General features: G+C 39.7%; 1 protein-coding gene across 1 annotated transcript; it reads right to left on the reverse strand.

Moving 5' to 3' along the window:
• Positions 1-10,684: 10,684 nt before the first annotated feature.
• Positions 10,685-48,234, reverse strand: ANXA5 (annexin A5). Its single transcript, XM_063108227.1, has 13 exons — positions 48,109-48,234; positions 47,843-47,890; positions 28,275-28,359; positions 26,988-27,082; positions 25,423-25,536; positions 24,250-24,340; positions 20,946-21,025; positions 20,370-20,426; positions 15,323-15,416; positions 14,339-14,434; positions 12,563-12,621; positions 12,216-12,338; positions 10,685-11,199 (listed from the first exon to the last, which is right to left on the reverse strand). The coding sequence occupies exons 2-13, from the start codon at positions 47,849-47,851 to the stop codon at positions 11,137-11,139; spliced, it is 966 nt and encodes a 321-aa protein (XP_062964297.1). The 5' UTR covers positions 47,852-47,890; positions 48,109-48,234; the 3' UTR covers positions 10,685-11,136.
• Positions 48,235-72,089: the final 23,855 nt, after the last annotated feature.

Raw genomic sequence — 72,089 nt, forward strand, 5'->3', positions numbered from 1 at the left:
GAAACACTCTTCAAGGACTTACATTATATTGAAGGAAAGTTCTAAATAGGATGACTAAAAGTATACAGTAATAAATTTCCATAAACTGCAGGATATAGGTAAGATCTACTACTGAAATACAGAAAAATAAGAAATCGCTTTTGGCTGAAATGATTGGGAAACTTTTAAATACAGAATTAAAGTTTAGCTGGGTCTTGAAAACTGAATGAATTTTCACAGGGAAAGAGATGAGGGAAAGGCAGCAGGGTAACAAAATGGCAAGAGCAAAGTGGGAGAGCAGAGGCTGTGCGTGGGAGCGATGAACAGCAGTTTAACTGGACTGGATAATCTACACAGGCAGAGAGGTGGGACATGGGACCAGAAAGATGGCTGGGGGCAAAATACGAGAAGCTTTAAACTACAGAACAAGGAACTGGGGCTTTATACAATTGACCAAGAGAGCTTCTGAAGGCTTCTGGGCAAGTGAGGACTTGAAGAAAATGGTACCAGGAAAGCAAACTGGTAAAGGTCATAGCAGTATTTTCAGCCTTTTTTTCATTATTGACCTCACCCCAGAACCTTCATAGACATTTTTCCCTAACTGCCACTCCCAGGGAAGTTTTAATACCACAGATAAACTGTGTCTGTTTATGACCTGTGTGTGTATATCTGTGTTTTACACATAAAAAGAGTAATGTTTTTTTCAGTTCCCAAGAACCAGTTTTCTCCCTCTCAGAGGTGACACTGCCCCAATGCATGGATTATAAGATGTGTAGAATTAGAGGGTGTCTTGTACCATTTGGACTGCTACAACAAAATACCACAAACCAAGTAGCCGATAGACAACAGATATTTATTTCTCACAGTGCTGGATGCTGGGATGCCCAAGATCGAGGTGCCAAGAGATATGGTATCTGGTGAGGACCTGTTTCCTGGTTCACAGATGGCACCTTCTAGCCCTGTCCTCACATGGTGAAAGTGGCATGCAAGCTCCCTGGGGCTATTCTACAGGGGCACCAATGCCGGTCAAGAGTGCTCCACCTCCCACAAGGTCCCACTTCCTAATACCATCACCTTGGAGGTTAGGATTTTAACATACAAATTTGGGGGGACACAAACATTCAGTCCATAGCAAAGCATGATAAATCAACAGATGAGAGTACAAAATATTTCTGTATTCCTTGTAGCAGCTGAAGTAAGCAAGGAGGGGGAAGAAACTGGGGCCCAATAAAAGAAAATGTGCGAGATCAGAGCACAGTTTGGTCACAGACTGAGCTAACAGCAGAAAGGTCAACCAGGAGGACAAGAAAGTGTCCTAAAGAGGTGGCTGCCATAGGGGAGATGCAGGCAGCAGTTTACACCTAGATTTTAAGGAGAAGACAGTGATGTCCCAACAAGGCAGATGGCACACAGTAACAAAGAATGTAAGAAGGTGCTCTGGTCATGCTGGCTGTGATCATCTTGGAGACGTGCTACACTGTGGCCAACCCACAAGACTGCCAACGAGACTGCCACAAGACTGGGCAAGAGAAGAGGCTGACAGAGACAAAGTTAATAGAAACTGGAGCAAAGCAGAAGTTAAGTCCTGGGAGTGTGGGGCATAAGAGGCAAGAGAAGCTATAGTTTGAGGATTAATTTGGGACCTAGAAGCACTAGGGCCCAGCCCACAGCCCAGGAAGACAACTATTGATCACCCTCAGTGAGGGAGGCACTACCTTCCTTATGTCAACCTAATTGGCCTGAAACAGGAATAAGACTGAGTCTTCAGGACAGGAGGTGCACTGGTTGTGCAAAGGGAAGACAAAAGCATGGGAAATTAAGCAGAGCAGCAGCGGAGGCCATACAGCATGGGCACTTAGTCACTTCAGAACATCCAGCTCAGGACGGCAGCCTGAGCAATTATGAACCCTGGACTCCACTGAAATGAGAAGAAAGGCAGTAAGAGATTCACATCAAAGAGAACTGGAGGGAAGCCATAAGCACAAGAGAGATGTCATCAAATTTCTGGGAAACAGAGAGGTGAAGGAGAAATGATAACTGACAAAGCCCTAACCAAAAATACACAGAAAAGAGGCTGTAGATGAAGAGAAAAACAGTCCTTCCTATAGCACCTCAGAAAAGCTTGGGACTCACAGATATCAAGTAGCATGGAGGTGAGAATAACACACAGGGCCTAAAAGAGAAGAATTAATAGAAAATCTGTATATGAAATAATGCACATATATACGCAACACCCTGAAGCCCAGAGCATCCCTCCCTCCCACCAATAGTCTACCCCAACCCCCAACCAGAGAGGGGGGGGAGGGAGGAAGGAAAAGCAGGCTTTTTAAAAAAGATTGAATGACCTGTCTGAGCATAACTAGGTCAGTTACTTTCGGTGGGGCCACCCCCAGAGCCAAGCCACCCTCTGCATGCTGGCATTTAGAGGCCCCCACTGTGATGGCTGTGCTGCAGGCCTAGAAAGAAATCAAAGGATGGAGTTGGATGGAGTTTCAAGGAAAGAAATCTCAGGAAGAACAATATGAGGACGGCACCACAGACACCCCACAATGCTTGGATACTGCAAACACGTCAGAAACAACAAAGGATGTCATGAAGGTGGGAGGTACACAAGAAAGAGAATGAAATCATAGAACAGAGCTGGGTTAGATAACAGCCAATAATCTAAACTCTTTTAATCTATCACTTGTAGAGTCAATATACTGACAAAGCACATAAGACTTCATCAGGATCAGGGAACATAAATAGAATCAACTGTAACAATTTAGAAGCAAAATTACTGTTAACTGACATGAGTTGAAAGAGACGAAGGGAAGAGTCTTTAGTACCCTAACCTTTTAAAGTGTGGAGTCTAGAGATTTTTTTCCATAGTTGTTGGAACAAAGAAAAAAAAAGTAAATATATGCTTTAAAGTTGCATAGGTAATCATGAGAGGAACCAAGAAGAGTTGTTAGAAGAGAAGACTAAAGGTGAATGGGGCGAATGAGCTTAAGCACCATCTATCAGAGCAGGAATCCAATAGAAAGACTTGAATGAATGAATGAGGACATCACAGTGGAAGCATTTTTTTTTAGAAATATGGGTGGAACTATGTGGAAAAACTAAAAAAGGAAAATGATAAAAATGTTAAATGTGTTTGACCCCACCCCCACCCCAGTGGAGGTGGGGACACAAGAGGGTAAGTACTTCTCCTGATGAGATTTCCACACTGTCTGACGTTTTAAACATGTGTGCTTATTGCTCTGACAAAAATAAGGAAATTTTTCCTCAATGAAAAGAAGTCATTTATCTAACCCAAAAGCAGTATTTGGTTCCAGAAATAGGGTAGTATCAGGAATGGAAAGGAGGGGGCAGATGTAACAGACATAATAAAAGGAGAATTGTCTAGACTTGACTATTAATTTAAAATGAAGAACAAAGAAAGAGATGATATAAAGTACTCCCAAAGTTTTCAGTCTGAATGAATAGAAAGATTTGAGAGACACTACCAAAAATGGGAAATTTGAGAAGGCATACTTGTCTGCAGAAAATATGAGAGGAGTTTGTGTATGAGAAGATAATGGGAGAAATAAGTGAATTTAAATTTTCAAAACATTCCTTCATTTCAAATATCAAAGCCTAGCAGGCAAATGGATTCTGCAGAAGGGGATCTTTTTCCTTATGCACGCCAGTAGCTGGATATCTAATCCTTGTCAGGCGACAAAATGGAGAGAAATGCACATCATCTACAGAAAATATCCAAAGGCGATGCAATGAAGGCAGGTGTGCTCCGTGCTGCTGAAGGGCTGAGAACAGGTTGGGAAACGGGAATCAGACTTCGGAGTACCTGGAGGAAAGGACAAAGAAGTGCTTTGGAAAACAAAACTGGATGTCCTAAACCACCAAGTAACAAATGAGTAACCATGTAAAAGATTAAAATTTAGATTCACCTTTTGTCTGAGTGTTGGGGTGACAAAGATTTATTTTATAGTGATGCTGAAAAATAAAAAAATTTTTAAAAACTTTGTGTAAAAAGAAGTGTAGTTTGAAGGTGATGGAAGTAAGATTATGCCAACAGCACCACCCACTGGGCAAAAACCAGACTGCTCAGCCTTGTCAGGAGATTCTTTAGAGCACCCACCATGCAGGCGCATGCAAGACCCTTGGTATATAGAAGATATTTATATATAAAAAAGTATAGATAGATAGATAGATAGATAGATAGATAGATAGATAGATAGATAGATAGATAGATGATATAGATATAGATATAGATATATATAGATATAGATATAGATAGATATATGTTTATACACACACACACACACACACACACACACACACACACACACTGCTATATAAATCAAAGTGGTTCCATCATTTTGGGAAAGAGTTTGGCAGTTTCCTATAAACTTATACAAAAACTTGCCATACAACCCAGCAATCCCGCTCTTATTTACCCAAGAGAAATAAAAACATATGTCCATATAAAAACTGCACATGAATATTTACAGTGACTTTATTCATAATCACCCAAAGCTGGAAACAACCCTAACGTCCATCAACTGATGAACAGATAAACATACTTTGTTATAGCCCTACAATGAAAGAAGAATAAAATATCAAAGCAAGTTATATAATGGTTGTATCTCAAATGCATTATGTTACATGAAAAAATCCAGGCTCAAACAGCTACGTACTGTATAATTTCATTTTTATGACATTCTGGAAAAGAAAAAAATTATGGGAACAGAAACCAGAATAGTAGTTGCCTGGATTTAGGAGTGGGCAGAAAGGATTGACTAAAAAAGGGTTTGAGAAAACTTTTGGGGGGTGGGAGGGGATAAAGGAAATATTCTATATCTCAATTTTGGTGATGGTTGCACAATTGTGTGTATCTGTCAAGATTCAAAGGACCTGAAAAGGATGGGTTTTACTGTATGCAAACTCAACCTCAATATACCTAACTCAAAATAAAATAAAATAATAAAAAGAACGTAACTTGAAATTGGACTTAACTTGAAACTGAACTGGCCGTTTGTTAACTTCAGTATTTCCCTGAATTAACAACACCTGAGCTTTGCAAAACTGAACAGTCCCAAATCCAGAGGTTGAGCTGAACTATAACCATCACGCTCTCACACATTATACTGGATGTGTTTTAGAAACATCCATTATGTTGTTTTCATGTTTTTCCATTATAAATTATCAAAGATTTTATTTACTTAATTTAAGGTACTGTGTGTGTGTATGTTGTGTTTTAAAAGATAATATATAGTATTTACCCGATTCAATAATCAAAAGACTAAAAAGGTATACAGTGAAATATATGCTTCTTTTCCTTATTATTCATCATCCACCCAGTTTTCTTCCCCCACACAAATCATTATTACCAGTTTCTTATGTATCCTTCAGAAGTATTCTACTCTTGCATAGCAAATGAATACATAAATCCTTATTTTTCTTTTCTTTTCACACAAATCATAGCCATTATGACCATTATATAATAATATTCCTCAACATTCCTCAGTTTGTCAATATTTCCCCACATCAATACATATGGAGCCTTCTGATTGTGTTTAGCTGTGTTGTATCCATTGCACAAATGTCCCATTGTTACTCAGCTCCCTACTGATAGACTTTTAGGTGGTTTCAATATTTTGTTATTAGAAGCAATGCTTCTCTGTATAGCCTTATACCTATGTTATTTCACATATATGATAAGTATCTCTAAGACAATTCCTAGATATTAAATCTGTTGAATCAAAGAGTATATGTATGAGAGGTCTCCAAAAAGTTCATGGAAAATGTGTATTATGAAAAAACTATGCATGGATTTCAAAATTTTTTGCACCAAAATAAACTCATACTAACTTGCTATAACATTTCTGAATAGGATCTAGTTTGATGCACTAATAAAGATAAGACATTGCTGTGAAAAGAGCCCATATCAGAGCAACATGAATTCTCCTAAAATTGAAGCAAGAACAAACATCAAATTTATGATGAAACGTGGGTGAAACAATGGCGAAATCATTCTTTATGCATGATGCTTTGTGAAAAGTTTATGGGGCAATGCCCCAGGGAAATCAGCATTAGAGCATGGTGCTGATAATACCAAGGGCCAGGGTTTGATCCCTGTACTGGCCAGTCACCAAAACCAGAAAACAAAAACACAAACACTCAAACAAAAATCAGCAAATGGATGACTCGTTTTAAGAAGGGACAAGCACCAAGGTCAAGGGTTTGGATCCCCTTACTGGCCAGCAGCAAAAAAAAAAAAAAAGAAGGGACAAGACAATGTTCAAGGTGAAACCAACAGTGGCAGACCATCCACATCAATTTGCAATGAAAAAAGTAATCTAAGCAATCTCGTTAATGCCCTAATTGAAGAGGACCAACAATTAACAGCAGAAACAGTAGTCAACAGCACAGACATCTCAATTGATTCACCTTATATAATTCTGATGGAAAAATTAAAGTTCAGCAACTTTCTGCTTGATGGGTACCAAAACTGTTGCACCCAGATCAGCTGCAGACAAGAGCAGAGCTTCCAGTGGAAATTTTAAACAAGTGAGAACAAGACCCTGAAGCAGGACTCCCAGTCAAGATGGCAGAATAGACGGTCCCCAGCATCACTATCTCCCACAAATCAACCAATTTATAACTATTAAAAAGCAACAACAGCCAAGGTGAGGCCGCTAGAGCTCAGGGGAAGAGGAAGAGAGACCTATGGAGTTCATGAAGGAAGGCAGGAGAATCCACAATGAGAGAAAGGATCGCTCCCCCTATTTTGAGTCCCAGCCATTTTAAGGCTGGAGCTGGTGAGCACACAGAGCAAAAGCTGGAAGAAGCCACAGCTGTGCCCTTCATATGAAGCTGCTTGGAGGTGGTAGGGGAGAAGAGGGTCTTGGTGGCCCCCAGGCCAGCAAGACCACTAACAGGGTTCCCACAGACTCACATAGGAGCAAGGAGCCAAACAACTGAAAAAAGTAGCTACTCAGAGGCCGGTGAGTCATTGCAAGGGACCGGCACATGTCCTATTCCATGGGAAGTGTTTGGAGTGCAGGAGGTGGGGGAGACAGGCCACCAGGGGAACACTGGGGCACAGCATGGACAGCTGATCTGCCCTCCAATCAGCGCAGGACCACTCACTGGAGACAGGTCAGGAATACAGATCTGCATGGGGTGCAGTTTGCTGAAAAGTCTCAGGCCCAGACCAGAGTTTCCACACAATCTAAGTGGTACTGGACCTCACAGAAATACAAGGTCAACCATTAAAATACAAGACCCAGAAATACAAGGTCAACCATTAAAACCTGAGCTGCACAAAAAGCCTTCCCCAGAGAATCAGCAGCAAAGCAGCAATTTAGCTCACCTACAGGGCTCAAGTGCTGTTCCCCACAGGAAGTTCCCCCGTTTTAGAAGGACAACAAATTAGTTCCAGTGTAGAGTTTAAGTGGTGGGAACAGCGAATAGTCCAACACAGAACTGAAAGAAAAAAAATACCCACAAACAAAAGTTGGATATTAACTAGTAAAGGTCTAACACCACCAAACACCTATAAAACCTAGAAGGACCAGAAGCCCCCTGGGCTCCCAAGCCAGGGAGCGGGGAGGACCATGGGCCTCAGCCATACCCCCGATGACCACATTGAGCCCAGCAACTACCACCAGGCTGTCACCAGAGCATCCCAGACTCCCAGTCCGGGGTGGTGGGGGGCCTCAGGCTTCAGCCATGCCCTCTGCCCCAACATCTGCATCCAGCCCAGCAACCACTGGAGGCCCCCTGGTCTCCCATGCAGGAGTTAGGGGAATGCCACAGGCCTTGGCTGTGTCCCCCTCCTTTCTCCTTCTCCCACCCTGTTTCCTTCCCTCTCCCTCCCTCCCAGCTCCCCTGCAACGGCATCTTAGAGTGTAAAGGATAATAATATTAACAAATAAATTAATTTTTTTAAAAAGGCCCTGAAGCATTTCTTTGAAGAATTTTAACAGGAGATAAAACATGGCTTTACCAGTATGATCCTAAAGACAAAGCACAATCAAAGCCATGGCTACCAAGAGGTGAAAATGGTCCAGTCAAAGCAAAAGTGAACTGGTCAAGAGCAAAGGTCCTGGCAATAGTTCTTTGGGATGCTTAAGGCATTTTGCTTGTTGACTTTCTGGAGAGCAAAGAACAATAACATCTGCTTATGATGAGAGTGTTTTGAGAAAGATAGCCAAAGCTTTAGCAGAAAAACACCTGGGAAAGCTTCACCAGAGAGTCCTTCTCCACCACCACAATGCTCCTGCTCAGTCCTCTCATCAAACAAGTGCAATAGAGAATCATTAGGCATCCACCTTACAGTCCTGATTCGGCTCCTTCTGACTTCTTTTTGCTTCCTAATCTTAAAAAAAAATCTTTAAAAGGCACCCATTTTTCTTCACTTAATGTAAAAGAGACTACATTCACATGGTTACATGCCCAGGACCCTGTTCTTTAGGTATGGACTAAAGGGCTGGTATCATCACTTACAAGAGTATCTTGAACTTGATGAAGTTTATGTTGAGAAATACAGTTTATATGTATCTTTTAATTCCATTTTTCCATGAACTTTTGAAAATCCCCTCGTATTTGTAAGTGTGGTCTATAATGCCAAACACCCTCTAAAGAGAATGGAACAATTCACACTGGCACCACTGAGGTATAACAGTGACAATTTCCCAAAGCCATTATCAACAGCTTTTTGAGGAAAGTGGGCTGCTGACAGCCTCTAGCTGTTACATTCAGCATCTGCCTCAGCATTTGAGGTGAGCCAAGCTCTGCCCCAGGAGACACCAAGCCAATAACCGAGCAAGGTTGTGGCACAAGGGCCATGGCGCTCCCATCTAACACAGTGCTCCTCTCCTGTGAAATCTCTGCCCCAGAGCTCCCCTTTACACCGGCAGTGACAGATGCGTTCAGGAATACAGTTTGATGACACCCCTGCCAATCCTGTTTCCTGCCTTTCTGTTCAATAAACCTTCTGCCTTCCTAACTCCATCTCAGCATCTGCTTCCCAGAGAACATAGTGGGCACAGCTATAAAAAATCCCATGTTCCTTTCTGTTTATAATTTAATTTTAAAGTCTTTGACCCATTCTGAAATTTAACTGATACATCACGTAAGGTATGGATCTAACTTATCTTTTTCTAGATAGCTGCCTAATTGTCTTTACACCATTTATTTAAAACTTCTTTACACATTAAATTTTGATAATTTAATGATAAATTAAATAAAGATTGTGTATCTTTATCATATAGTAAATTTCCAAATGTATTTGATTCTATATCTAGACTTGCTATTTTGTCCATCTTTTGTCTATCTATTCAGTACTCCAGTTTTAATCTACTCAGTTTTTCTAGTCTATTCTAATGTAACAATTGTGCTCCCTCACTGCTGTCTAGAAGTTTTACTAACAAGACTTTTTTTTGCATGAAATTTAGAATAAGCTTGTTTAGTTCTGAAAAAACTTACCTGATATCACACTGCAGGAAGAGCTGGGCAAAGGGTCTCAAACTGGTTAAATATAGCAAATGATAAAGCTCATTAGTTCATTTCTTTTGAAGCATGACAAATAATCCAATGCTTATATTTAAAGCCAGTGAACTATTAAAAAGAAAAACAAAACAGAACTCTTTGAAATACATCTTCTTTTATGTGATAAGTACAGGTAACCAATTCTCAACTTGGCTCTGCATCAAAATTGCCAGTGGAGCCCTGGAACTTTTGGGAAAAAAAATCTAACATCATATATACACACACACAATTTTTAAGGTGCCCCTGGTTATTGTGATGAGCACTGAAGGTTATGAAGAGAACATTATCACTATTTAAAAATTTCCAAAAGGATAGTAGCCCATTTTATTAAAAATGTCTTTTTATTAATGGCAATCACTTTCCTTTATAAAAATTCATCTGTAAGGGTGTAAGTACAAAAGAAAAAATGACACTAACTGAAGAGTAGTTTGAAAGCAAAAAACCAAAAGGTAAATATTAAAAGATAAAGAAACTGTTCCCTTCTAAAAAATTTTGCCTGCTTTTTAATCTAAAAGAAGGTGGCAGATGCTAAATATGAAAAACAAGTTAATAATAGAAAAGAAAAAGGTAGAACAGTCAGCCCTTTCTATCCACAGGTTCTGTATCTATGGATTCAACTAACTGCTGATCAATAATATTTAGGAGAAAAAACTGTCTGTATTGAACATGTACACACTTCTCGTCATCATTCCTGAAACAATACACCTATTTATATAGTATTTACATTGAATTTGGTATTATAAGTAATCTAGAGATGATTTAAAGTACATGGGAGGATATGCGTAGGTTATATGCAAATACTACACCATTCTTTATCAGGGACTTGATCATCAGCAGATTTTGGTACATGGGAGGTAACCTAAAAATTCAGAGTACAGTTGACCTCCATGAATACCGAGGGATGACTGTATTGTGAATTTTTAGGTTAAGTTTTAAAATTAGTTTTTCTACTAAGAAGCTAGCATCACATGCACTGCCTTAACTGATGCCCAAATAAACATGCTGCAAATATCAGAGACCCCTTCAACCTCTCCCTCATTCCATACTACAAGGAAATTCACAGTTTGTGGTACTGAATTTCTTATTACCCAGTAATAACATCACTGTCAACTGACTGGCTTGAAAAAGGATGTCATTGTTAAATAAATAAACTTTTTAAACACATAAATTCAGGGGGAAGGAAATGTTTATTTCTCATTATTCGTTTGAATACAACCATTGTAATTTTGCAGGTTTAATTCAGGAGAAAACTTAACAACACTTCCAGGAGTTCAAAAATTCAAGGCTAAGGTTCTATTAAGGTAATATGGTTATCCGTTTAATATAAATGAAGTTTTTTAAAAAGGCTACAAGCAATCTGACCTCTTAAAGGAAAATATAAATGACTCAGCCATAGACTTAGTAACATAAGTATACTTCAGTGCTACAACAGTCAGAGAGGAAGATCAGAAAGAAGCACCGCTATTTTCTTCTATGACACATACGTTTGGTCACTAGCATGCTCATATGAATAAGGCAATGTGTCGAGCACTGGCATATAAAAAGTGCTGCTAGATGTGCTGAAGGAAGGTAGTGGCAGCTGTGGCAGGCACGGAGCAGGGGTCTCTCTCCAGACGGCCATTAATCGTCATCTCCTCCACAGAGCAGCAAGAGGGCTTTCTTATAGTCCCCAGATGTATCACTCTGAAACCCAGATGGACTCCATTAACTTCCATGACTCACAGAAGACACAGAAAATTTTTTAAAAACTAAGAAATATCTGGCAACAAATTTTATTCCTATGACTTGTCTCCCAAGTGGGTAATCTTTCTATGTGTGACTTTCACATTAGGAATGTTATACAGGGAGTTTCTTACCAATGTAACTTATGTTTAACTTTCTAATTTTACCCTTAAAGGCACAGTTTTCTCAAAGACAGTGAAGTATGCTCTTCCCTCCAGTAACATAAAGAACAGGGAAAATTTTACAATTACATTAAAATATAATTTCTAGTTTCTGTCACATAGTATATATCCGGCTAGAGGGGGCACTACTGGGGCTGCCTGGATGTCGTGGCATGATAAAGTACTGTCTCGAGCTACAAGAGCATGGGTAGACTCAATAGTGCTCTTCAGCCCAGCCACACCACCCACACACAACATTAAAAGCTTTTGCTCAACTGACATCCTGCCTTGCACATGGCCCACATTAACCTTTATTCTAAAAAGAAAAGGTCAAAAAAACCTAAGCCAAATTTAATTACAGGCTGTAGAGAGCCTTGATTTTAAAAGAATGAAAATGATAGTTATACCTAGGTTGGTTCTTTCCAGAACTATGAACCAAAACCAGAGAAAAGGTGATAACTGACAATAAAGAAAGGAAACACTGATAGGAAGGAAAGGAGGAACAAATAGTGACAGCTGGAAAAGAAAGAACACATTCTTTTCATGGGCAAAGGATTGGATTTGTTGAGTCATCTGTCACCACTACTACATAATGCTTCTAAAGTTTGCCAAGAACCTCAGCCGCACCAATATCCAAACTTTCACTTGGGAGTCATCATCCCTACTTCAGGAAACATTATGCCAAGCTTTAAAACTCATAGCTCTAATCAAACCACTAAAATTTTAAATTTAACACAAGAATTGGGTTTTCCCATCCATGCTATATATTGGTCTGCTTCAGATTTCTAAACATAATTTAAAGAATGATTCTACTACCTTAATCATGGAATAAAGAGAGGTGGCAAAATTCTTCCTGAACTCCTTCCTAATGTTAAACAAATCAATCTCACTCCTGGACACCATGACTCTGATGAGTGTATGATCATCTGTCCCAGCTCCCTTTAAAAAAGAAAGAGAGGCATATTATTTAAAAACTTCAAATACAGCATTAAATACCCCTGAGCTGGGGTCCATCAATAAAGTAAAACAATTTAGTAAAACGGGGCTACATATTTTAAGAAGAGAAAAATTCCCAAGGACTATCATCTAAAACATAATAGGAGATAGAGAAAGATATTAGAAAAATAAATGTATTAGATAGAAGAGTCAAGGTACCCCCTTACCTTCATAGCATAGTAGAGGGTCTCTGCAAGGTAGGCAGGTATACTTCGAATAGATTTCACTAAGGAAATAAGTAATACAACGGTCAGATACTATTCTGATATGAAAAGGATTAAGTAATTAAAACTCAAGTGTTGCCTCTTGCTTACAGCTCTACTTTTACAACATAGGCTAAAGAGCTGCTTATTTGCAAGCTGATCTGATTTCCTCACTCACCAAGTATTTTCTTAGTGACTTGGGCTTTCTTTAGAGTTCTGAGTTCTGAATAGAAAGGCATGCAGAAAAGGGTCCAAGTTTTTCTATGCCCCTTTATTATATGAGCACTTTTTGGAAGCAGTAGTTTTGGCACCCTGGGTTGTTATCATGCCACAACCTTCTTCGCCAATAAACTATACAAACATCATGGAAGTTTTCATTCTGAGACATTCAAGCAAATAATACAAGATTACTACTTTATCTAATCTTTGAAAAATCTTGGACTATCTTCCTGTACACTCTCCATACTATTTAATAACCATGATTCACATAGAGTAGCCTGAGGCTTACCGTTTCATTACAAACACTCAGATAAACTGGTATCAGAAAAGTATGTCTTCTCTGTGCATGTACATGTCTAATATAGGTTAAGGCTGCTCAGACTTCAGTCTGCTTAGCTTCAGAAAACCTATCATATGAAAATTCCTTAATATAGCAAGATAACAATCCTTGAACTGTGAGTTTTTTTGAATTCTCCCATTTCCAATGTTTAAGAAAAACAACACCAGTAAGTAAAAATGTCACAATTTTTATATGTATTCCAATTATGAAGGAGCTGTCTAAAAGTTTTCTAGTAAAAGTTAATTAACTGTGTACTCAAATGAAAGGTTACTTTTAGTGCTGGTTCATGCACATCTTTAGCTTATCCTCCCGAAGATAGAGAGCACAAAAGGTTGAGCTCAACGCCAAATATCTGCAACAAAGAGAAGACACAGGCTCTCTCCAGACACACATGAAAACTAGGACAACCGGGAACTCACAAACTATATTCTCCCTGGATCTCAAGAGTGTATATAATACTACAATCAACTGCATAAACTCAGTTCTCCAATTTTTCCAGATATTCTGAGTATTTAGGTAAAATAAAACTCCAAGATATTTAATCTAAAAACAACCATCATCACAATCTTCCATTACATCAAAGATACTCTTTTTCTAAACCAGATGATAATTTCTCAGTCTGCCTCAAAGCTATGAGGGTGGCATTCAAAAATTTCTAAAATTTTGCAGATATCAGAAATAATGTTTATAAGTCTGTGAGATACTGTACACAACATTTCAGGTTCATAATGAAATAGTAATATTTTTCATGCAGCTTCAGATTTTTATACAATTTTTATTATTTTCATAGGATTAGATGAACTAACCAGATAATCATGTAGTTCCAACTCAAACTTTTGAATTGAAATCTAGAGGAAAAAGGGGGGGGGGGGGTGGCGCTAGCCTGTGGCTCACTCAGGAGGGTGTGGTGCTGATGACACCAAGGCCACGGGTTCGGATCCCATACAGGGATGGCCGGTTAGCTCACTTGGGAGAGCGTGGTGCTGACAACACCAAGTCAAGGGTTAAGATCCCCTTAACGGTCATCTTTTTAAAAAAAAAAAATTAGGATTTTGTTTCACCAAAATATCAGGTCAAGCTCTTTACATAAAAAAAGGGTTATTTTCAGATATAGTCTCAATTGAATAAAATACTTTAGCTTTTATTATCATAAATATTACACACATTGTAAAATTACCTACCAACAGCAAGGAGTAGCTGCTCCAAATTGCCAGAAGTCTCCCGGTCAATGGTTTCCTCAATTTGAAATCCTGATATAGTCATGTACTTGTCAAACACTAGAAAAAATGAAAATGACTTCTTAAACACATATGGATCACTCTTTTCAGAAAGAAGATATTTACTCTGATCAGGTGTTGTCCTACTGAGCTACTCCAGGTTCTTTTTTGCTGATAAAACTTTGTGTTCAGAGCCTTGGTGTGCCAAGCCTGAAGTAATGGATTATAAGCATTCTTTGCTCACTGATTTCCCAGCCCCCCATACTAGTTATAACCAATGAGACCTACAGGTAAAGCTGCTGAAGGGAATTCAGAGAAATCTTTCTTTCCTTATATAAGTGATAGACAGATATAACCAGTTTACCCCCTTCTTTTCTTCCTGCTGTGAAAACAGTTATGTTTGGAGCTATGGCAGCCATCTGTGATGATGAGGTAATGAACATCAGAAAGAAAACCAAAACACTAAGGACAGTGGACCTGGAAAATCAGAAAGATCCCAAGTTCTTCCAAATCAAGCATTGAGTCCTACCTACAGAAATAAAGCCCAATTTTAAAGGCTGCTATTAGGGTTTTCTGTCACTTGCCACTGTGCTCATTCCCAACTGATAACACAAGTACTGATGAATATACCGAGTGAAGGTCTTGGGTACCAATGTCCAAGAGGAAATACTCCACTACTCAGCAATTTGTGACTATGAGAGTAACAATCTAGAGGCCTGACTTTCCTCACCACCCTCTGACATGAAGGACAAACTAAGGATCTCTAGTTTGGTAAAAGCTACAATAGCGGCAAAGAGAATTAGGTTTCTCCAGGTCACAAAAAGGAAAAAATACAAAAACTGATTCATTCAGTAAGTGACTGCTATGCAGCAGGGATGCTGGCATACTGGCTATGTACATTCAAAATTTACCAAAGGATCTATCCCATATAGATTTTTTTTCACTTACCCCTTCTCAAATGAGACACACTTCGTGTTCCAAAGATGGTGATAAACTTTTCTTCGTCTGTCCCCCATTTAAGTTCACCAGCCTGAAACAAAGCCTGCAAAAATTTCAACTTCAATTAGTAAAGGTTCCTCCATCTCATTTCCAAATTGTTAATTACACTTGGTTTTTACTCCCTGAATATTAATTCACCTGATTCAATCATCTTATACTTTTCATTTCTAATGTTTCCTGCTCTGAAACTCAGCTCAGTGAGTTTGGATCTACTTTGGAGCTCGCCACTGACCTGTGCCACAGAAGATTAATGGGTCAAAGCAATCAAGCATATAGTGCAGGGTTAAATGTTCCCAAAATGGCCCTCATAATTTCCAGTCTTTCAAGAACAATAGTGTATGGGTCGGGGGAAAGTACTGATTATCTCACTGTTGTCACATTTATTTCCAGACTAAGAAAGACTTTGACTAGGAGGTAAGCTGTGTTTTCTTCTTTCTTTGTTCTGTAGCTGTTCAATAAATAGTACATGATAAAAAGTAAACTCCATCTTTTCTCTTTATAACTGAGATTTAACCAAGGCTAGAAACATTTTCATATTTCTAAAGATCACAATAAATTATTAAAAGATTGTGGGAAGGGCTGGCTGGTTAGCTCAGCTGGTTAGAGCCTGGTGTCTGATAACATCAAGATCCAGGTTTCAATCCCTGTATCAGCCAGCTGCCAAAAAGAAAGAAAAAGAAAAAGACTGTGGGCATACCACAGAGCCTGGTGTGTATCAGGCACTTAATAAACACTTGTTGAATAGTCTGAGTGCTCATATACTTTTTGAAATGGAAAAGAATATGTGCTTATTAGTGTTTGTATAAATGCTTTAAAAAATAAGCTTACATACAAACATCATCATTAAATCTGAGTCTACTTATTGAGATTTGGATAATTTATTAAAACCAAAAGAATCAATCTTTACAATATCTATACTACTCTTTTAGTTATTCATTTCAAGTTAAGTATACCTATTAAGCCAAGATGAATGTAATTTGCTGAGGCTGCTACTTGAAGTTGGCCTTCTGCCCACAAATGGAAATCAAATAAAGATAGGAAGTGATGATAAAGTGTTCGGAAAGTTTTGTCCACAGTATGTTTAAGAATGTACATTATGGTGGTATAGATCTATTTTTTATTATATTTCCAGAGAATAAAAAATAGATGAGACTTTGCACACTCAATTTTGAAATTAATTTATTTTAATGATAAAAATAATTTTAATTCTGGTCATGTGTGCATGCTCTTTAAAAACTGAAAAGACAGATCCTATAAAAGTCATCCATGTATCTAAAATTTAGAACTATATGATGGTGATATAGACCTTTCTTAAAAATAACTTTTTAATCTAATTACAAAACAACATGTTCACTGAGAAATTCTGTAAAACAGAGAAAAAACACAAATAAGAAAACTTAAATTACCTCTAATACCAAAACCCTGAGGATGCTGGCTACTACTGCTGGTATGTATTCTACATGTATATAAGATATGCATATGTATTAACCCCTAACAGGGGGAGAGGGCTCATCCTGTAAAACATTACAGACACTGCCAACGCACACAACTCTCATCAACTGTTCTACATTTCTAGAAATTTTCTCTAGTAGGGAAAGCAGTTAAGCCTGTTATATGGGAACAACTGGTGAAATGTCAGCTACTTTTTACTATAATCTCCTAATTTTCTTAGAAGAATTATGTTTGGGATCAATATCTATTCTATAACTTTTATTAAGTAAATCATACATAATAATAATGATGACATTTTCATATAGAACAATGATATTTAAAGGTTTTGTTTTGTTTCAATCTAAGTAATCTTTCTTCTAAATGAGGATGCCCAAGATCCATACAGCTGTTCTGGATGAGGGACCCTCACACCTCCTCATGCTGCCCCCCTCCTTCAGCTTTACAGTTCAACCTGAGCACACTTGATAACGCCTCGTTCAGTGAAAAGGACAGAGGCTTTGAAGTTTAAAAAAAAAAAAGAAAGAAAGAAAGAAAAAAGATTTGGCCCTTGTCCTTATTTGTGAGATCTCAGATAAGCTACTTAATCTCTTTTTGAACTTCAGTATCCTCACCTGAAGAGTAGAAATACTATTTCTATAGAGTCATTAATGGAGATTATATAACTTACATAGTGCATTGATCAGTGTCAGGTTATCAGAAGCAGGTGCTCAACAAACATTCATTCATCTCTCCTTCCCCTAAGAGTTCAACTCTCCCTCCAGAGAAAGTATAAAACAAGGATTTGGCAGGGAAGGAGGTAAAATCAGTTCTAACATATTAAAAACATTAAATCAGTTTAATACATTTAAAAAGGTAAAATCAGTTTAACACATTAGAAATGTTGAAACATGAAGTGGATTATCTACAAAATGTTGAATTCCCAAATGAATGACTCACTGTGGCTTATCAAACCCCTGAAATAATAGGAATCCTCTTAGTTCCAGGTATCAGTAGAGAAAAAAATTCCAAAGCTTATGAAAGGGCCCTTTAGTTGTCTCAGCTTCATCTCAATTAAGAAATCTTAAATTCTCATTACTGATAACTGCCCAGCTGCCCTTGCTACAAGGTATAAATGGATCTATTTCTTTTTATAATGCTGAAAGGGTAATTGCTTTCAATAGGTTGAATTAATTAATAATAATATATTTTAAAGAATCAAAGACGAATGGCCAGTGTAACATGTTCTGTGTTGCCCGTGGTCACTGGAAGGGTAAGGAAGACCTGGATTCCATTCAAGGAATATTTTAAAGTAACACCATAGGGCAGTTTTCACACATACAAAGTTTTGCTTTCAGGGTTCTAAATGGTCATATCCACTGCACGGCAGGTAAGCAACATCTACACAGCCTCGGTACTCAAGGTGCGGTCCCAGGACATAGCACAGGCATCACCTGAGAGCATGTCAGAAAAGCAGAATCCCAGAACCCACCCAGACCTGCAATCAGAATCTGCAATTTAGCAAGATCCCTGAGATAGATTCATGGGCAAGATTCACATGCCCATGAAAGTCTGAGACTAACCAGTGAGTGTCCTGAGGACAGAAATCAATGAAAACGAGGTTAAAATGTGCTGTCTTCCCCTCCAGAGCCTCACACTGCAGTGATGCTCTCATTACATCACCAGCTGTGCTAGGAAATCTGCCCACTGACTGCTAATGTAGGCCTCACTGCAGTCATCTGAGACTACCAGAGTTGGCTTCCTACACCATGACTGTTGAAAAGCCTCCAGAACTCCTACTCTTGAGAGAAGGAATGTGAGAATCAGCACTGTCTCCTACCAAAGTCAACTATTAATGCTGAGAAAGCAATAAGGTCATCTCACTACTGAACAAAGCCCCTCACAGTCTGGAGTACAACTTTGTAGAGATGCTATAGCCCTTTCTCCTTAGAAGGCGGAGTTAAGCTAGATCAGTGTTCCAATCTGTACTTAATAAGCCTTTTATATGACAGAGGAAATGAGAGGGAGGAGCACTGAGACTGTTGTTTAATGAAAGAGAAGGGGCTTTAGAGTCAGACATGCCTGGTTGGGAATCCCAGCTCCACTACTATTCAGTGGGAGCATGAGCTTGTTTCCTTATCTATAAAATGGAAATTTCTCCTTCTACTTTAGAGTTGGGCACTCATTCATTCATCAGTTGTTTACTGAGTGCCTACTATATTCTAGGAGCTGAGGATACAATTGAACTGACAACCCCCCTGAGAAGGCAGTCAAATAGACAGCTTCAACATGAGGGGCAGGGACAGTGCCAGGAAGCTTGGCGTGCTATAGTTTTTCCTGTAAGGGGCACCTGACACACACTTGGGGAGGTCAGACAGGGCCATGCAAAAAATACCTAAGCTGGGAACTGACCCTTGAGAAGGATATAGGTGAATGGGGGGAGGAAGGTGCAAGAGGAGAAAGAAAAGGCCCATAAGAGAGAGGCTGGAGGCATAAGTAAGCAAGACCCAGAAAACAGGGGCTTAGAAACCACAAGCAGGGGACCAGACTTAAACCTGAGGACAGCAGAAGAACCATCGGAGAGTTTTAAGGTTTTAAACAGGGGCATGACACAATAGGCTTGCATTTTATAAGAGACAGTGAGGCAAGAGTCAAATACTTCACAGACAGCCCTCAGTAAGCATTCCTTTCCTTTGCTTTTCTCTCTCCAGCTAGGCAGACATGACAGCATTTTGAAGCCTTTATGAAATCAACCCGCCCAAAAGAGTAAGATGCTCTCCTCTTTCCTACTGGCAAAGTCAGATCACACATCCACTGGCTGTTTTATGGAGAATCGAACATTGGAGGAGTGGATATGGATCTTGCTTTTCCAGTGGTGTATGACTAACAACCAAGAAGTGTAAATTCTCTTAACTGAAGCAGGTGACCAGGAAGACAGAGCAAAGATAGGTGATTCCAGCAACACAAGTAATTTCTTTGTTACCAATTTCCACTTCTCAGCTCTCATGTTTCAAACTTCCTAACACTTATTTCCTACATTTGCTTGCTTTATAAACCATACTGAGACTATACTGGGATTTAAAAGTCATTTAAGTGCAAATTTTCATTTGGGAATCACTAAAAAGCAGCTGACAAAAGAACAATCCTATCTAGAATTCTGTCAAAGGAAATGCAGAAAAATTTCCTAATACTAAAACAACTCGTGATCTCTTACGTGATAATCACCACTTACCACCGCACCCTCTGATGCTAAGAGCCACTGCATCCCTGGCAGCGGAACCTGCAAAGCCTGTTTTTTTTGTAAAATTCTCTATTTTATGAACATTCCATAATCACAGGGAAAAAAATGTCTATGTGGAACCTACCATATAATTTAATTTATTTCATTTTAGCTTTAGGATAAAATAAATATTTTGCTGTACTTTTGTGAGTCTAATGATTTGTAAAGAACCCATAAACAAGATTATTTCTAGAGGCTATTATAACATACATTGTGATTTTTCATTACCATAAATTTTTTTCATTTCTATATCATAAGAAAGTTCATCACATACTAGGCCTCACTCACCTGAGCATCTTGTTCAACTTGAGCTTCATCAATTCTAGCATCAGGGTCTCTATTAGCCTGTAAGAGATAAGATGTCAATTATTGAATGATAGAACATTTTCATTCAAAAGGAAAAATGGATCCACCTGATGGTTATGCACATAAAGCTTTTTCTCTGTGAATAATACACCATTAAGATCATATCACGCCTACAATACGAAGGGTCTTCAAAAAGTTCATGTTAAGATTTGTATTATCTTTTAATTATATTTTTTCCACAAACTCTTTGAAGTACCATCACATTCCACACTATCATGCATCACTGTCCAAAATCAATCTGATCTTCCTGATTTCTAATTCTATGAAAGAAAGCATATACTGCTACCTAAAACAAATCTATGAGTTAGCTATTAAGAGTTTAGGTTAGATATCCTAAAACACAAATAAGCACAGGCAACACACAATGAGAATCATCGCAATAAAATCAGCAAACACCAGAAACTATTAAAAGAATTTTAAGTGATCTTACTTAACTAGACTCAGGCCAGTCCGACTGCAGACTTTTTAATCAAACTATAATTAGTCTCCACCCAATACCTGAAGGAGAACCACCAACATCCTCTGGTAGTACCCTGAAGTATCCCCCACCACATCATCTTCCAGGATTGAGCCATATTCTGCAACAAAATAATTTCATACTTATTTACAGCTTCTTTGAACTAGGAAAAGATATCCTACCCCATTAATCAAATGAAAGAGATATAAAAGAAGAAACAGTATATTTGATTAACATAAATTCTCTCTATTCCATTTTTGAAGACTAAAGTTAAGTGCTTTAAGATACTGACTGGACAAAAATAAATTAAATTAAAGCCTTCCAAAAGTACTGGATTCAAACCTAAATACGGACTCAACCATTTGGCAATGCTCTCAACCAATGTATTTATTAATCCGTAGACACATATGGTTCTGGAAAGCCTCCTAAATAATATCATCATATATTTAAAATTTGTTTTGCTTTCTTTCAAATTTTTTACATGACTAGTTCCCAAACATCTTCCATCCTTGAATATTCTGAGTTTTCTTTCTTTGGGCATGGCCATCCTTCCCCTAATAAGACGCTGTTCCTCTGTTGCAAGTAAAGTTAACTCTGAGAGACAACAATATCTTGAAATATGCCCCCTCCTACCTCTATTTCCAGCTGTTCAACATAAGGTCATGGGAAAGGAAACAACTAGGATCTTCAGGAGTCTATGAGCCCTTTTCACTAACCCTCAAACAGCTGCTATTAAAGGAAAGAAGGGGGGCTGGCTGGTTAGCTCAGTTGGTTAGGGTGTGGTGCTGACAACACCAGGGTCCAGGGTTTGATCACTGTACCGTCCAGCTGCCAAAAATAAATGAATGAATGAATGGAGGTATTCCTCTAAAGTATTTAAATATTTAATCATTACTTGAAAGCAGGCAAACTTTAAAAGCCTGACAGTTCTATTTTAAAAGATCCAAAAGAGTTACAAGTTTATTTCAACCAGTTACCCAACTACAAAACACTGTAGGAATCTTTGATTCCTTAACGTTCCTCCTTTCTCTGATTTATCCTCCTCACACCTCTGATCAATCTAGGTTGGGCCATAATTACTAAATACCTAGCTTATCTGCCCACATATATAGCTACTTAATCAGCTGCTGATTCAAATCTCCTTCCTCCTACGATTGTTCCTTCAACACTTCATTACCCATTCAAAAACTTACAATGCCTTTGATTCAAGTCCAAATTCCCAATCCAGTCATGCAAAAACATCTATAACCTAGCCTTGTTCAATTTATCTCTCATAATGGACATGCCCACATCCTCTATGATAGTCAGGCTCTCTTTGTTCCTTCAATATAGTCTCCTCAGTCCAGTTACCATGCCATTGAAGACAGTGGGTACCCTGACCAAAAATGCATTCTCCACTACCCACCTAGTCTTTTTGTTTCCCAGACTTATTGAGCTATAAGGGACAAATAAAAATTGTATATATTTAAGGTGTAAAGTTGTATATATTCACAACATGATGTTTTGATATACATATACATTGTGAAATGATTACCACAAAAGCTAATTAGCATATCCATCACCTCACAGTTTTTGTTGCTGTGGTGATGAGAACATTTGAGATCTACTCTCTTAGCAAATTTCAGGTATACAATACAGTACTTTTAATATAGTCACGAAGCTGTACATTAGATCTTTAGAACTTATTCATCCTGCCTGACTGAAACTTTGTACCCCTTGACCAATATCTCTCCATCTCTTTCTCCCTTCCACCCACTTTCTCCCTAACTCCTTCCTCCACAGCCCCTAGCAACCACCATTCTACTCTCCGGTTCTATAAATTCAACTCTTAGATTTCACATAAGAGTGATTTCAGGCAGTATTTGCCTTTCTGTGTCTGGCTTATTTTACTTAATATCCTCCAGGTTCATCCATGTTGTTGCAAATGATAGGATTTTCTTCTTTAAGGATGAATATTCCACTGTGTGTGTATGTGTATATACCCTATTTTCTTTACCCATTCATCTCATCAATAGAGCCTGAATGAACCTACCCAGCCTTGAAACTCTGCTGAGTGTCTCATTTGTACCATTAAGCCTCCCCTAATATCTACAGCTATGATGACCTCTCCCCTCTGAATGCATTCTTGCATTAAACATTTTTGATATTTGACTTTAGTTTGAAGTTTACTATCCTTTAACTATAGCAGGGGTTCTAAATCATGTCACTCCTAAATAAACTGCATGCAAATTCCGTGAGGACAGGAACTTTGTTGTGCACATATTTTGTGTCATTCATGACAGCCAGTATACTGCCAGACACATGGCCAGTGTTCAATGACATGGCTGAGAAGGATGGACCATACATGGTTATTGTCCCAAGGTACTCCATTTGTCATCCAGTAGCACAAAGGTTCACTCATTGATGTCAACATACCCAGGAAGAGATCTTTGAATATAACATCAAATAAAGCTCCAAGGTAAGACATTTAGCACTTCTGCGTTAGTGGTCAGGACCTACCCAACTACTGAAAAAGGAGCAGGAAAGAGAGATCCAGCACATCAGAAATGTAATTACTTAATTTCTCTAAATTTCACACTGTTCTGAGTTGTTTGGTTAGCAAAGTCGCTTCTACAACTAACAAGCTAATGCCAAAATAGAGACCCATTTTCCTACCTAAAGGCACTAGGCTCTTGACTGAGCTGACAACCTGCATAATCTGGACCTCCAGTCAGGCAGGAAAAAGAGTCTGCTACAAGAGATATGACCAGGAAAGAAGAACTCTATTTTTTTTTTTTATTACTTTTTAATTTCATTTTCTTAATTCCACTCACAGGATATAATTCAGATTGGAATACAGATTTTTTTTTCCCACAAAACATTAAGGCACACCAAAAAGAAAAATCAAAATGCAAAGCATCATAGCTCAAACAACAGATATTTACTCAAACGTTTTACCAACTGTGTTTTGTAAAAGGGTTTAGGTTTCTTTTCCCAGGTTCTAAAAGTGGCTTTTAGATAATCTTAACTTCTACAACTGAATTCACTTAAAGGAAAAAAAAAAAGAATACATAATTTAAAGTTAACATAAAAGAAAGACAACCTGTATATCCCTACAGTAGTTGCAAATCCTATGCAAAAGTAAATTCCATCATCACTCAGTAGCTTCTTATAAACCACTAAAACAGTTGTGTGTAAAAAGGCAATTTTTTCCTTACTGAAAGAGGAAAATAGCAGCTTATTCATTCATTCACTCAACAATCATGTATTATCTGCCTCCTATATCTACGAAAGACTCCATTCATGTCAGAGAAATGAAAGAAGTAACAGTGAAGATGAAGGCAAAATGTAGTTTGGGACATTTACCTTCTTCATAAACTTGTTTTATGGCTCTTAGTTCTTCAGGTGTCCTTGAAGCAATAATTTCTGTAAGTACTTTTTCATTTGTCCCAGCTCCCTGTTTGAAGATTTATTTTTAATAGAGAAAACATGTCAGTAAGATTAAAACTGAGGTTATTTTCCCAGAATAGATATTACCCAAATTGCATAATTACATAAATATTATCCAACATAAAATGGACATCTTTGTATACAAGTTCTATTAGTTACAGAAATAACAAATTTCAAATTAATTTTCTCCCCAAAGAAGATTTTCTTTTTTTTGTCTAATGAAAAGCATTTATCATATGTATGTGTGTATATAGGTATAGATATATATATAACAGGTTATATAAATTTGTAACTAGGAATTTGATCAGTCACTTCTAGTTAAAAGTAAAACATTCTAATGAAACATGAAATAATTTTTCTAAAAGGCTGAAATAGTAAAAATGAAAACTTTACACAAATTTACTTGGAGGAACACTAATACTTAAACAACCTGTATCTCAAAAAATAAACCCCTGTTCCCAAGTTAAGTTCCCTATGAAGGCACAGGGAAATTCTGCATCAAAGGCAATAAATCTAGCATGCCTTAATTATTAGGAACTGGGTCAATATAAAAGATCTGGGACTTGTTGTCTGGATTTTTAAAATTTTTAGTTGGTTTCGCTTTTTCTGCTTACAAAAGTCATACCTACACCAATAAATTAGAAGATGCAAGCAACAATACAGCTAAAAAAAATCTTTATCTGGAAAATTCTCTCTGAAGCTTTACTTTTTAGCCTAAATTCATAGACATTATTGTTCCCTATTCAGGCAACTTTCTATTTAAAAAAAAATAAATTACCTCATCTGCAACATTTTTTAAATACTTCTCAAAATTAGAAGGCAGGCATGAAAATAAAGTATAAAACACTACAAAAATATTAAAATTTTAAATAGCCAGTATTGAGTTTAGTGTACAAAAAGATTAAATAACACACTTGTAATTTTCTCCCTCCTTTACTTCTTATTGTCTCTGTTTTGTCTTCCAACCAATCCTCATTGAAATAAGTCAAACAAATTTTTTTACATATAACAAACAAGAGGAAGTAATTACCAAAACAAAATAATATTATTAATGAGAGAAATGTTCATTTCACTTGTCACAACTTTTACCTTAAGAGCATGCTTCAGTTCATAGGCGTCATACAGCCGAGAGGGTTTCATCAGAGCCACAATTAATTTCTCAAACTTTCCAGTCAGTTCTGATTTCAGGTCATCCAGAAGATCCTAACTCACACAAAATACAAATTTGTTAAGCAGATAGAAATTTTAAGGAGATTCTTAAATATGCTCTAGTGAATTCTTTATGTTGCTGTCTCCAAGTAGAAGGCACATGAGCTGCATAAAACCCCGTAGCCCTGAATAATGTACTTCTAACATCTGACCTAAAGCTTAAGCTGAAGCAAAGCCACTTATGCATCAAGGTATCGATTTTTAAAACATGTTTTTCTTCACTTCAAGAATTGAAAAAAAAAAAGAATACCTTTAAAAGTGGGTAAAAATATTTTATTTTAAAAGTACTGTTCTGAGAAACATATGTATCTTCCAAAACATTCCCAATATAATTGTAAGTGCATTTTTACAAAGGTCAAAATTTAGCCTATCAAACCTAAACATTTTTTTCTTTTTTCTCAATATCTAATTACATTCTAATACAAAATAGATTATAGTCATTATTATGCTCCTGACTACTGAGAGACATGGGGAAATTACTATAGGGAAATTGTGTATATAATTATGAAAATAAAAACAGTATTTCCTACCTACTTCAGTTTTATCCCATCTGACAACTAGAAATGGCATTTAGAATACTTTCTTTTTTGGTTTTACATTTGTTTCTCAATGAAATGAAAAATTTTCAGAATAACAACACCATACCTAAGTTTTTCATGTATGCACTAATTCATTTAGTAACAAACTTAAATTTTTTTTTCTTTTTTTTTTTTTTTAAGATGACCAGTAAGGGAATCTTAACCCTTTGGTGTTGTCAGCACCACGCTCTCCCAAGTGAGCTCACCGGCCATCCCTATATAGGGATCCGAACCCATAGCCTTGGTGTTATCAGCACCACACTCTCCCAAGGGAGCCATGGGCCAGCCCTACAAACTTAAATTTTTTTACTTCAAATTTCTAATCAAATAACAGCATTTAAATCAATTAATTAAAAGTTCAGTTCTTAAGATCACTACAAAAGAAGCAAAGACTGTGACTGTGTCATAAGAAAACATATCACAGGGCTGGCCAATTAGCTCACTTGGTTAGGGCACAGCCTTGTAACAACCAGGTCCAGGTTTCAGTTCCCCATACTGGCCAGTCACCAAAAAAAAAAGAAAGAAAGAAAGAAAAAGAAAGAAAACATACCGTAATATAGGCTTACACCTAGAAAATGAATAATGAGACAATCCTGAGTGGGAAGCATAGAAGAAGAGGGGCAGTTATCACCATGGTACTTTTTGGCACCTCTACAGCATTAAGCCAAGAAAAACAATTATGTGAGGGTAAGTCGGGAAGCTTTGTCTACCAACAGCTGATAATTTAGAGGAAGGTGGAAAAGAAAAATGTGGAGAAGTCAGAATCACAAAATAAATGATGTTTACAAAAGAATATTAGTATATTTCAAACTGGTCTTAAACTCATAGCTGCTCTCACATTCTAACTGGGATGAAGTACGGTCTTACCCTGCCAAACAGAGTTTTAAAAGCCGCAGCAATTTCCTGGCGCTGAGTGTTACTTCGGGATGTCAACAGAGTCAGGATGCTCTCCTCATCGGTGCCTGCAATTTACGGTTCACAATTACAACTCGGCCCCACTGCCCACTCTCTCAATAACCTTTCCAACCAGCACCCAGTCACTATTTCCTCACATCTATGAGAATATAAAAATACTTTATCTGTTTTAGTGCATGATTTATTAAAATTATAAAATTTAGAATATATGTAATGCTTTATTTCTAATATATACTACCCCCCACTCCTGATGTATTGTGGAGCAGGTAGAAAGGTACTCCTGACTTTTTAAAAACTGAGTACACCTAGTTTTTCACACAACAAATATCTACGCAAATAACAGCTATTCACGAGGCACAAAGTGCTGGATGTTAAGGGGATTGAGAGAAGAAAAAGACATAGACTCTGGCATCAAATTACCAACAATGCAGAGTGGAAAATATAAAAACACACAAATAAATGTGAGCTAAGGCAGATTATGGCAATGCCACAGGAGAGATCCAGGTGTTAAATGAGGTTCAAAGGAGGGTCTCCTAGCTGATAGGAGGCAGAAGGGAGTTTTGGGGAAAGCATCATAGAGAAGCTGACACCCAAAACAGTCTTCAAAGACAGAAGGACTGTGAAAGGCAGTGATGGAAGGAAAAAGGACAGGCTTTTGGAATGAAGAGAAAAGCTTAGCAGGAGGAAAATATATGCATAACAGATAACCCAGCCTGGTTGAGCAGAAAACACACCAAGGAGGAATGGAAGAGGCATCTGAAAAGGAGGGCCAGGTGTACTACAGAAGGCCTCAGCAGGTCAGAATATACAGGGACACGAATGCAGAAGGGGCCTGAGCACAGGGAGATCAGTACACATGGAAATCCTTGAGATGAGAGGTTTTGGGGAAAGAGAAGAGTGTCCTGTGTAAGAGACTCACATATAGAGACCTGGATGTCTGATTGGGCAGAGGGGAACAGAGCTGCCCACTCTCAGGGAGGGTGACAAACTCAGTCAGCCACCACACAGGTCAAGCTGACCAGCTCCAAGGCACAGAGGCTGGACTTAATAGCCTGTTCAGCTCCAAAGACTGAACGTCAGGGATGACCCCTAGTATTATTTTGTTGTCTTAGTATATCTTTTCTCCTATAAGTTTCAGATCAGTATTCTAAAATTAATCTTACTGTAATCAATGACTTGTTGTTTGGAAAAACAAACATCATATTTTTTTTTTTATAACAAAAAGGAGGCTGAACTTACCCAGGCCTTTCATGGCCTTCCGAAGAGTTTCTGCATCAGCCCGCTCATCAAAGCCAGGGAAGTCAGTCACAGTGCCTTTGAGAGCCTAAGACAGAAAACACGGTGGTATTACTCATAGTCTGACTAATATGTCAAAGCAAATAACATAAACATAAGCCACTTGCTATCTATCGTATTCAGTCTTCAAATAAATTTACCATTTGATAAGATTTGTGACCCCATTTGAAATGGGAAATGGACCATTTACAATGTGGGTTAGCAGGACCAATTCAGAGTATGAGCTACCCTGACCCATGTGCAGTACTACCAGTGGGAAAGCTGGCTCCCTCTCCCCCTGGGCATCGTCCTGTGATAACACCCCATGAGCACTACTTGGTTCACAGAGGGCACTTCCTTGCAGGGCTCCTTCCCATTAAGTCTCCACTTTGATCTAGGAGCATGCTAAGCCTGCATTAAACCTTGACACTCTGCTCTAAGTGCTCAACTCTAAGCAATGCTCTTACTACATACCTTTTCATCTAAGTCCTGTTTCCGCATACCTACCTAGGGATTTAAAGATAACCCAGCAAAGCCTGAAAAGATATTTGGTAGTTCATGTTCCAGTAGAACAAAAATCTTTGAATTTAGAACTTTATAAAGGTGTATTGAAAGACATTCTTTATACAGCTTCCTATTATACATTAATCAAAATTTGATAATAATAATTTATTAATAATTAATATTCTGATTTTAACATTTAACATTTCAAAAATTTTGCAATAAATAGATCCTTAGAGTCATAAGGCTTTAATAATACTGAGTCATAAATTTTTATTTTATGATAAAGGGAAGCTCCCAGACTTTACCTTAACCAATAAATGTGTTTAAATTCCCTCAAAACTCCTATACCATCGAAAACTAAGAAACAAAAAGCTAAAAGGAGGGAAGGGTTGAGAAAATGTAGTCTGTTTTACAATCATGTGTGTTTTATTATGAATGCACAGAAGTTCAATTCCCTACAGGGGAAAAATTTCTTTTCTACCTCATCCTCCAATTGCTGAACATGCCAACAATATCATAATACCAATCAAATATTTAAAGATGACAATAGAGAAAAATAGCCATGGGGGAGAACTCCCACAGGACAGTGCCAAAGGTTAGCTCAGTGACCCTCTCTCTTTAGTGGCACCTGATAGATCATGCTCCCTGAAAAAGTAGCACTCATGGATCCAGGAGACAGTGACACTCTCTCCTTGACCAAACTTTTGACAAGCTCCTCTGAGTCCTCCACCTCATGAGGCCTCATCCTTGAGCCTCTTCTGCCTGCCTAACCCAGTTGTAGCAAGAATCCTGCTAAGTTGGTTTAGGGAGGATACTTCCCCTCTTGATATCTGATCACCCTCTGTTATGGACTGAGTGTTTTTATCTTTCCATAATTCACATGTTCAAGCCCTACCTGCAATGTGATGTTATTAGTTGGTAGGGCCTTTGGGAGATAATTAGGATTAGATGAAGTCATGACAGCAGGGCCCCCATGATGGGATTAGTGTCTTTGTAAGAGTCCCCAAAGAGCTTGCATCTCTCTGCTCTCTACCATGTGAGGATACAACAAGAAAGCAGCAGTCTACACCCAAGAAGAGGGCCCTCACCAGAACCCAACCATGCTGTCACCCTGACCCTGGACTTCCAGCCTCCAGAACTGTGAGAAATAAATTGTTGTTGTTTATAATTTACCAAATCTATAGCATTCTCTTCTGGCAGCCCAAACAGATTAAGATAATTGATCAAGGGCCAGCCCGTGGCTCACTCAGGAGAGTGTAGTGCTGACAACACCAAGTCAAGGGCTAAGACCCCCTTACTGGTCATCTTTAAAAAAAATAATAATAATAATTGATCAATATTTGATTAATTTCCTCATCCTCCACCCTTGACATTTGATCATCCTGGCCTGTCTTCAGCAGGAATCCTGTTAAGTCACTTTAGCAAGAATCTACAAAACCTGATATCTCCTCTTAGTAATTTTCCATTCACTGACCTCCTAACTCTGTTCATTGGCTATAAATCCCCAGTTGTCTTTGCTGTGTTCAGAACTGAGTCTGATCTCTCTCTCCTATTGGGATTAGTCATGACCTGTATTGCAGTGGTCTTGAATAAAATCTTCCTTACCATGTTAATAAGTGTCAATAATTTTTTCTTTAACAGTGATCCCTCCTCTTGCTCAAAGAGAGAAGAGACATTCTTTCCTCCGAATAGAGTCAGCTATGAGAGAAATTATAGGAAAACCTGGCCTCCTGAAACTACTCGTGGCCTTAACTCCTTAGGGCAACTGTTATAATCACGAGGCCAAACCAACACAATCCAAGAGAAGGAGGGGTGTTTCCCGCATAGATGTCCCAGCCCCTGACTGCTGACTGATGGCAGTTTTCATTCCCTCTGTCCCTCAGCTAAACGAAGGACTGTGGCCAGCTAGGAAAAGGAGAGGGAGTAAGTCTCTCTCCCTCTGTCTCACAGAGAAGTCATGAAACTAAGCCAGAGCTACACATTCTACCAAATGGGAGATCTGCACACAGCCAGGCTAGTCTCCATTTCCACCCAACCCGAGGAGCACAGAAGCATAAAGAGCAATAAATTCCCTTAGTTCTATAGCTTGAGGCATATAAAACTGAATGGTTGAATACTGGCAATTTCATACGATTCAATTAAAAGGATCTACAGGGTAGGAGAGAAATTGATAAGATTTATTTAAGAAGATGGTCCTTCAAAATTAGCACAGGTTAAGAAAGTTCTTTCTCACAGATCAAACAGCAATTTCTGTTTAGTGGGACCACTTCAAATTGATTATGAAGACACCATATATATTACTGTAAAAATGAATAAATACCACAAATCCTCTTAAAGTGAGAACTTAAGACTGACTGCCATTGCAGCTATTTATTCATTCACTCAACAACCATTTTTTGAATGCCTTCTATGTGCCAAGTATTATATCAATCACCAGGGAAAAGTCAGGATTCCTAAAGTCAAATAGAAAGTGACAGAAATATAAATAATCAAGTGCAGTTGAGTATGCACTCCCAGAGGCTGGATCAGAGTAATGGGAGCACATAAAGGGGGACTGAGTTGGAAAGAGAAGAAATTGGGGGGAAAAAAAAAAAAAAAAAGTCTTGAAAATTGCCTGTAAATTTGCCAGGCAGGTTCAAGAAATCAGAGAAGTGTAGGAGGGTAATCAGTCCCTGCTTATCCATGGTTTTGCTTTCTGTTGTTACACTTGCCCACAGTCAATCAGGTCCTGAAAATATTAAACGGGAAATTCCAGAAATAAACAACTCATAAGTTTCAAATTGTGCTCCGTTCTGAGTAACAATATTAAACCTCTCTGCATCCTGCTCCATCCTGCCTGTGACGTGAATCCTCCCTTTGTCCAGCATCTGCACGCTGTATCCGCTCCCTGCCTGTTAGTCACTTAGTAGCGTCTCGGTTATCAGATTGCAGTGCTTGTGTTCAAGTAACCCCTACTTTAATAATAGCCCCAAAACACAAGAGTGATGCTGGCAATTCAGATATGCCAAGGAGAAGCCATAAAGTGGTTCCTTTTACGTGAAAAGGTGAAAGTTCTCAGTAAGGGAAGGAAAAAATCGTAGGCTGATGTTGCTAAGAGCTACATAAGAACAAATCTTCTGTGAAATGGTGGAAAAAAAAAAAAGAAATTCACGTTAGTTTGGCTGTCACACCTCAGACTGCAAAAGTTCTAGCCACACTGCATGATAAATGCTTAATTAAGATGGAAAAGGCACTAAATTTGTGGGTGGAAGACATGAACAGAAACTGTTCTGATGGACGTAATTGATTCAGTACTATCCCTGCTGTCAAGTATCCACTGAGAGTCTTGGAATGTATCTCCCATGGATAAGTGGGGGACGGGTGTATTTTTTAGCATGCATAAAAACACGAAAGAATGAAATGACCTGGTGCTTTGAATAAAAGGTTAAGTATTTCAGCAGAATGGAACAAGCAGTAAGGTTGAATAGAAAAACAAACAAGGGGAAGGCCGTAGTGGGGTGAGGGGGGGACACAAAAGCCATGTTTAAAAGTGCAGACTTCATCCTGTAGGTAACAGGAAAGCCATTGGAGGGCATTCAAGCAGAGAAGAACTCCAACTCTGCACAGTAATATGATCCTGGCCGCAGTGGAGACAATGGAATTGACTGTGCAAGAGTGGAGACAGGAAGACTGTTTAAAAACTACTAACACTGCTGGCCAGTTAGCTCATTTGGTTAGAGCATGGTGTTATAACACCAAGGTCAAGGGTTCAGATCCCCTTAACAACCAGTCACAAAAAAATAAATAAATAAAACTACTAACACAAAAATAAGTGAGGAAGCGCTGATCAAAGGCAGGCACAGTGGAAAATGGAAAGGAAAACACAAACAGGAACAGGAGCCAGGGCAGAAAGGAACTATTTAGGATGTTTCCATTTTTGGGTGAAGAGTAGGATGTCTGGTTTCACATTCCTCCATAGTAGTTATATTGAAAGAGAAGAAGGCTTGTGAATTATCGGCATACATAGGTGGTGGCTGGAGCTGCAAAAGGGGGCCACCACGCAAAGCAATATCAATGGGGTGGAAAGAAGAGCCAAAGGAGAAGGGAAGAGAAAGTGACCCACAATCAGAATGGCAGCTAACATCTGCTGAGTGTAGCAATGTGCGAGGCATTGTGCTCAGAGCTTCACATGGATCATCTAAGTGAAACCCCACTTTACAGATGTAGAAACATACCAGCTTAGAAAGGTTTAGAGTCACCCAAGTGATCAGCAAGCAAACGTAGCAGAGCTAGGACACAGAACCCAAGCTATGGGACTGTGCCTCCTGGGCTCTTAATTGTGATGCTATACTGCCTCTCAAAGACAAAAAGAAAGTCCAAAGAGAGTGATGGCATGGAAGCCAAAGGAAAGTAATATTCCAAGAGGAAAGGAATATTCCAGTGTCCAATACCACAGGGAAATCAAGTGAGAGGTAAGACTGAAAGGGTCCACTGGATTTGGTGAGATCTTTGGTGGCAATAAAAGTCTGGGAGTAAGACACTCAGGAGTGAAAAGAAAGGCAGACCGTCTCAATGAAACCCCATTTTACAAACAAGTTTGTTAAAAACTTCTTTTAAAAGCATACACACACACACAAAGACTTGATCCAGTTTACAGGCTATGAATAAACTGCTAGTAGAGAGAGAGGCTAAAAAGAAGAGGTTAAAAACAGAAGAAACAGAAGGGATTTGTCATAAAGAAAAATGATATCTGACCCCAGAGACTGAAGGAAACGAGGTAAAAGACGAAAGGAAGAGAAATGTCCTCAAAAATCTCAGGCAATAGCTATGAAGAAGAAATAACTGCTAGCCATATTTTTGAGAGCTTTCTAGAAATAGCAAAATGCTTTTGCTACATTCTATACTTAATCACAGTCACACGCCAAAGCTAAGCAAAGCCACGTAGCGGTATTAAGGGACTAGATGTGAGTCACAGACATGAGTCATAAGGGCAGAACCCTGTTTGGACATCCTGCCCAAACCCCACCACCGCCCACGCAAAACAGTCTGCAAATGTGACTGTAAATGACTCATTCAAGAGGGTTTCCCCTGCTTCTTGGAGTCCCCACATTTTACCCAGGTTAACTCTAAGTAGTTACTGTTCTCTTCATGCATCCTCAGTTTATCCTCAATTCCCTTCATCCCCTACCACCAATGCCTCACCAAGAGAATTATTATATATTCTTAGACAATACTTGGCCAAAACACATAATTCACTCTTAATGCTCACCTTCAAAAATATCCATTCTTTAGCTCTATAGTTCTGTTAGCTTTTTTCCCCCTCTAGATTTAAAGAGTTCTTTACCCTCAAAGAGTATGTATGCCAAAATAAAATTTATAAAATTAACCAAAAAACGAGTGAACAGTTGCTTTTCAAATTTAAAGATGAGATATATCCATCTGTCTGAAACATTTTAAATAAAGCTTTTCTGAAGGCACAGAAGACCAAACTCTTTTTTAGTTTGTCTTCCAGTTCTTTGCAATCAATACTTAATCAAAGACCCACCCAACATTCCACATAATACTAAGGGCCAGAAATCATGAAGCAAACCACTATTAGCTGAGTAACTGCTAAACAGCTGTACAGTGATTTTCAGGTATGGTTCTTCAGAAGCCCATGTTTCCAAAGGTCTCAGGGGCCACCTGGAAAGGTGGGGAGATGGGAAGATTACATGTGCAGTCAGAGCAGTTCAGGTCTTACTTAATGCATATACTAGAACCCTATTAATACTTTCTATGATAATGGGTCCCACTGATAAGGAAAAAAAATTTTTTTAAATCACTGTATGAAGAAAGAAAGGAGATGAGCAAGAAAAGAGGGAAAAGTCAGTGCGACATAATTATGCTCTGAGCTGTCAAATAAAATAAATATGAGGAAAAAAAATTAGAACCTCCAAGAAAACTGAGATATACAAGCACATCAGGGCTCAGAGACAAGATCTCAACCCGAATCTTTACCCTTGCTCCAATCCCATCAGAAAAGGTGAATGTTATAGTTCAAAGCCTTAAACTCGGAAGAGTTTCAAGATGGCGGTGGCTGCGGCGGTTGGCACGGAGTAGCTGAGGTGGAAAAGGCGGCCACTGGGCCTCAGGCAGCCGGGAAACTTGTGGACATTCCTCTTGCCATATCTTAAGGGAGGACCGCTGCTGGTGGCTGGTCGTAGGGGGTGACCACCACTTTGCCCTCGGCAGGAGAGGCTGCCTCATTTACAGGCAACAGCTTTGAAGTGTGGAGCAGGAAAAGAACTGTTTCTTAGCTGCAAAAGCGAGTCTCTAAACAGGGAACACGGCGCCAGGGCTGCTGTGGATGCAGACAGGATCCCGGAGGCTGGGGCTGCGCTGAAGGCGGCCAGCCACCCTATTCAGGATTTGAGGTTTCAGGCCGGCATTAAAGAAGATTCCTGGGAGCGCCCGAGCCGCGCCGCGACTGAACAGCCCGAGGCGGCAGCGGCCGAGAACGGGGACGGCGCCAAACCAGAGACAGAGAGTGAGCGCCCGACCTGGCACAACCCTGTGAGTGACCCCCTGGCCCAGCTCTGTTCGGGGGGATTACACCCACCCGGCTCCCACCTGCATCACCGGGCCACTCACCACCCCGGGGCTGCCTCCATTTTCCCAGGTGCTGGCAGCTCTGCCCGGCTCGGCCGTCACTGAGCCTTCCCGCTTGCTTGGCCCAGCGTGGGGCTTTCCAGAACCTGCGGGCCGGCCTCCCCTCCCACTCCCTCCGTGGTACTCTGGCGGGTTGGTGGCATGGGGTGTCCCCGGCCAGTGTCGGGAGGGCAAGGAAGTACGGGCGGGCCGACTGTCACTCCACCACACCCTGGACTCCGGCCCTCAGTAAACTTCCTGTTACTGGGAGGCAGTTACCATCTCTGTGGCCACCAGTTCGGAAAAAAGCCTAACCAATTTCTGGTTGGGAATAGTGTGGTAGGATTGTTCCCAGGTCCGCTTGAACCTGCCGGAGAGCAGGCTGCAGGTGGGCGCTAGACTCGGTTTATACTGGGGGGATACAAAGGTGAACAAGTCCCGAGAAAGATCTACACAGTGCTACAAAGGCACCCAGAGCGACTGGTCGTTTCTGCCTAGCAGAAACCTGGTAGACTTCCTGGGCAAGGCGGTGCCGAGCAGGGTCTTGAAGGCCCAGCTGATAGACGAGGGTTTCAGAAGACACGCCCCAGCCCAGCACAGTGTGCACAGAGTGGGGAGACGTGCGGCCAGGGAGGCGGACACTCGACAGAAACCACACACCCTGTGGGGTCGCCACTGCACTATCCAACAGCCTGGGCCAGAGCACAAGGAAAAGGGAGAAGTCCTGCACAGGAAGTGAAAGCTCAACAGAGATCACACACCCTGTGGTACGTGATCCACCAGCCCAGCAGAGTCCAAGCAGACCAGACAGGTGGCTCCCTGGAGAAGCCCAAGACCCGAGGCAACCACACACACAAGGCACTAGAGGCCAACTGAGCAGTCACGGCGGGAGCCATACCAAATTGGCAACCACAGCAACATCCTAGTTATTCATTAGTCTCAAACCGGTGGACTGTGAAACCCCCTGCCACAATGAATAAACACCAAAAAAAAGATACCAGAAATAGAAAAAATCAAGAAAGTACACCACCAAAAGTTAATAAATCTCAAACTCTAAATCCTATAGAACAAGAAGCCCTTGAAATGACTGACAAGGAATTTCGAGTGATAATTCTAAGGAAACTGAATGAGTTACAAGAAAACACAGCTAGACATCATGATGAAATGAGGAAAAGTATACAGGATCTGAAAGAGGAAATATACAAGGAAATCAATGTCCTGAAAAAAAATGTAGCAGAACTTGCTGAACTGAAGAAGTTATTCAGCGAAATAAAAAACACAACGGAGAGTTTAACCAGCAGGCTTGTCGAAGTTGAAGAGAGAACCTCTGAACTTGAAGATGGGCTGTTTGAAATAACACAAGCAGACAAAAAGAAAGAAAAAAGAATTAAGGACATGGAAGAAAATCTGAGAGAGATATCAGACAACCTCAAGCGCTCAAATATCCGAGTCATGGGTATTCCAGAAGGGGAGGAAAATGGAGATTCCATTGAAAACATATTCAACAAAATAGTGGCAGAAAACTTCCCAGGTATAGGAAAACTCACAGATCTTCAGATCCAGGAAGCTCAACGATCTCCAAACGTATTCAACCCAAAAAGGCCTTCTCCAAGACATGTCATAGTCAAATTGGCAAAACTCAGAGACAAAGAGAGAATCTTAAAAGCTGCAAGAGAGAAGCGTCAAATCACCTATAAGGGAGCCCCAATCAGGCTAACATCAGACTTTTCATCACAAACCCTAAAAGCTAGAAAGGAATGGGATGATATTTTCAAAATACTAAAAGACAAAGATTGCCAGCCAAGAATACTCTACCCTGCAAGGCTATCCTTCTGAAATGAAAGGCAAATAGTCTATTTCTCAGACAAACAAAAACTGCGGGAGTTCACTACCACACGACCACCCTTACAAGAAATCCTCAAGGGAGTACTGGGTTTGGTTCCTGAAAAATAACTACTACTGCCATAAAAACCCAAGAAAAATCAATACCCACTAGTATAATAAAAATGGCATTCATGAAGAGAAAACAAGCTAACAAAAATGCTATCTACAACCTAAGGAACCAACAAACACAGAAAACAAACAGTAAATCAGAAAGCAAGGAACAAAAGACACCTAAGACAACCAAACAACCAATAAAATGCTAGGAATAAATCAACACCTTTCAATAACAACCCTTAATGTAAAAGGCTTAAATTCCCCAATCAAAAGACACAGACTGGCTGACTGGATCAAAAAGGAGGACCCAACTATATGCTGCCTACAAGAGACCCACCTCACCCATAAAGATTCACACAGACTAAGAGTGAAAGGATGGAAAAAGATTTACCATGCAAACAGAAAAGAAAAACGAGCTGGAGTAGCTATTCTTATATCTGACAAAATAGACTTTAAACTAAAAACCATAAAAAGAGACAATGAGGGACACTACATAATGATAAAAGGACTGATCCATCAATAAGACATAACAATCATAAATATGTACGCACCCAATGTTGGAGCAGCCAGATTTATAAAACAAACTCTATTAGACCTAAAGAAGGAAATAGACACTAATACCATAATAGCAGGGGACCTGAACACCCCACTGTCAATATTAGACAGATCATCTAGGCAAAGAATCAGTAGAGAAACACAAGATCTAAATAAGACTCTAGACCATTTGGAATTAGCAGATATCTACAGAACATTCCACCCAACAACCTCGGAATATTCATTCTTCTCATCAGCACATGGATCATTCTCCAGGATAAATCACATATTAGGTCACAAATCAAGTCTCACTAAATTCAAAAAAATTGGAATTATCCCATGTATCTTCTCAGACCACAATGGATTAAAACTAGAAATTAATAACAAACGAAACTCTGGAAACTATACAAACACATGGAAATTAAACAGCATTCTACTTAATGACATATGGGTCCAAGAAGAAATCAAGCAGGAAATCAAAAAATTTATTGAAACTAATGAAAACAATGATACATCATACCAAAACCTGTGGGATACTGCAAAAGCAGTATTGAGGGGGAAATTTATTGCATTAAACGCTCACTTCAGAAGAATGGAAAGATGGCAAGTGAACAACCTAACACTTCACCTTAAAGAACTAGAAAAACAAGAACAATACAAACCTAAAGTTAGCAGACGGAAAGAAATCATTAAGATCAGAGCAGAACTGAATAAAATTGAAAACCAAAAAACAATTCAAAAGATCAACGAATCAAAAAGTTGGTTTTTTGAAAAGATAAATAAAATTGACAAACCATTAGCATGGCTAACAAAAAAAAGAAGAGAGAAGACTCAAATAACAAAAATTAGAAATGAAAAAGGCGATATTACAACTGATTCATCTGAAATACAAGGAATCATTCGAGACTACTATAAACAACTATACGCCAACAAATTTGAAAATCTGGAGGAAATGGATAAATTTCTGGACACACACAAGCTCCCAAAACTGAACCGTGAAGACGTAGAAAATTTGAACAGACCAATAACAATAAAGGAGATTGAAGCTGTTATCAGAAGGCTCCCAACAAAGAAAAGCCCAGGACCAGATGGATTCACAGCAGAATTTTACCAAACATTCAAAGAGGAATTGACACCGATTCTTTACAAACTATTCCAAAAGATTGAAACGGACGCAAATCTCCCAAACTCATTCTATGAAGCAAACATCATCCTGATACCAAAACCAGGTAAAGATATAACCAAAAAAGAAAACTACAGGCCGATATCCTTGATGAATATAGATGCAAAAATCCTCACTAAAATACTAGCAAACAGAATACAGCAACACATACGAAAAATTATTCATCACGATCAAGTGGGATTCATCCCAGGGATGCAAGGTTGGTTCAACATACGCAAATCAATAATTGTGATACACCATATTAATAAACTCAAACACCAGGACCATATGATCATCTCTATAGATGCTGAAAAAGCATTTGATAAAGTTCAGCACTCATTCTTGACGAAGACCCTCTATAAGTTAGGTATAGAGCGAAAGTATCTCAACATAATTAAAGCCATATATGCCAAACCCACTGCCAATATCATCCTGAATGGGGAAAAGCTGAAAGCTTTTCCTTTAAGAACAGGAACTAGACAAGGATGCCCACTCTCACCACTCCTATTCAACATAGTGTTGGAAGTACTAGCCAGAGCAATCAGAGAAGAGAAGGAAATAAAGGGCATCCAGATTGGAAAAGATGAAGTCAAACTGTCCCTGTTTGCAGATGACATGATCCTATATATCGAACAGCCTAAAACTCTACAAAAAAACTGCTGGAATTGATAAATGATTTCAGCACAGTAGCAGGATACAAAATCAACACACAAAAATCAGTAGCATTTCTTTTCTCCAATAGTGAACATGCAGAACGAGAAATCAAGAAAGCCTGCCCATTTACAACAGCCACCAAAAAAATAAAATACTTAGGAATTGAGTTAGCCAAGGAGGTGAAAAATCTCTATAATGAGAACTACAAACCACTGCTGAGAGAAATTAGAGAGGATACAAGAAGATGGAACGATATCCCATGCTCTTGGATTGGAAGAATCAACATAGTGAAAATGTCCATACTACCCAAAGTGATATACAAATTCAATGCAATCCCCATCAAAATTCCAAAGACATTTTTCTCAGAAATGGAAAAAACTATCCAGTCATTTATATGGAACAATAAAAGACCACGCATAGCCAAAGCAATGCTGAGCAAAAAAAATAAAGCTGGAGGCATAACACTACCTGACTTTAAGCTATACTACAAAGGTATAATAACCAAAACAGTATGGTACTGGCATAAAAACAGACACACTGACCAATGGAATAGAATAGAGAATCCAGAAATCAACCCACACACTTAATGCCATCTGATCTTTGACAAAGGCACCAAGCCTATTCACTGGGGAAGGGACTGCCTCTTCAGCAAATGGTGCTGGGATAACTGGATATCCATATGCAGGAGAATGAAACTAGACCCATACCTCTCACCGTATACTAAAATCAACTCAAAATGGATTAAGGATTTAAATATACACCCTGAAACAATAAAACTTCTTCAAGAAAACATAGGAGAAACACTTCAGGAAATAGGACTGGACACAGACTTCATGAATATGACCCCAAAAGCACGGGCAACCAAAGGAAAAATAAACAAATGGGATTATATCAAACTAAAAAGCTTCTGCACAGCAAAAGAAACAATTAACAGAGTTAAAAGACAAGCAACAGAGTGGGAGAAAATATTTGCAAAATATACATCTGACAAAGGATTAATATCCAGAATATATGAGGAACTCAAACAACTTTACAAGAAGAAAACAAGCAACCCAATTAAAAAATGGGCAAAAGAGCTAAGTAGGCATTTCTCTAAGGAAGATATACAAATGGCCAACAGACATATGAAAAAATGCTCAACATCACTCAGCATCCGGCAAATGCAAATCAAAACCGCACTGAGATACCATCTAACCCCAGTTAGGATGGCTAAAATCCAAAAGACTCTGAACGATAAATGCTGGCGAGGTTGCGGAGAAAAAGGAACTCTCATACATTGTTGGTGGGACTGCAAAATGGTGCAGCCTCTATGGAAAATGGTATGGAGGTTCCTCAAACAATTGCAGATAGATCTACCATACGACCCAGCTATCCCACTGTTGGGAATATACCCAGAGGAATGGAAATCATCAAGTCGAAGGTATACCTGTTCCCCAATGTTCATCACAGCACTCTTTACAATAGCCAAGAGTTGGAACCAGCCCAAATGTCCATCATCAGATGAGTGGATACGGAAAATGTGGTACATCTACACAATGGAATACTAGTCAGCTATAAAAACGAATGAAATACTGCCATTTGCAACAACATGGATGGACCTCGAGAGAATTATATTAAGTGAAACAAGTCAGGCACAGAAAGAGAAATACCACATGTTCTCACTTATTGGTGGGAGCTAAAAATTAATATATAAATTCACACACACACACACACGCACACACACACATACAAAACCGGGCGGGGGGAAGAAGATATAACAACCACAATTACTTGAAGTTGATACGACAAGCAAACAGAAAGGACATTGTTGGGGGGGAGTGGGGGAGGGAGAAGGGAGGGAGGTTTTGGTGATGGGGAGCAATAATCAGCCAAAATGTATATCGACAAAATAAAATTTAAAAATAAATAAAATTTAAAAATGAAATGAAATGAAATGAAATAAAATGAAATGAAATAAAATAAAATAAAATAAAATAAAATAAAATAAAATAAAATAAAATAAAATAAAATAAAATAAAATAAAATAAAATAAAATAAAATACTAAAAAAAAAAAAAGCCTTAAACTAGAACTGACCTATTGCCTACTTTCCCATAACTTCCTTCCCTTTCATACTCCTTACTTGTTTTTGCTTCTTTCCATTTTGTCTAACTATCCTACTATGTCTGACCTCTTTCTTAAAATCAAATGTAAGAGGGAAAACTGTAAAACAGTTTAAGTTATTTGCACAGTGGTAGAAAAGAAGTTTTTGATAACAAATAAAGATTTGTATGATTTAAATCTCTATTGTATATTTCTTGAACACTGTGTATTTAATGTTGTATGCTTCTTTAGCCTCCCTGCCAGTATAATGTCTTCCCTTGGGAAATAAAGGGAAATGTTAAAGGAAATATTGATGGAAAGTTAAATTGTGTGTTGTTAAAAGTTGCCTAAGCATAATGGTGATGCCCTGAGTCAGTCAAAGAGGGCAGGTGGCATTAGCACCCCCATGAGTTTGCATTTGAGTTGAGGGGAGAGTGTCCTATTTTACCTAATTTTTCAAGTGGGCATTCTGTGACCAGCACTCAAAAAGCTGTATCACTAACCAACTCATTCACACCAGTGCTTCAGAAAATAATCAAATTCATAATTTCTCATATTAGAGAGTTCACATGGATTCTCAACTTTATTTCCTTTTATAACTAAACAAAAAACAAATCTAATGAATAAGGCTGATCCTAGGCAAAGGTAGGAAATAAGTTCACTTCAAATCCTTTTTAGTGGGTAGGAAGAGATCAGTAATAAACAAATGGACCTATATAGATAAAAGAGGATTCAGAGATCATATACACCCTGTGTTTCCTAGATAATGCCACCTAAATATTTTATAAGGAACTCAAACAAATTTACTTCTGTCTCTTCCCCATTTCAAATCTGCATTCTTTTCTCAAAAAAACCAAAAAACACAATCAACCACTGTCAAGCAAGCCAGTCACTTTGACCCTTACCCGACCCTTTATCAGCAACCACCACCACACTCATGCATTAAATTTGCCCACTCTCTCCCAGAGACCCCTCCTATCTAAAGTCCCAGCCACTGCCTAGTTTAAGCCTTTGAGGTCTCACTGGGACTACTGCAACAGATTCCTAAGTGGTCTTCCAATATCCAGCTTCCCTCTCCTCTCCCTCAACTCTCACCCCACCACCCCACTTCAGCAGCCCCCAGAAATGCAACCATCACATTGGCACCAGGGAAATCTTTGTTAAATACAAATCTGACCATGGCACAGTCCAACTAACAACTCTTTGACAGCCTTCAGTTACCTATAAAATGGTTCATATTCTTTAGCTCTGGCTTTTGCCTACCTATCTGGCATCCCTTTCCAAGACAGGATTCAATTTCCCCATCTTACTGCAGTTTCACTCCAGCAATATCTTACTACCTGCAATTCCTGCTCACGCCAAACTCTTCTACACCCCTAAGCATTTACATGTGCTGTTGTTCCCTCTACCTATAATGCCTTCCCTCCTTTGTCCCATACAATTAATGCCAGCTAAGTAACCTCAACTTCTTCTTCTGTGAAGCAGAGATAGTAATACTTATTTCCAAAACTGTATTATGAGCACTAAACAATGCATACAAAGGACTTGGCAATGCATCAATTATATCATAAATCTTAGTCCCATTTCCCATTTTTTCCCCATTTATAATAATACTTGGCATATACATGAGAATGCAAAAGCTCATACATTCGTGAATGCATACACAAATGGAAAATAAAGAGAACAGTTAGGATATAGTGTCCAAAGAAATGAAGCCAACTGGAATATATATTCCTCCCAATTAATTAACTGCTCAATTGAAACATTATGTGAACTACTAGATTAAAAGGCTGGGTCCAAAAACCAAAGCAAAGGTCTTAGGAGCACTAACTAACAACAACAAAAAAACCCAACTAATGCATTTGTTGAAATTTTAGAATAGTACAAAGGTTATGTGGATAAAATTTATTTCAGAAATGGATCTATGATGTAAAAATACTGTTACGTTTCTACCATTTTGAACTTCTAAGTTGTTAAAAGAAGAAAACTTCAGACAGCCCATCTCCCACCTCTAACTAGCTTGGTCACCTGTGTAGGTCTTCCAAAGGGCACTGGATACCAGATAAGGGAATCAGGGTTGGCTGAATGCCAGTGAATTGCTCAGTGGCTTGCAAAGCAGCCAAGCAGTTTTGGGTCTAGTTCTTTCCAAGCATCCAAAGTGAAGACGAGAGTCAAAAGAATCAAGAACTGACAGAGACTAACTCAGAACAGCACAAATCATGGATAAACAGATAACCCTGATCTAAGATCCCAAGAGTAAGTCATCAGCTACAGAGAGATTAGACCTTAAAAGTGAATGGCATGAAAAGACGCAATCAATATCTGTCAGCTCCTCTGGAATGAGCCTCATCTCAAATTTATTTACTTATCTTGATCCTGCTTGCTCTGCACGGGACTCTGTAAGTTGTTTTAGCACAGTAACTTCAAACCAACCTAAAAACTTTCTAATCAAATTTTGTACAGTTTAAATATATATCATGGAGATAACTCTGATGTTCAAGAAGTTTCCAGTAAACAATTAGGTAGTCTAGTTTTGCATTCATGCCATTTCTACTGCCCTGAATATATTAACTCTCTATAAACAACATTATAGATAAAACTAAGTTCAGACTGCCCAAAATCTAATTTCTAAAGTTTGATTATCTTAAAAATAAAAGATAAAGTTTTAAATTGATTTAAAATGTACTAAATGGATCACTCATCTATGAAATACAACCAATTCTTGCCAAACCAAAGAATATAAGCTCATGTACTTTTAATTACTCAAATAGAGTATCTATGAAATAAGTCAGTTAGCTAAACAGTGGGATGAAAAACCTGCATGAGCAAATCAAGCAATGAAAGAGGAATAGCTCAGAACTCAATTTAAGAAATCCAACCCCAAATATGGTAACTCTAATTGAGGAAATGACACTAAGACCTTGTGAAAAATTCATATTTATATAATCAGAAGTTAATCATAAAAAGAAAAAGATAAAAGGATTCAAAACTATTTTACTATATATAGATAATTCGGGCAACTTTTAACAGCTCTTTGGCCATTCTTAGTAAGTAATTTGAACTAGCTTGTATCTCAATTTAACACAGAAAATGTTATTGATCAAATAATCATAATTTATTACTTATTTAGCAAAGTTTACACTAAAATAACATGGACCTTATGGTTTCAAAGTATGTAAATATAAACTCATTCAAATGAATGGCTTCAAACCCATAAAAGAGTAAGTATTGTCCAGGAACTGTTTACATACAGGTATGTTTGTAATTTATATTTTTCTTCTATGTCATAGAAGAAATTATCAACCAGTGCCATCTCTTTGAGAAAGACTGGGAAACCTATCAGACTACTACTCTCCATCATAACAGTCAGTTGGCAGAATCCCACATACTTTGATGCTAATGGACTAGGACTAGGATCAGAAAGAGAAGGGCAAATCAAGTAGTGGTTGCCCCACAAATGCCTCCAGCTGCGAATGCATTCACCCCACATGATAATATAAATTCATTTTTAGGCAGTTCCCAGTACCATCTTTTGCCATAGTTTTGTTCCCCCATGCTGACATGATTAATATAAAATTTAACTGAAAAAATATTATACTGATATAAATGTGCATTTCTAATGTAAACAAATATAATACAAATATACACAAAGATCAATCAATACTTTCTAGTTAAATTCTTAAGAAGATGGTCATGCCCATGATCTGCATATACAGTAACTGGTTTCTGAATTTTTTGCAGACTGTTACAGGCAGGATAACACAAATAAAGAGACAAAACTGTTAGTATGGAAGACAGTTTTTAAACATGAAGAATGGACTGGCCCGTGGCTCACTCGGGAGAGTGTGGTGCTGATAACACCAAGGCTACGGGTTCGGATCCCATATAGGGATGGCCAGTTAGCTCACTGGGTGAGTGTAGTGCTGACAACACCAAGTCCAGGGTTAAGATCCCCTTACCAGTCATCTTTAAAAAAAAAAAAAACATGAAGAATTACAGTGGTAGGAAACTACATTTTAATTTTTCAATAAATAAGAGATATTAATATTTAAATTACATTTTAAATTGCCAAAATGTGCACCTCTAAGACTCAAGCATCTGATTCCATTACCTTCCAGATGGCCACAAAGTGGAGATCTCTGGTTCCCATATCCACAGGTCAACAAAAGGTACTATACCATAGAAACTGCAAAAACTAACACGGAAGCTACTCCAGCTGCCCTACTATTACACCAGGGTCCAAAGCAAATTTTAGACAGTAAAAGTGCAATTCTAGAATATGAGCATTCTGCACACCATCAAATGTAAATGTAAGGATAACAAAACTCCATCTTAATATTTCCAACATTACTTGTAAATTTTTTTTTTTTTAAAGATGACCGGTAAGGGGATCTTAACCCTTGACTTGGTGTTGTCAGCACCACGCTCACCCAGTGAGCTAACCGGCCACCCCTATATGGGATCCGAACCCGTGGCCTTGGTATTATCAGCACCACACTCTCCTGAGTGAGCCATGGGCCGGCCTGTAACTTTTATCATGACTAAAAGTTGTGGTTTTGATAGAAACAGTCCTGGTGCTGTATAGTGATAGAGACCACGTACATAATTTTATAATGCAAACCACCACTCTCCCAGGTTTTACATATGTAAGGACCTTTACACTATTATCATTCTTTGAAATCATTAAAATTAATGTGCACAACTGGAAAATGTGTTCATTTATGCTATTTGAGGTAAAGAGTCTACATAATGAAAAGGAATTGATTGAAAAACTTCAGACATCACCGGGAGACTTACAAAAGAGATTGAGAAACAGCCAAATGAGCAAGGATAAAGAGAATTATTCTTTGATGCTTGCTAAATCATCATGTACATCATCCCACACCAGCATATCAAGATAGGAAAAATATCCCTCAAGGAAGAAGGTTGATTCCACATAAAAGTATCCTTTCTATGGGGAAGAACCTAACCCAAACTTTCCACTCGAAGTAACATGAGAATTGGTTTATTGTAACAGTTAAGTGCAAAAGAGGAAGTAAAAACAGGAGCACTGTATAAACTTAATAAAGTTACGAACTCATCTTAATCCTACCACTTTCTCGTGGAAAGGACCATGAAACGTTATTCAATTTTGATAAGTCAATCTGATAAAAAGTGAACTACAAATGAGAGAGGGCATTTTTTGAGCACTTAAAACACTTGTTTAATTATCTGGGTTCTGACAAGCCAGTTAGATTGATAAGATCTGTGAAATTAGTTCTGGGGTGGGGTTTTTCAGCATTTATATCTTATTCACAAAAGATTCTACAAGATCAACTTTTAAAGACTGCTATATAAACTATTTTCTCTTTCCTACATTTTTGATAAGTATTAATAACAGCAAAGAAAGCTCATACAGTATTTGGTAATCAACTTCTGAAACAGTCCCAAGACATTCACTTTAGAACTCGTTCCACCAGTTCATTACTTAAGAAGACAGCTCCGCTGTTGAATCTCTGCATGAAAAGAAAAAAAAAAAAAAAAAAATCCGTGCCGACAACCAGCAGTTCCTTTTAGTAAAACTGGGCTGAGCAACTAGAAAAAGCTCCAGTGAAGCTCTACTGGGAAAAGCCAATGCCCGACAGTATTAAAATACAGGAAACTTTGAGAAAAAAATAAAGGAAGTCAAGGGAAAGCATACGAGTTAGCCTCACATGACCAGCATGAGCTGTTCCTGCTCTGGATCTAATTTTAACGATTCTTTGGATTTGGGGGAAGGCACTATGAAAAGGGAGCGCACAAAAACCCGGCCACGTCAGCAGCGGCCGCCTGCGCTCCGAGCTTCGAGGAGTCGCTGCAGGTTCCGGTGAACTCTCCCCGGGAAGAAGCGGGGACACGGACAAGGGCGCGGGGGGGGGAAAGGCGAAACCAGAAAGGCGTTAAGAGATTTCCCGAAGGCAGATTCAGTTCGCTCCTGAACTTTTTTGGCTTTCACACACATTCTAGAACTCCGTCGTCGCAGCTTACGAAGTGGCGCGTCAATCTGTGCGCGGCCCCGGGGCGCACGGCCTTACCTGTGCCATGGCGACTCGTCGGTCAGGGCAGGAGAAGGCGATGCAGGGCTGCGAAGACAAAAGGGAGACCGCTGGCTCAGCGAGCCGCTCGCAGCTCTGGCCCTTCCCAGGGCGCAGGTCTGCGGAGAAGCCCTAGACAGGGCCGACGCGCCCTCTCCCAGCTCCGGGGACGACTCATGGCCAAGCGTCCCCGCGACCCCGGTGCCAGGCGACCCCGCTCCCCTGCCCGGAGGAAGCCCCCCTCCCTGGGCTAGGCGGCCACTCACTCAGACAGGGGGACCCAAGTGCCCCGAACCTCCTGCAAAGCGGTGGATGGCGGGGCGGCGGCGCGCAGGGCTGGGCAGGGATGCGGGCGGGAAGGATCAGGACAGCTGCGCTCAGCCCGCTCCAAGCAACGGAAACGCCCGCGGCCCCGCCCCGACGCTCCCCGCCCCGGCCCGGCCCGCCCCTGCCGCGGCTTCAGCGCGCATGCGTGGGGTGCGGCTCATCCGTGGTGGGCGAGGCTGCCCCCGTGGCTCCTGCGGGCGTCGGTGGGGCCCGGCCGAGGCTCCGTGCCAAGCTGGAGGGGACGCCGCTCCCCCGAGGGCTCTGGGGACTGTCCTGCCCTCGTGCAACGGGAATAGCATGCGGAACTGGCCAGCACACAGGGTTTGGGGGGGGGGGCTGGAGCCGCCGTCCGCTGCGTGGCACTCCGGGGCTCCGACACAGCGGTGCGCGGGCATCTTTTTGGAAGGGCACAAAGTCATTGCGGCTAAGGACAGCGCATTTTTGACCATGGCATAGAAAAAGAGTGAAGCTTTGAGGGCCACTCGTCAAGTCGTTTTTCTTTAAGTTTGTTTAAAAAAAAAAAAATGTCAGTGATGGGCCCTCTCAAATTTATAGCCCTTTCGTAGCATATGTGGGATATTTCAAAGCCTCTTCCTGGAATCAGCTTCTGTCTTCAAAACCAGCCTAGAACTATAATATGACTTAATTTGAGCCATGCCCCAAATTAGTTCAACATAAAACATATGAGTATATAGGGGAGGAGGCGGGAGGGAGGGTCTACAGAGTACTGTGTTAGGATTCTGGAAAAGCAAAAGTAGAAAGTCCCCTTCTTAGACTTACTGGTGTGGGGGAGGGGAGGGGCCAGGGCGTGGGAGACCAGGTAAGGCAAGAGGACAGAAGCTTGCGACAGTAGACTCAGTGTTCTGGACAAGCATTCTAGGATAAGAAGTGCAAAATGCTGTGGAGATTCAGGCCGAGAGAGGAGGATGAGGAAGAACAAATTAGTAAAGATTGAACATGGTTTTGTATAGAACTTCCCATTTACTTTCTGACATGTGGGCCACGTGCTTAATCAGGCCCTGACAAAGTCACAGCAGAGTGGTTGTTCTCTGGAAAGGGAGGCAAATTTGCAAAGCATGTGGAGCTTGCCACTCCCCCCCCCCAATCAGGTGGCTTTTCCTCTTCCCTGGGACCCTCCTCTCCACCAGCCCAGCGTCTCTACATGATCTCAGGCTCCCCGCTTCGTCATTCCCAACACACGCATTCTTTACAGGCCCAGGTATATGAAAGCAGTGCTTTCTTCTCTTACCTTTTTCTCGGTCATGCTTTTCCGCTTTTTCTCCGCCCTTCACCCATAGCAGCTCCTTTAATCTGGCCTAGAGAGTTCTTTTTCTCGCCACATGCAGTTGAACTCCGTTTTGCTTCTCTCACTTTCTACTGATGGAATTAGACAAGACCTCAGAGAGCCTGTATTTAACACATCGATTTTATTAGAAAATGTCCATCATGGGTTAACGACTTGCTCTACGTCCTGCAGCTAGTGACAGAACAGATGAATAATTAGGCCCAGAGTCATGATAAACCCCATTAGTATTTCTTTCATTTCCAGTCACAACGATTTATTCAACTCCTACTCTGGACCAGGCACGGTACTAGGTGCTGGGGATAACGCAGTAAACGAAGTTCCTGCCCTCATAGGTCATGCATTCTGGTAGAGGAAACAGACAATAAGCAAATATCTAATATGTCCAGTGTGATGTGTGCTATAAAGAAAATAAAGCAACCAAAAAAAAAATTTTTTTTTTTTAAAGCAGTGCTAGGGAATGGGAACGAGGAGAAACACTGCATTTCTGGGAAGACGAGCAGAAACCTGAATTGATACAATTTAATTGCATGAGTACTTCAAAAAGTTTGTGGAAAAGTAGAATTAAAAGATAATACAAATCTTTCCATGAACTTTTTGAATCACCTTCATGTAACAATTATCTACCGAATACCTGTGGAAAAGGCATACATAAGAGTTTGCAGCTGGTCAATTGATCAGTTGGTTGGTTCAGATCCCCACATTGGCCAGCTGCCACAAAAAAAAAAAATTTGCATCCTAATATCATAGATAAAGCTGTATACAAACACTAAAACAAGAGACAGACTGTAGATCATGAAAGAAATGCACAAAATGTAATCAAAATGTGAATGGTTTCAGAGGAGGAACAACTAATATTCTGTAAAGGGATTAAAAAATGTATTGATATGGCATTTGAATTTGGCTTTGAGGGAAGATATTTTATCAGGCAATAAAGAGGAGAAAGGGTGGTCTGGTTAAGTAAACTGCAAACCAAAAGTAGGAAACTGCCTTTTTGTGAATGTGTGAATCGAACTTTCTAAGATGGCTGGAGTGGAAGGTACATAAAGAGAGACTGCCACATAAAGATTCTGCTTTGGAGGGTGTATTTAATTAATGGATTTTGAACAACTGATTTTTTTACCTACTGGCTGGTATAAATGATGAGCACTTAAGAAATCTTTACTATCTCTTAAAACCAAGTGTCTGTCATGTATCCCCCAAAGTCCCTAATCAATGTTCAAAGGTCATCTTCAGAATCTCCGCCAGATTTTCCAGTTAATTCTTTCATCCTAATTAAACTTTCTCTTCCTATGCATTCAAAATTAAAGTCCTTCTTACTCAGTGTATTGTCTTTGTGTTGTATTGGTTATAAGTATTGCATAATAATTTTGGTTTGTTGTATTATTCTTGGATATAAATAATGGATTTCAGCTAATTTTTTTAGATGATTAGGTCACATCGATTTTCTTTTTAGTGCAGAACTGTACCAAATGTCAGACAACTAATTTACAAACATACTTTTTGTGTGTTTTGTTTTGGTGGCTGGCCAGATCAAACTCTGGACCTTGGTGTTACCAGCACCACACTCTAACCAACTGAGCTAACCAGCCAGCCCCCTAAACACACTTTTGAAACTTAATTTATCTGTAAACTCAGGACTTTCCCTATTTCACTCTTTCCCTCAATTATTTAGATCATTCAGGAACTATCCAATTTACTCTAAACAAGTCACTGAGCTTCTTTGTGTTGCAGTTTTTACATCTCTCAGCTCTAATATTTTTATCATATATTCATTGCCCTACTGTTTTTCTCGATTATTCTGACCCATAAAGATAGAAAAATTAATTATAGGCTTTGTGTAAGTAAGTTTGAAACAACTTTTTCTTAAATTTTAGGAGAGTTGGAGTCTTGGTTTGTAGAAAAATATAAAATTTTCAACTAGTCTACTTTTTAAATCAGTTTTAATTAATGAATATATTTATTGCTGATTATGGTTAAAGAAGAAGGAAAGAAGACAGGAAAGTAAATTGCAAGAGGCAGAGAAAACAATAGAGAATAGTTGAGGAATAAGGGAGGTGATGGATGCAAAGGGAAAGGAGGACCAGCCCTGCCTCCCAGACAAAAGCTAGAAAGAGCACACCTTTTGAAGTCAGAGAGAACTGGGTTCAAATCCCCACTCTGCCTGCATGCCAGGCATGTGACTTGAGCAAATCATGTGATTTGTCTGATCCTCAGTTTCCTTATCTCACGTGGTGGTTAGGATTTAAAAGAACTAATTTGTGAAAATGCCTAACAAGTTGTAGAAAGATTGGTTTCATTCCCCCATGGCCCTTCCTCCTTCCAAAAACTCTATCATTCTCAGATCTATTCTGATGATTCAGCCCCCACCCTCACATTAAAAGCAAAATTAGCCTCCTCTGGACCCATTGTCCCACTGCAGCAGGACCTATCCTATCACCAGCTCAGTCTCTGAGCACTGGCAGGCCCAACTTTTGGGGTCCAGCCTGATGCTTCCTGGTGCATTCCCTGCTGCCCTTTCATTCTTCCCTCAATGGCCCCTATCAACATAACAGCTAGCCTATGCCCCCACCCTCTACACACCTCTCCATATGCAGGCCCCCTGCTTCCCATCATTTCATGCTAAGAACTCCAAAAGCATCACCTGGAAGTTAACTCAAGCCACCTTCCTGGCCTCATCTTGTCTGTGCCTGAAAGTCCCAGGATGAGAAGTGGAGGTGAGGCTGCATTTCTCTGCAGACTATGTCAAGTCTGTTCCCACCATCACCCCTACATCCCATCAGTGATACTGATACCACCAGGCACTCAGCTCCTGACTGAGGCTAGCAAAATCATGTTATCAAACACAGGTCCTGCTGCCTGTCCCCAAATAAAAACTAACAACTCAAAAGTAAAATGTTGATTAAAATGAAAGTCAGCTTTTATTCAGGACTACCAATGACCTGAGGACTAACCTCAGATGTTGGGCTAACCCATATCTCTGGTAAACCTGAAGGAGAATGGCCAGACTAAAACCATCTCCAGGACTCAGGTTTGCTGAGGAGTTTTTAAAGAGGGGTTGAGGGAACAGAATGTGCGAAGTGAAAAACAGGAGGGAGGGGGATGTGAGCTGTGTGGGCTCCGTGCAAGGAGCCAGGTGCAAGGTCTCACCAGGGCTCCAGCTGGTTCCTGCTCCCATCCTTGATTTTATCTCAAAGTCCTGATTTGGGGTGGAATCAGCATAGCTTTATTGTTGTCTTCCTTGGTTTTTCAGGGTCTGAATAGTGTATGTCTTATAGCAAATCTGCAGCTCCAGACTGACTGAAAAACAATTTTACATTGATGTAAATAATGTCATCTTGCCCTTTAATCAAGGTTCAAAATCAAATAACCAAGGGAAAAGAGGAAACACAGAGAAATACATGCTAAGAGAAAAACTGTGTCCTTTTAAAATCTTCCTATAGCCCAAGCAGTTTTAGATCACAACATGGCTTCAGTCTTGCTCACTCCAACAGTACTAGAATGCAGCTTTATTCTAGCGGTTCCCCATACTTACCCTTTAGATTTAAGTGGTAGTAGTATCCTTGGGGAAAACAGGTATCTCAGTCCATTTGCTCTACTACAATAAAATGCCACAGAGTGAGTGGCTTATAAACAACAGAAATTTATTTCTCACAGTTCTAGAGGCTGGGAAGTTCAAGATCAAGGTTCACAGATTTGGGGTCTGGTGAGGGCCTGCTTCTTCACAGATGGCCATCTTCTCGCTGTACCTTCACATGGTGGACCCATGGTTCACTAGCTCTCTGGGGTCTCTTTTATAGGGTCACTAATCCCAATCATGAAGCAGAGCCCTCATGACCTAATCACCTCCCAAAGGCCCTACTTCCTAATGCCATCACCTTGGAGGTTGGCATTTCAACATATGGATTTGGGAGGAACACATTTAGACCACAGCAACAGGTCAAGATATACTCTCAGACCTCATCCTGAGCAAACAATGCTAAATGTCTCCTTATTGAGATCCATGTGCTCACCAAGAAATTAAAAACAGAGACTTCTCAGGAGATTTTTGGCTTCAGATGTCCTTCAGATGTTTTTACTCAAAACATTGGTATTTATCCAGTAAGACGTAAATAAACTTCCCTAGCAGGAGACTGGAATGCAGATCTTGGGTAAATAATTAGGATATCTCATAGGAATCTTGAAGGCAGGATGTTTTAGGCTTGATTAAGATTCTCAAAGCTGGTAGTAAAAGGAGCAATATAAATACAAAGCGTACTATAAAAAGACAAACATCCTGTCTATCTTGCTTATAGCTCAATCCCCATCACCTAGCACAGTGCCCAGCTGATTAATGTTTTGAATGGTTGAATGAATGGAAGAATGAATGCACAAGTTTCTGTGGGGTTTTTTTTTTTTTTAACAAAGTTTGCTATTAACTGCAAATGACTGGCATTCAGAATGATCAGGAGATCAAAAGAGTAAAAAGGAAAACTTGTAAGAGAGAATTTTGCCAGAGGCACAGATGTATTCTCAGGCATTTCAGGATTGTGAATTCTGGAGAGGACTCATCTGTGTTTGGGTAAAGTCTTCATTTTATGATCTTACTAGTGTATGACCTTGGACAGTGACTTGATTTTTCCTTATTTGGGGTAGTGGTAAGGATTAAATGAGCTGATCTTTAATGCCTAAAATAACAGGAAGATAGTTTCAAATTCTCATTCCTCTTTCTCCTTCCAAAAACTCTCACTACTAAACCCCACCCTCATTTTCCATGCTGATGATTCAGTCCCCACCCATCCTACTCAGAAACCAAAATTAACTCCTTCTGAATCCACTGCTCTCCTATGGAGGCCCTATCTATCACCAGCAATTTGTCAGCACCCACACACACCCCAGCCCACTCCAACTCTTTGGGCCAGTTTGATGGTCCTCTCAACACTGATATCTTTGTCTGGGGTTTTTATCCCTTCATTCAGCAAAGTTATTATGTCAGTCCCTGTCATGGACCATAAGAATACAGTGATTTAAATATATATATATACACACACACAGAACCTCTCTAATTAGAGTGCTTAGTCTAACAGATTAAGTGAAATGACACAGCAGAATTCTGCTATCATAAGAGATAAGAGAAGTAGCCAGTAGGCTTCAGGAGGTTCCTGCTTGCAATGGTTAATTTTATGTGTTACCTTAACTGCCATACCCAGATATCTGGTTAAATGTTATTTCTGGATGTGTCTGTGAGGGTGTTTCTGGAAGAGATTAGCATTTGGATTGGTGGACTAAGTAGAGCAGATGGCCCTCTCCAGTGTGGGTGTGCATCATCCAATCTGTTGAGGGCCTGAATAGAACAAAAAGGCAGAGCATAGTTGAATTTGCTCTCTGCCTGACTAGTGAACTGGGATATTGTCTTCCTGGTCCTCAGGCCTTCAGACTTGGACTAGAATCTACTTGTCATTGGCTCCAATGCTCTCAGGCCTTGGAACTACACCACCAGCTTCCCTGGGTCTCCAGCTCACAGATGGTAGATAGTGGGATTCCTTAGCCTCCATAATCATGTGAGCAATTCTTTATATTATATATCCCCATATCCTATTGGTTTTATTTCTCTGGAGAACCCTAACACTAAAGTGAAAAAAAACTTTTGTCTACTCACACAACACTTCCGACACCAAATGTGTGGGGTTTTCCCTCACATTAAGTGATTCTTCAACTCTCCAGACACCAACTGGGTGTCCTACAATTCAGTTATGCACTAGCTACCTGGAAATAATGCATACCCCACAGGTTAAGGGCTTAGTCCCACAAGACTGCCCCCTGTTTCAGATGCCCATTGTAAGTACCAAGTTATCACTGTTACTGGACCAATTTCTTGAGTCTTGAAGACATAGAAATAAACAATGCATCCAGTAGTAAAGCAAGCAAAGCTTTAATTAAAGAGAAGAGAAGGGCCAGCCCGTGGTTCACTCAGGAGAGTGCATTGCTGATAACACCAAGGCCACGGGTTCCGATCCTATATAGGGATGGCCGGTTAGCTCACTGGTTGAGTGTGGTGCTGACAACACCAAGCCAAGGGTTAAGATACCCTTACTGGTCATCTTAAAAAAAAGGTAAAGAGAAGAGAGCTTATGAATAAGGGAGATAGCTATAGGAAAGCTAGCTCCCCAAGGGGAGCTGTTCAGTATCCTTTATAGGGCAAGGGGTGCAGGCCAGTGTCATCATTCTGTACCTCTGGAAGTTGTCCATTCTGTTGTTCCTGGTTGCAGCATGGGCACATGCTCAATTAGGGCTTTGGTTGTCGGGCCTGCTCTGTAGGTCCAAAATGGTGGTGTTGCTCTCTACTGCCACCCCAAGAGGATTGTCGTAATGGTCATCTTGAAGCTTTGTGCGCACGTGGGAGTCAAGCTAGCTGCCTAAGATAAGTTAGAGAAGGGCTTTCAAAGACAAGCAGCTCCTCAATTGACATCAGTATCTCACTTTGATGATTTCTGGTATTTTTACAGTGGTCGCAAGATGGTCAGTTCCAGGAGCATCTTGCATCTTGCATGTAACTCCTAACGGGGTCTTAAGGTTAATCTGTAACTTAATCTTTACAATTACGGAAAAAGATAGAGTGGGTACATAATGATATAAGTTTTAAACAAAGCTAACAGTTTTGAGAAAGGAAATGAAGAGGACTTGCCTTCTAAATGATAGTGAAGGAAATGTGTTTTAGTCACTCTTTCACCTTGGACTCTACTGTTCTTTTAATAGTTCCTCGTCTTACAATCTAACTCCCTCTCTCTAATTCCTCACTGTCCTCTATGTTCTCTCACTACCCAACCACATCTGCTATAATTACTGTTTGACTTCATGCAAACCATCAGCCTCTCTTTTCACCTTTTCTCCTGCTTCCAGTCTTTTCTCTCCCCAGCATACAGCCTCTATATTGAGTCACTTCATCTCCCATTGCGTCCTTTTCCTCACTTCCATACTCATCTGTTATCTTCACACCCCCAGCCAACCCCACCACCACTGCCCAAATAACCGAGGGTACAGAGTCTCCTAAACGCCCAGGTGCTCACTGCCACTAAAAAGGTCAAAAACAAAAAGTGAACCAGTCATAAGCCTTTGTTCTGAGTTTCCGATCTTACAGGACGTGGCAGGAAGTCATGAACCGTGGAATCCTAGACTGCCCTCAAAATGTTTCAGCTAAAACTAAAATACAGCCCCCAGAGATAAACTTTGGTGAATCTCTGCCCAAGGAGGAGTCAGCATCTCCACACCTACCTGCCCCTGCCCCTGTTTTATGTCCTGAGTCAGCCATGACAGAAAGTCTCAACTCGCCACCTATTGACTATAACCTGTACTAGCCAAGGGCTCAAGTTTTAGCCCATGTGACAACTTCCTGAGGTCTCATTGTTGTCCAAAGGTCACATCCCTTCCCAGGCCCAAATGCAAATTTGGCTTCAGAACTGACCAATGAACTATGTCCCATAGTCACCCAATCCAAATTGAACAAGTTCGTATCCTTCATTTACACAAGAGAACCTCAAAGAGAACTTGGATGGAAGTTAGGTGGGGACTCAGGCTATGTAACATGTTCCCTTTCCTTTGTTCAGGGAGACACTGCTTTGGGAGTTCTCCCTAGTGTTCTCCTTACTTGCAAGTAATAAAGTCTTCTCCTCCTGCCCTGGTCTTGATTGTACTCTCTGAGGGATGGGCCCCTGTTGTCCAGTAACACCCCTGTGTGCCAGCTGCTAAGTGCAGTTGGACACACTAAATCATACACAGATTGGCCTTATGACAAATTTGGGGTCATGTCAAAGAAAACCAGAACAAGACAGAAGTTAAAGTGGTGAAGACAATTTTTTTTTCAGTACTACTGCAGTAGAGGAAGAGAGACCTCAGTTCAGAACTGGGATCCATTCTTGATACACCAAGGATAAGTGGGAGTTAGGCAAGGATCAGGGAGTCAGTGGATGGAAATTTGCTAAGAGAACACATCAAGTCTGGGAGGAATTCTGGCTGAACCAACCTAACAGGATTCCTGCTGAAGACAGGCCAGGGTGATCAGATACAAAGGGTGGAGAGTGAAAAGTTTGATCAGATATCGAGGGTGATCAGTATCAAGGGTGAGGGGTTCTTGATAAACTGCCTTGGCATCATTGTTTGCCAAAACTGGATTTTGCAAGGAAGTGCACACATGAGCCTAGGAGAAGGTTCAGAAGCCTGACTAAAGTCTGGCTGAATGGGGGCTGGCTGGTTAGCTGAGTTGGTTAGAGCATGGTGTGGATAACACAAGGTCCCAGGTTTAATGCCTAACCTTGCCTCCTGCCAAAACAAGAACAAAAATAAAAACAAAAAACTTGTTAGGCCATGACTGAGCTACTGCCACCGGAAGACCCCTGGGCTCCCCTCCCAGAATGAGGCCCCCCTACACGCCCCCCTCCTTCCTCCTCTTCCCACCCTATACTCCTCTCCTTTCCTCTCTCCGCCTCCCCCCAACTGCTCTATAACATCTTAGAATGTAAAAAATATAATAATAATAATAATAAATTAATTTAAAAAAATAAAAGTCTGGCTGAGCAAAGAATCTTTATCAGTCATCAGTCTCAACTGGGCCCTCAGCTTTTCTTGGCAACCCTTTAATAAGTCCCCACTCCGCTCTTTCTCCATCCCTCATGATATTTATTTTCACCTTTCACCGCCCTCCTTAAGATCCTAGCCTTCACCCTTTCTCCCAGCAGATGGCCTTAACTCCTACTTAAGCCTACTTGCCCTGACTCCTCATCCTATAGACCTACAGACTCATCTTCACCCACACCCGTTCTTACCTCCTTCTTTCTTGCCCAGAGGTGAGAGATCCTTCTTCCTGCCTCAGGTTTAAGGTTTATCTCCCAGGATTATGATCTTGCTCTCACCTGTGTTTAAATATTTTTCCTCCACCAGCTTCCTTCTCTCAGCCCAAATTAACAAAACTGTTTAAGCCAAGACTCTCTTATCTGCAAGTGACAGAAAACCAACTCAAGCTAGCTCAGGTTAAAAAAAAGGGGGAGAATTTCTTTTTTTCTTTTTCTTCTTTTTTTATTTTGAAAGTGTGTCTAGCAGGACCCTTAACTGCAAACAGCAGAACCCATTCTAACTAATTTCAGCAAAAAAGTTATTAAAGAACTATAGATAGCTCACACAATATCTGGCAGGACCAGGAAATGTGGCTCGGTGGCTATGTAGTCTGGACAGTGCCCAAATCACATTGCCAAACTCTCCAGGGAAGAAGCCACCACTGGTACCACTGATGCTGGCATAGACAAATTGCTGGCACATCAGAGTGACTGTCTCTGAAAGCTCATGGCTCTTCACCCTGCCAGCATCACCAGAAGGTGGATTCCATGTAGTGTCTGTGTCCTTCCATTGCTGACGTGGTCACACCACTGTCACTTCACACACATGCACTGCTAGAGTGCTCCACATCACTGCCACCTCTCTCCGGGGTCTCTTCTCCATTGCCAAGAATACATTTCCCAGAATCCCTTGTTAGAATTTGCCAACGAGTGGCATTTGCTGAGATTTGGAAGGCAATGGAGAAGGTGAGAGTTGCAGTCAGAGGCGGGGGCCAACATTCCCAGCAAGTTCCTGAAAAGTTCTGGGGAAGCAGAAGCTCCCAATATCCTTGAGGCTGCAGAAGGAGACAGTTGGTGATCTCTTGAGGACTGCAGCAGCTTCCTGACAATCTGTTGAGAGCCCAAACCTTCTTTGGTTCTTTGGCAGTGGTTTCCCTGACCTTCATGCCCCAGTTTTTCTAGAAGTTGGTTAAGCCACTAACACTCTTTACTAACACTTTTCATAACTGTGTTAGATGGAAGGGGTTCTCTTTTCTTAACTGAATCCTGACTGATTCTACTGATTTGGAGCCTTGGTAAAAAATAACGAGGCTGCTGCATAAATCTGGAAGTTACAGTAAAATAGTAAAGGACACCTCATCAGTGAAGCATAGAAGGAGACATCAACTTGAGAGATGTCTGGTGGAGAGGCTTCTTAAGTCACCGCAGTCCTCACAGGAGATGCCTGGGTTCGTGGTGATGGTATTCTACCTAGGGCGAGGTCCTGCCAGATTGACTCAACCACACCACTGAATCTACAGCACAATTACCTTTCCCTTTCACAAACCACATGGATCTAACCTCTAAGTTTTGTTTTTGGGTTTTTTATTTTCATTTTTATTTTTATTGTAACATAGTTGATTGCACTTATCTGTGGGGTACAGAGTTGAACATCAGTACCTGTGTGCTATATGTGATGCTCAAATCAGAATAATGATTATATTCAACAAAATACGATGTCATCGTTTTTTGTGGCCCTTTACCAATTCCTCCCTTCCCGCTCCCGCCCCCTCCTTCCACCTCTGGTAATCTCAGTAACCTCTAAGCTTGGACAACTTCTTTTTTTTTGCCACCTTCATGAGCCTGCTACTTTGCCTATAATTTTCTTATGAGGTGCACAGTTACTTTGCAATTACATACAATGTTTAGGATCCAGGAGGGACTGAGTAAGGCAGGCCTTCCCAGCCTGACAGAATTACTAGCTCCTGAACCAAAATCTCCCATGGCTGCTTCTGATTGGTGGAGCCTAATTGCATGCTATTCCTAGCTTCAAGGAGGTGCGGAAGTGAGTTCTAGCCTCAACCTCATGAAAGCAAAATCCTCCATTTCCACATTAAGTTCCTAGAAATGAGGAAAAAAAGAGAGAAAGAAATGCCAGTAATGGGAAAGATGACTGATGACATGCTCAGTGCTCTCTCTGTCTCGTGTTCCTTTCTCATAGACCAGCTTTCTCCTTGTGGCAAAAACATGGCCACAGTTCAGGCTCACATTCTTCCAGCTCCACGAAAGCCTTCTTTCCCAGGCTCAACATGGAAAAATGTGGTTGGACCAGCAAGGTCACAGACCCCAGTGACAGCCTCCACTAGAATCACATGATCTGATGTAGAATTTCCTAAAAGAAAGAAACTGACCTTGTAAATTAATTTCTCAACCATGGCTCTATTTACATTTTGGGTTGGATAATTATTTGTTGGTGGGGGGCAATGGAAGCTATCCTGTCCATCATAGGATATTTAGCAGTGTCTCCAGCAGTCTCTATCTACTATTTGCCAGTAGCACACTCCCTCCCCAGCTGTGACAAACAAAAGTGTCTCCTGACATTGTCAAATGTCCTCTGCTGGGTAAAATTACCCACATTTGAGAACCACTTATTTCTATAAGGGATTCCTTGCTGAGCTACAGTTCCATCTCCATTTCTTACCATGTCACCCAGCCTGCAGCAGGCCTGACTATAGCAAACCACACTTCCAAATCCCCATCTCCAGTTCAGACTCCTCTCCTGAGCTCTAGGCTAATATACATATCTACCTGCCTGCTATTCATATCTCAACCAAGATATCCCACAGCTAACTCAAAACCAACATGCCCAAGCCGAACTCAACATTTTTCCTCCGAGAGCAGCTTTTTCTTCCACACTCCCTGCCCTGCTTAAAGACATCATTGTTGATCAGTCACTCAACCAGAATCCTGGCAGTATTTCTGGATCCTTCACTTTCCCTCATCAACCCCTTCCCCCATCACCACATCTAGGAAGGCAGATTCTAATAACGCCTTTCTTATGTTGTTTTAGCTCTCTCCTACCCACTTGCTATTGCAGTAGTTTTCTAGTGGCCTCTTAATTTCTCCTCTCTAATTTACCTTACCAATTGCTTTAAGATTTACTTTTCTCTAAATGCCAACCTCATCATGTTATTTCACTCTTAAAATTAATAGATTTTTAGCAGATCCAAATTACTTGTGGAAAATAGAATTCTTTAGCAAGATGGACAGTGACCTTCCTGAACTTTTCCACGTCCTCATCTTGAACCTTACTCCCACCCCCTGCTTTCTTGCTAGCAAACTACTTAAAAATCCTTGGGTTTGCACTTGTTACCTACCTTGCCAGCTCACACACCCTCTCAAACATTCTCTTAGTTCACCTGTTGAATTCCTACTCCTCCCTCAAGATCCACTTCAAGCACCTTCTTCTCTTGATTTTTTCTCCTAAAGCTAATCCTTGACCATATGTTCCAACATTTTGATTGCAACCTCATGAGAAACCCTGAGCCACAGCCACACAGCTAATCCACTCCTGAATTCCTGACCCACAGAAATTGTGAAACTGAAGAATGTTTGCTGTTTTAAGCTACCAAATTTGGGGGTAATTTGTCACAGAGCAACAGATGACTAATCCAAATAGTTTACTTATAGAGGTCAACATGACTAAACCCAAGTTCCAAGTTTAGGAGTCTCAGTCTTCCTAACTCAAGCTTCACCTGAGTTTTTTTTTTTTTTTTTTTTTTTAAAGATGACCGGTAAGGGGATCTTAACCCTTGACTTGGTGTTATCAGCACCACACTCTCCCGAGTGAGCCACGGGCCAGCCCCTTCACCTGAGTTTTGAAAGATACCCATGACCTGTCTTTTATTTCTCCAGCTTCATTTTGAAACACAGTAAGAATAATTATGTTAGAGAATATTTTGAGTGGATTATATAATGCATTTTCACAAGGTAATTTGCAAAGGTAGAGTTCCAAAATTCTATTATTACTGAATATGGCTTTAAAGACTCAGGATGGGAATTGAGAGAGCATCAAGATACAGTCTCCTTTGAAAAGGGGACACTTACATTGCTGTGGTGGGAATGTAAATTGGTACAGCCATTGTGGAAAACAGTATGGAGGTTCCTTAGAGAACTAAAAATAGATCTGCCTTATGATCCAGCTACCCCACTACTGGGTATATACCCAAAAGAAGTGAAACCAATATATCAAAAAGACACCTGCACTCCCATGTTTATCTCAACACTATTCACAATAGCCAAGAAATGGAACCAACCTAAATGTCCATCAGTGGATGAATGGGTTAAAAAAAACCCATAATGGAGTACTACTCAGCCATAAAAACAAATGATATTCTGCCATTTGTAGCCACATGGATAGGAACTGGAAACCATCATGCTAAGCAAAGAAAGTCAGGCGCAGAAAGACAAATACCGCATGATCTCACTCACATGTGGAATCTAAAAAAAAATTTTTAAGTGGTTTTCATACAAGTAGATAATAGAATAATGGTTACCAGAGGCCAGGAAGGGAGGGGAGGGGAGCGGAGTGGGGAGAGAAGTGGTGGTGGACTAAGGGTACAAAACTATGCTGCCTGCCCTCCATGAGTCATTGTGCAGTATATGCATGTATGAAACAACCGTACCTCACAAATATGTACAAGTAAATGCTAAAACTAAAAAAAAAAAAAAAAGAATTATTAAAGACACAGTCTCCTTTGACATCCAAATTTCTACCTTTTGAAGATCCAGAATCTACAGAATAAAGACAGAGAATCTAATTTCGGCATTTTAAGTAACCTGCTAGGAATGTAATTTCGATTTCATGAAGAAAACTCTTCACTATAAAGAAAAGTTCTAAACTTTTCTACACTGTTTTTACCCATTTTAAAAATTAGTGTGAAGGATCAACTGAGGGACCCATCAAAGGAGAACAGATAAACTGTGGTTAATTCATATAACGGAATGTTATTCAACAGTAAAAAAGAACGCAACATGGAAAAATCTAAAAAACACGTTAAACAAAAGAAGGAAGACACAAGGAAGATTTATTCTGATTCCATTTACTTGAAGTTCAGGAACAGAAAAACGAAGCTATAATGACAAAAATCAGATAGTCTTTTTTCGTTTTTTGCTTTTGGGGGGCTTTTTTGATGGTGAGGTTGACTACGAATGGGAACAAGAGAACCTCCTGGAGGTGATGAAAAGGTGCTATCACTTGACTCGGGTGATGGTTACACGAGTGTATATATATTTCAAAACTCATTTATATACTTATGTTCATTTCATTTTACCTAAATTTTACCTCAGTCTAAAAAAAGACAACATTAAAAAAAATAGCATGTAATACTAAAATCAAATATTTCCCTATTGGAAGGATAAGCACTCTTTCAGAAGGCATAAACAGGGCATTCAGAACACCAGACAGGAAGAGCTTTCACATCCCCTAAGTGCAACAAAGTCAGTGCTTCCAAATATTTTTCAGAAACTTTGAGAAAAGTAAACCTCAGTCGCCGGAGCCCTGACAAATACCCACTGATTCCTAGCACAAAGCCTGTCCTCTCTCTCGAGCTGGACTGGGTAAGAAAATCAACATTCAACCCTCCCTAGTCGAGACGTCTCTCTGCACAAAGCAGACACTGAGCGGGAAGGGGACCCCCTCCCCCGCGGAAGGCCGGGGCCGGGGCAGAGGGTCCGCGCGTGACCCAGCGCGCGGGGATCCCACGAGGCCAGAGGAGGATCCCACGAGGGATCCCACGAGGTTTGGGCATAGAAAGGAGGCTAGAGGGGAAACGTTTCGACAAGGCCTTCACAGTGGCGCTCTGGGACTCCCCGGGCGGAAAGGGAGCGACCGGCACACGCAGCCGAGACGGTCGACGGCCAGGCGCCCCCGCGTGGCGAAGCTGGGAAAGCGACGGGGAACGAGTGGACGCGCTCCGTCTGCGGTAGGGAGGGCGGGAAAACCCAAAACGGCAGGCCCTGTGAGGCAGAAAGGCACGGGGGGGGGGCGGGGGCATCATTCTGTAAAGAGTTTGAGCGTCTACCCATTAAATGCAGGGACCAGATTCCTTACCTGGTCTCTGGGATCCGCTCTTGGCCTGCTGCTCGATCGACATCCTTTATGACTCACCTCTTCTGCAATATGAGGTCCATAATCACGACCCTGGTTTATGGGTTCTTTGTTATCTTACCCTGACACATATCACCAGTGCCCTTTACTTTCTTAGAGAAATACATCTCTACCGCCCCTGGCCCACCCCAGCCCTCCATATGTTCCCCTCAGGTGGCAGCTTATAGGTCACTGCCCTCCTGGGAAACTTTTCCTAACCAAACCCCTAATCTGGGTTAGAGGTGCCTTTCTGTGGGTTACCTAGCACCAAGTACCTATCTTTAGGTAAGCTTTGCCACAGTATTTTGTGGTTGCCTATTCATGCTTTTAAAACCATGAAACATTCCAAACTCCAGAAAAGTAAGAATACTCTGTTACCAATTAAACCTTGTTACAATTAAACACTTTGTTAATTAAACAGATTTTAAAATAGAGAAATAAAATTAAAGACAACAGTATTAGCATTGTTATTCCCATATATATTTATTATTTATGTATCTAATTAAAAACAGTATATAGTTAGGGCCAGCCCATGGCTCACTTGGGAGAGTGTGGTGCTGATAACACCAAGGCCTCTGGCTCAGATCCCTGTATAGGGATGGCCGGGTGGCTCACTTGGGAGAGCCTGGTGCTGACAACACCAAGTCAAGGGTTAAGATCCCCTTACCAGTCATCTTTTTAAAAAATTAAAAAACTGTATATAGTTGCTGTGGCTTGAATGTCCCACCCCAAATTAATTGAAGCTTAATCCCCACTGCAACTGTTGAGGGTGGGAAATCCTATTAGGGTAATTGAAAGGTGGGGCCTCGAAGAGGTGATTAGATTGTGAGAATAATGCCATAGTAAATGGATTAATACATTGATGGTTTAGTGGTGGTCATGGGCTTGGTTCTGAGGACTTTAAAAGGACAGAGCATGAGAAGCTCTCTTTCTTCCTGCCATCCATCACGTGACACCTGAACCACTGAATAGAGTCACCAAAAAAAACAAACAAATCATCTCATCAGATGTGTTCCCTGGACTTTGGACTTCCCAACCTCTAAAACTGTAAGCAATAAATATTGTTTCTTTACAAATTACCCAGTTCCAGGTATTTTGTTATAAACAACTGAAATGGGTTAATACGGTAGCATTGCTTGATATATTTCAAATTTAATATAATTAGGCATATACTATACATCTTCTTTAGCAATTTTTCACTCTACATTTGTTTTGACATGTTAATGAAGAAATTAAGACCACAAAGAACAAATCATAAAAGAAAAACTAATAAATTTGACTACATTAAAATTGAAAATTCTGAATAGTAAAATGTTATGAAACAAAGTTAAAATACAAGCTGCAGAATGTAGTTACTTCTTTTAAAAATGTTATTCTAGTAAAGATATTTATGTTCATAACTTGAAAAATCTAAAATTTTTTGCTAAGTTTACAATAAACATCTCTTGCCTTACTTGCTCCCACTTTCATTCTCCAGAAGCAAATTTTTTCAACTCTTTTAACTTTTTTTTCTGGAATTGACCTCTATATTTTTAAATAACATTATTATGCTGCTTTTTTTTTTTTAGGATATTACCTATTGGCTCCATATCATTGAAGATACTGATTTACCTTTCCTGTCTCTCTCTCTCTCCTCCCTCCCCCACCATTCAATAGTTATAATTTCTGGTTGGAGCAATATTCAGTGTTTATATTATCATGATTATGTAAATATTATTTACATAAAAGCCATTTTAGTGTCCTTTGTTTTTGTTTTGTTTTCAGGTAGCAGGTGCTGGTCATCCTGAAAATGGGAGGATTCATTGCAAGTCTGTAAAAGAAATGAACTGGTAGCCAAATATTTACTTCTTAGGTGGGAGTGTGGTTGAATCCTCTATGGGAAGCACTGTGTAAGCCCCTCGGTACTGAAACACAACCCTAAGGAAATCCCCAAATTGACTGAGATTAAGTTTCTGTCACCCAAGTAAAATGGGAGCTCAAGATCGAAATTAAGTTTTGTTATAAAAAATTAAGTTATGTTTCCGCAACATCTCTATTGGTTAGTTAAATTTCATGTACACCATACAATATGGTGATTCTGACCACCAGATACTCATTTTAAAATTCATAAAAATTCATAAAACAAGTATTTACAGAACAAATGACCAAATATGTTAACATAGCAACATGCTAAAATTAAAGTACAGATTTATACTTGTGAATGACGAATCATCCATAAAATCAAACATGTGATTAATAGATTAGGTAGATTCCTTGACTCAACTGTTTATATTATTTGTTAATCTTAACAGAATAAACAAAGAAGTACAGAAACATCTGTCAGAAATGTATGTGTCTCCACTTTCAGCTGAGATGAAAGCCAGTGTTCTCACTGAGATGACTAGAAAATCTAGTTAAATACACAAAATATTTGTGTATCCTGAGTTTGAAGGCATGGAAGGTATCTGTTTAAAGGCATTGGAGAACTGCTGAGGAAACTCAGACTTGAGTAATAAGATTCTGGAGAAGGAGAAAACTTGGAAAGGAGAGTTGACATTTTGCAATTGATATTCCCTTTCAGGCATTTGTTAATTCTGATTATTGAGCAAGAGGCCAAGAATCCAGGCACTAGACTTGGGCAGGGGCTACTAAGGAGCAGAGAAAGCAGCAGAATTTTGGACAGTTTTGGGAGCTGGAAAAATTGGAATCTTGTGAGGCTGGGATCCCAGTGAGAACAGTGGGTGGAAAGCTGAGTCAACACTTGACCTGTTTTCCCACCAAAATGTTTGCCAAATTCTGATGTTGTGTAGAGCGGGATATTAAGAAACTAAGCAGAAAGCCTCTAAAAAGTAGAGTAGAGTTTTTGCAGTCATGAAAGACTCACCAGGAAGGGCCACAGTGAAAACCCCAGGTCCTAAGATGGAACTCTAGGAGGCCATTCTGTAGTGTAGCAGAGAATCCTGAGCAATACCAACGCCATCTTGGGAAGGCACTGCTCCATTCTCATTGTCAGACTACCCCTTTGCGTGAGAAACCACTGACCTTCTCATAGAAACAAAAACCATTGCATAGAAACAATGAAAATTTTTATGCTTGATTGCTTTAATTGCTCACTTTTAGCTTCTGTAACCTAGCTACCTAACTTGCTTTGTGCACCTGGACAAACCCGTGTGCCAGAGGGATGCAGTTTTTGCCTTTATAAACTCCACCAGAACAAGGCTGGCTGCTGCTCTCCCAAAATACCTAGGGGAGGCAGTCGCCAGCCGGCTAATAAAGACTGTTAAAATCTTAATTAAATGTTTGGTTCCTTTCCTGGGCGACAGCCTCACAACACTAGGACAGGGATGAATCAGAGATGGGAAAGAGCCTCACAAAAACAGTAAGGCACTATACAACATTCTGGAAAAGGCAAAACTATGGAGACAGTAAAAAGATCAGTAGTTGCCAGGGGCTTGAGGTAGGGAGGGATGAATAGGTAGAGCCAGAGGATTTTTATGGCAATGAAAATATTCTTTATGATGCCACAATGGTGGATACATGTCATTATACAAGGGGTCTTCAAAAAGTTCATGGAAAGATTTAGATTATCTTTTAATCCTATTTTTCCACAAATTTTCAGAAGTACCTGAGTACAGTTGTCAAAGCCCATAGAATGTACAACACCAAGAGCAAACCCTAACATAAACTTGTGGACTTGGGGTGATGATGTGTCCATGTAGGTTCATCAGCTGTAACAAATGTACCACTCTGGTGGGGGATGTTGATAGTGGGACAGGCTGTGGGGGGCAGGGGGAGGCAGGGAGTGTATGGAAAATCTCTGTACTTTCTGCTCAATTTTGCTGTGAACCTAAAACTTTCCTAAAAAAATAAAGTCTTAAAAAACAAAATAAAAAACCCAACAACCTGCAATGCATCCTGAAACTGATTGTCTCTGATTGGAATAAGGTGATCAGCTCCCTAGCAGAGGATGCTGTGAAGCATCTTTGGAGAAAGATATTACCCCAAAGCCTATATAATTCTTAAGATACAATGTTTGGCATTGGATCCAAATTTACCAGGAATTCCAGGAGATAGAAATAATTACTAAAAACCAAGAGGAAAAATATAGAAACAGACACACTGATTCAGATATTTTAGTTATCAAAAAAACGTTTTAAATAAGTATGACTAATATATTCAGGAAAAAAATAGACTAAAAATGTACGTCATTACTTAAAGCTAAATATACATATGAGCTATAGAGTATAATATATGTCCCAAAAGAAATATGAGTAGTACTCACATTTATTGAATGCTTATTTTGTGCCAGTGTTCTAAGTGACTCTGATTTCTCACAACAATCCTGTGAAATAAATACTATTATTATCCTCTCTGAATTAGGAAACTGAGGTACAAGATGGTTAAATAAACGTTTATCATCAAATGATAAATGGCAGCACTCGAACTTGAGCTCAGGCAGTTCAGCTCCAGAGCCCTCACTTTTAATCACAATACTATACAGTGTATGCATCTTATACAGCAGTAGCCATTAATGTTTTGTTTAAAGAGATGTAGAGCGCCTGACAGTTAAAATTATTTTGGTCACTGAAATGTTTTCTGTTTTCTTATGGCTTCAAACCATGAGAATGCAAAAGAGTTCCAATTTAGCCTAAATTGCACAGAGATATATTTTTTAATCCATGCTACCCAGTAACGTTTGTCTGAGAGTATGAAAGACTGAGAAGAAATGTATCTAATTTTAAGTAGACTAAAAATAAAAAATAAAACATAAATTTGACCAAAAATAGTGTTCAGTATTTACCACCACCTAAGTTATTTTTGTAAACTTTCGCCAGGATACTCTCTAATTATTTTAATTGCCACCTGTGGATTCTTAGCTGCAGCTTTACACTGTTAATTCACTTATCCCACCTGTGGGTAGAGAACTTTGACAGAGAATTCTACCACACATGTAGGTCTCTTCTTGTTGACAGATACACATACCTGGTTTGCCATCTCACCAGGTAAACATTTAAGAACCGTATTTGAAAGGACAGTGGACTCCAAGGCAGGAATCGCCTCCCTGGCCCCACCCCCACTCCATTCCCCAACAACATCTTTTCATGCCAGCAAAATCTGCCATTAGATTTGATTTCTCCAGGTCTCTTCTATTCAGATAAATCAAACATTTCCTATCATTCTTACCTTGGTATGAATTAATGAATGGACTTGATCTCATGGGCAGCTAGCTGTGATCAGGGACATTGACTGGAATGCAGTAAGTGCAAGTCAGGAAAATTTTTGAACGTAAACTACAAGATGGTTGTGTTTTGTTATGTATTTTTTAATCACTACAAAATGAAGATAATAGTGTGACCTCCCTCTTAGGATTATGAGGATTGCATGAGAATAATGAGTGTAAAAATGCTTAGCGTAGAACTAGGCACACAGTAGGTGCTCAATAAACTGCAGCTTTTATAATTAATTATAATGACCTTAACAATGATGAAAAATTTCAAGGAATCAAATATATTTAAAAAGAACCGGCAAGATGATTATGGTAGTAGTTCTGAAGAAATTTTAATGAAAGAAAAAACTAACCCCTCAACTCAGTTTTCATTGTCCTACATCATTTTTTCTGCTTTGTGTAAAAGACTTGGAAACATGATCGAATTGTTTAGCATACAGGCCTAAATATTCATAGGTTTACAAATCTATTTAATCTATTTAAGAAATTTTGTGGAATCAGAATATCAAGTTTATACTTAAGATCCTCTCTCCATTTATTGAGTGATCCATTATCTCCTCATATCTCTCTTTACTTGTGGACAAAGTAATCTTATCACCTAACATAATCCCCACCTACACATGGGTAGGTGCACTATTGTTTTTCTGATATAAAAATCATCTTCTTGCCTCAGTATCAGCAGTGAATTTTACATGTAACTCTAGCATTTTGTCACTGAGTTCCTTTTGCCACCAGAAGCAAACCTCTGCAAGCTTGTTAAGATGTTTTATAGCTGCAGTTTGGCTACTGATCAAAATAAGCTAATTGTCTCCTGGGATGCAAGAATTTAGGCGTTTGCCTCATTAGCACCACGCTCTAACCAACCTAGCTCCTCAGAATGATTTCCTCTGGGCTAATTTTCTGGTTAGCCCTTGTGGGTAATATCAACTTTTACTGTCACCAAGAAGTGTGTATGTCTATGAATTCGTGCGACTGGAGAGGGAGATTTGAAAAGGCAGAAGCCTCTGTTTGAGCTAGGATGCTGTGTGGGCTGAGAGGCCTGGCTGGAGTCCTGGATGAGTCACTGACCATTGGTTGAGCTAAATATAGATATGTCACTAACCACCTATTTGACCTTGAGTAAGTCGTTCATCCACATCTCAGCTTTTCTCACGGGACAAATGATACTGTTAAAGTGAAGGGTTTCTAAGTTCCCTCTCTCACCCTAACACGAGAGCACTTCAGAAAGTTCATGGAAAAGTAGAATTGAGGATAAAACTAATCTTTCTATGAACTTTTTGAAGTATTCTTGCATTCTATTAATCTTACCTCTGGAAGAGGATATTGAAGTTGAAGTTCTTTTATGTTTTATCGAGAGGCGCCACTTTCAAAGGCTAAGATGATAGCTACATATGGAGAGCAAAAAACATTTTAATAAAATTAAATCACACAAACTAGTGGAAATAAAATAAAAGTCAACAAATTTTCTCAAGAATCACTTTGTGTACTGGCCAGCCATGAAACAAACAGAAAAAGGATTATAGAATAAAATTTATAATTTCAGAAAAACAGGAAAGAAGAATATAAATATTGGGGGGAAAAATCACTTTGAAGTGTACTTTCAAAATCGAATGAACTGACCTCACAAATAGAGTCAACTGATTTTTGACAAAAGCAAAATCATATAAGGCAATTCAACGGAGAAAGGATATTATTTTCAAACAATTGTGCTACCACAATTGTAATATGCAAAAAGAAATGAAACTGGACCTAGACCATATGCATTTCCCCAAAATTAACTCAGAATTGATCATAGGAGGTGGATCGTAACTCTCCACTCCTTTAGTATGGGCTACATGTAGTGATTTCCACAAGGGGAGCAAAGAGTACGGAAAAAAGAGTAACTGTGGTGGGGAACCCCAGCAAACACCATGTCAGCCAGGCGATCGAGATCAACATCGACAGTGACAAGCCGCGTTGACAGCATGGACTCCTGATGCAATTGGGGGAGAATTGTGCTTTACCTCTGCAGTCTGCCTTCATAAAACACATACACCCAGTCTAATCATGAGAAGAAAAAAATCAGACAAGTCCAATTGAGAGACATTCTACAAAATACCTGACCAATACTTATCAAAAACAAGGAAAGTCTGAGATGAGAAAGTGTCACAGCCAAAAGGAATCTAAGGAGCATAAAGACTAAATATAAAGTATCAAGATGAAGTCCTGGAAAAGAAAAATGACATTATAATACTAATGTATCAATATTAGCTCATTAATTATGTCATATGTACCATACTAATGTAAGATGTTAATGACAGGGAATCTGGGTGTGGGTGCATGGAACTCTTTGTACTATCATTGCAATTTTTCTGTAAATCTAAAGCTATTCTAAAATTTAAAGTTTATTTTTTAAATCAGATATTTTTGTGTATTTCCAGGCAAAATGTTCACACCAATATTATTGTTTTGAATTTTTTTTACTCCTTCTTTTGTAATAAATGATATAGAAGGTATGTAATATAATCCCTCCCTTTATTTGGTTCTTTACGGGTCCTTCAATTTTGGAAACAAGTCACCTCCAAAGAATTACATCTTTGAAGGTAAAATACCACCAACAAAAATAAGGGACAAAGCAGCTCACTTTTTGTGTGTGAGCATTCCATCAACAAAACAATAATAACAAACCATCATCTTACTAATAAGAAATGAATATCCTT

This window comes from Cynocephalus volans, chromosome 9 (assembly GCF_027409185.1).
Source record: "Cynocephalus volans isolate mCynVol1 chromosome 9, mCynVol1.pri, whole genome shotgun sequence".
Taxonomy (NCBI): domain Eukaryota; kingdom Metazoa; phylum Chordata; class Mammalia; order Dermoptera; family Cynocephalidae; genus Cynocephalus; species Cynocephalus volans.

Excerpts from the sequence above, each read along its gene's own strand:
- ANXA5 (XM_063108227.1), bottom strand. Across the intron at positions 24,341-25,422 it reads AACTGAAGCATGCTCTTAAG|GGAGCTGGGACAAATGAAAA; the intron begins GTAAAAGTTGTG and ends ATCTTCAAACAG. Across the intron at positions 12,622-14,338 it reads GCAGCTACTCCTTGCTGTTG|TGAAATCTATTCGAAGTATA; the intron begins GTAGGTAATTTT and ends TTATTTCCTTAG.